This window comes from Humulus lupulus, chromosome 3 (assembly GCF_963169125.1).
Source record: "Humulus lupulus chromosome 3, drHumLupu1.1, whole genome shotgun sequence".
NCBI classification, from domain to species: Eukaryota; Viridiplantae; Streptophyta; class Magnoliopsida; order Rosales; family Cannabaceae; genus Humulus; species Humulus lupulus.
In genome coordinates, this window is record NC_084795.1 from 142,834,769 (window position 1) to 142,906,857 (window position 72,089).

The 72,089-nt window shown below is 38.2% G+C and overlaps 4 protein-coding genes and 1 non-coding gene across 5 annotated transcripts; 1 reads left to right on the plus strand and 4 right to left on the minus strand.

Annotated features, from left to right (window-relative positions):
• Nucleotides 1-15,348: 15,348 nt before the first annotated feature.
• On the plus strand, nt 15,349-22,537 carry LOC133825111 (uncharacterized). Its single transcript, XM_062258101.1, has 4 exons — nt 15,349-15,506; nt 20,627-20,680; nt 20,788-22,157; nt 22,245-22,537. Exons 1-4 carry the CDS (start codon nt 15,349-15,351, stop codon nt 22,535-22,537), a joined length of 1,875 nt encoding a protein of 624 aa, XP_062114085.1.
• A 1,814-nt stretch (nt 22,538-24,351) lies between these two features.
• Nucleotides 24,352-25,903, minus strand: LOC133823199 (metalloendoproteinase 2-MMP-like). Its single transcript, XM_062255822.1, has one exon. It carries the CDS (start codon nt 25,662-25,664, stop codon nt 24,525-24,527), a length of 1,140 nt encoding a protein of 379 aa, XP_062111806.1. The 5' UTR covers nt 25,665-25,903; the 3' UTR covers nt 24,352-24,524.
• A 1,468-nt stretch (nt 25,904-27,371) lies between these two features.
• Nucleotides 27,372-30,752, minus strand: LOC133823198 (uncharacterized). The gene is made up of 7 exons (XM_062255821.1): nt 30,227-30,752; nt 29,514-29,654; nt 29,045-29,410; nt 28,596-28,838; nt 28,165-28,257; nt 27,878-28,078; nt 27,372-27,787 (listed from the first exon to the last, which is right to left on the minus strand). Exons 1-7 carry the CDS (start codon nt 30,545-30,547, stop codon nt 27,575-27,577), a joined length of 1,578 nt encoding a protein of 525 aa, XP_062111805.1. The 5' UTR covers nt 30,548-30,752; the 3' UTR covers nt 27,372-27,574.
• An 8,071-nt stretch (nt 30,753-38,823) lies between these two features.
• On the minus strand, nt 38,824-38,930 carry LOC133827973 (small nucleolar RNA R71). The gene has a single exon (XR_009890619.1). It is a non-coding gene; the product is annotated as a small nucleolar RNA R71 (small nucleolar RNA).
• A 32,107-nt stretch (nt 38,931-71,037) lies between these two features.
• Nucleotides 71,038-71,868, minus strand: LOC133825112 (uncharacterized). The gene has a single exon (XM_062258102.1). It carries the CDS (start codon nt 71,866-71,868, stop codon nt 71,038-71,040), a length of 831 nt encoding a protein of 276 aa, XP_062114086.1.
• Between the last annotated feature and the right edge of the window lie 221 nt (nt 71,869-72,089).

The window sequence follows — 72,089 nt, forward strand, 5'->3', positions numbered from 1 at the left end:
CTTGAGAAATTTATCCACTGCATCTGCCTCTGACCCGATAACTTCAGGCACGGCGAAATTCTCTACACAATTAACACAGTTGCCAACATAAACATAAGTTCCAAAACAGTAAGTTCCAAAAAAAAACTTGAAGTACTTACTAGGAGCTGAGCGAAAGTGCTCACGAACAGAGAGGGGACCCTTCACAAAGAAGAAGTCCTGCTTCCAAGACCCTGGGTTGGATACAGAACCCTCTATCAAGGAGACCGAAGTATTGGCTTTTTGCAGGAAATAAAAGCCTTTGGATTTAGGAGAGGGCATGAGGTTGTACATGAAGTGCACCTCTTGGATCGTGGGAGCACGCTTGAAGCACTCCATATATGCAATAAAAAGGAAACTCAAGGTCAGCCAGCTGTTGGGCACCAACTGGAGCAGAGCAAGGTCAAAATAGTTGAGAACCGTGATGAAAAATGGGTGTAATGGGATTGTGCCACCGGCTTTCAAGATATGCTCGCTCATGGCCACGTAACCCGAATTTGGGCGATCAGCCTGACACTTGTTCGAAGGAACGTATAATTTGTATTTCGGGCCAACACGGTAGTTCCCCATTATCTCCAACAATTTATTTTCAGACACATGGGATACTAGGGTGGATTCCAACAGGGGGCCAATGTCTTGATCCTCAGCGGTCACCTGTCATCGCACTCTCTTCGGCATATCTGCAAAACCAAAAGAAAAATTTGGGGTGGAAACAAGGCACTTTACCCTCCATTTTTTCTTCCTAGCAAGGGTCTTCCACCGAGGCACCGAGTGTGGAAGCGCTAAGCAAGGGTAGATCGAGAATAAGGGTTGAGCAGAAGACGGGACGGTCCCATGACAGTCATTAGGGGAAAACGGGGTAGGAGGCTCAGGCGGGAGATTTCCCTCCATAAACTCCAACTCCATCTGCAAATCTAAAAGGGTCACCCTAAGGTTCGCTACATGGTCGTTAAGGTCGAAGGGGAAAGGTACTCCATCTTCCCTCAAAACTGAGTCTATTTCGCTCTCTACCACCCAGATTTTACGCCTAATTTCAGCCATGTGCTCAAGTTGATGAATACAGACCTGCCTTAAGGTGTCGTAGTCTTGTTGAGGGTTGTCCTCAGGGGACTCCGAGTCTAAAGACAAGTCAATAAACTTGACCCCCGGAGGAGCGTCGAATGGACCTTCACATGCCATGAGACCTCGTCCCGAAAGCAGAAAGGGTTCACGAGAGGATTGCTACAAAACACAAAGGAATGGGCTCAAAACCTCTAGGCACAAGCGCTCTAAATAACCAACTACGGGGTGTGAATGAGGGCATGCAACTGGGTTAACTCACGACGAGCTTAAACCAAAGTACCCCATCCTGAGTGGTGGTAATTTGGACCCAATAGACATAAGGGAGAAAGAAAGTATACCTAAAGCAAGTAAAATTTGACGTTGTCGTGGTCAAAAGGAGATCGAGGGCCAAAAGCACCGTCACTGTCAAAGAAAGGCAAGTGGTCGAAAGTATGTGTCTGGAAACACAAAGGAAAAGGGTATTTTAGTCCTCAAATGCATGCATGGATATGGACATACAAGAAATGAAGTCAAGTATAAAAAAGGGCGGGGGGGGGGGGGGGGGGGGGGTTGGGGAAGATAAAAAAAGTGAGGTAGTGGGGGATTGAACCCCTTACCTCTTGAAAGGAACAAGGATCTAAAAACCACTAAGCTAAGGAGATGGAGTGTAAATAATGGGCTAGATGTGAAGGCTTATTTATAGGAGCCACAGGCTTATCTTGACCATCGAACCTAAAGACTGATCAATGGCCAAGAAGGGATCTTGGCATCTAGATTGGGATCCACGAAGCAAGACGATAGGCTCACGACCAATCTCAAGAAATCACAAGGATCGCCACTAACACCACTTGTGCTTTCAAGACACCATATCGAAAAGTCTACCAGAGCGCCTAAAGGCCCTCTCCTAAACTGGGGGGGCAAGTGTAGATGCTCAAAATTCCACGCTGGTAAAAGACTCAAAGTACGTGCTTAGGTCCCATGTCCCTGAGTGTGTATTGGGAAATCTTGACAAACGAAGCCCCAGCAAGTGTGCCACCCAGGACCCCCTGTCTCACGCCTCGCGAGCCTAGGAGGTGTGCCACGTGAGGCCCTCAGGCACCTACATGAGGTCATCACCCCCACGTCTCCGCGAGGCTTTTATGCCCTCACCTCGCCTCGCCTCACCACAGCCGTGCCACCAGGGCCTCGCAAGGGACGACCTCGCCTGGCCACGGCCATGCCACCAGGGCCTTGCAAGGGATGGCCTCGCTTCGCCTCGCCTCGATCGTGCCACCAGGGCTCGTGAGGGATGGCCTTGCCTCACCTCGACCATGCCACCAGGGCCTCGCGAGGGATGGCCTCACTTCACCTCGCCTCAGCCGTGCCACCAGGGCCTCGTGAGGGATGGCCTCGCTTCGCCTCGCCTTGGCCGTGCCACCAGGGCCTCGCGAGGGATGGCCTCACCTCGCCTCAACCGTGCCACTAGGGCCTCGCGAGGGATGACCTCTCTTCACCTCACCTCGGCCGTTCCACCAAAGCCTCGAGAGGGATGGCCTCGCTTTGCCTCGCCTCGGTCGTGTCACCAGGGCCTCGCGAGGGACGGCCACGCTTCGCCTCGCCTCGCCTCGGCCGTGCCACCAAGGCCTCTAAGGGATGGCCTCACCTCGCCTCAGTCGTGCCACCAGGGCCTCGCAAGGGATGGCCTCGCCTCGCCTCACCACAACCATGCCACCAGGGCCTCACGAGGGATGGCCTCGCCTCGCCTTGCTACAACCGTGCCACTAGGGCCTCGCGAGGGATGGCCTCGAACGCCCACAAACGTCTCGCGCGCCAATAGGCACCTCGCTAGGAGTGTTATCTCGTGCGCCTATCACCTACATCTCATGGGTGGCCTTGAGGTGTTTTGGGCATCTCGCGACAAGGGGCCCGTCTTGCGCCAAGGGCCCAAGAGCCCCGTCTCGCGTCGCGACCCATACATGCATTAGGTATCTCGTGCCCTGCACCTCAAGATGGTGTCTCCTATGAGGACCTATGGAGGGTCCAGCATTTAGAGGTAAGAGACCAAGTATAATTCAAAAGATCTTACAAGTACGGAGCTCATACGGGGTACAACCTTTAAGACCTCGTATTTTTTATCCGAATACTCATGCCAGACAAGTAGTGGGAGTGATAGGAGAGGAGACATGGCCTGTATGTTTCTAACCAGATGTCAGAGTCGACACCACCAAAACCACTACGCCTGGTGCCACTCCTCTAACACTTGTACTAAATAAGTAGTGGAGACATCCCCACGGAATCTGACCATGTACTGGAACCAACACCACTACCCCTGAGACCACTCTCCTGACAATGTACTTGTGTACCATTTGGTCCCCTGGACCACAATGTATCAGGAGCCATTAGAGCTCACTATAAAAGGAACCCCACTTCCACATGGATGGGGATTGGAAAAAACACTGTAGCTGGACTCAAAAGAGAAATACAAGTTCTTTCCTCCATTTTTCTTCTGCAACTATTTTCTAAATTTCTGTTTAGATTTTTGAGGTTCTTCATTTATAAGCACTATACTTTAATTTTTCTAACTTAACTTCGTTGACGAGTTCTCACCGTCAACAGGAAGCATTTTGTGGCCTGCTTCTGACACCCTTTTATGTTGATTGTATAAAGGTCGTTGGGTGAGTGACATCGCATAACTTGGTGTAAAGTGGAGACCACTCCCTGCATTCTATGGATCCAACTCCTTCCCATGATGGCGTTGTAGCTTGTGACGGAGTCTACTATGAGAAAGTGCACTGCAAGGTGCATTCTGCGGCGACTACTTTTAATCTAACAGCACCTTTTAGGTATACCCTTTGGCTGTTAAATCCCAAGATTGGGGCAACAGAGGGACTAATCTGACTTTCTTCGAGTCCCATCTTCTGAAAGGCTTCCCAGAAGATAATATCAACACCACTGCCCCCATCAACCAAAACTCTTCCCAACTGGCAATGGTCGACCTGCAATGAAATGACTAAAGGGTCGTCATAGGGTAGGTGCACTCCCCGCAAGTCATCTTCCGTGAAGGTGATTGCAGAGGCTGGATAACATCTGTCTTCCAAAGTGACAAGGTTGACTGTGTGGCCTAATGATCTGTATCGTTTCACCCTTTTCTCCATTCTCCTATGAATTTTGGATGCCTGTTCTTGTTCCTCGGTGAGCTCCACGATCCCGTGTATCATGGGGATTTGTTTGAGAGGCTCTTGTGAGCTTGTGGCAGCCATATTCAGGGAGTATGCTTTTGGTGGTGTCAGGGCGGAAGCGGTGTTGGGCTGTGAGACGCCGGGTCTGCTTGTCCCTTTAATGTACTGGGTTAATTTTCCACTCCTCATGAGGGCCTAGATCTGATTGTGGAGGTTGTGGCACTCGGAGATTGTATGGCCATGATCCTTGTGGAAGAGGCAGAACCTATTTTTATCTCTTCCTTCAAGGGGAGTGGTAATTTTGTACGGTTCACGCCAGATGGGCTTGTCTTTGTTTTCTTCGTAGATGACCTCTTGAGTGATGGTGTATTCAAAAGAGGGGTATCGTGGTGGATCTCAATTTGATTTTTCCTTTTTCCTCCTTTTATGTGATTTGTTTCCTGTCTCTTCCTCTTGTCGTCCCTTACCGATGGGGGAAGGGGGGTTATTAGCCGGTGGAGTGAAGATAAGTGCGGACTTCTTTTGTGCACGTTCTCGAAATTCCAAGACCCTAAAGACGCCCTCGATGCGGATCTAGATTTCGGGCATGTCATTCGGTGGTGTCATGGTGAGGTTTTCGTGTAAGAGAGATCCCACCTGCAGGATTTTGACGAAGATATTAGCCACAGTTACTGGCTCGACATCGTGGATCTGATGTACGAGGTCAATGAAACGTTGTAGGTATGACTTTGGGTGTTCATTTTCGCCTTGCTCGATTCAGTAGAGATATGCCATCGTTCTGGGTGCTTCGCGGTTAGCATTATACTGTTGGAGAAAGGCTCTACAAAGATCACCAAAACTGTTGATAGAACCTGGTTTCAACTACTTGAACCATAGCAGGGATGGCCTAGAGAAAGATGTGGAGAAAACTTTGCACTGTATGGCTTCATTGTTGGCTTCCAAGGCCATCTTCTGTTGGAATTGGAATAGGTGGTTGAGAGGGTCTCCCTTTCCATTAAACGCGGGCAGTGGAGGGATTACGAAGTCTCGTGGTTTGAGCTCGTTCTGAATTCACTCTGCAAAAGGCGACCTCTCAGTGGTTCTTGAAACCAAGTCCATGTGTTCAGTAGCGTGAGCAAACCTCCCGTCTGAGAACTTCTGCATCATTTCTCGCATCATCTCTTCTTTCCAATTATCCAAGAACCGGATGGAGGGGGTACGGTCCTCGGTTGGTGCATCTTGCGCGGCCCGTTGTTGGGTCTGCTGGGGCCCATTCTCGGCGACTGGTTGGGTTATTCTTGTGGGCTCTGCACCGGCTCGCGCATGTGCTTCACAGTGTACCGCCCATTGCTCCTCAGCTCCCTGGTGAAGACGAGTTGGAGAGGATGGTAGGGGACCTTGGGACCCTTCCCTGACGTGGTGTGTGCTTCTCCTAGGGGATTCGACAAGAACGATCGGAGCTCCAGCCCTATCAAAGTCGAGATTCTCTTTATCTTGGGCCCTGCGTGTAGCTTCATTGGTTTTTCATAATTCGGCGATCTCTGCTTCGATCTTGGACTGAGCTTCGGTCAGCGTCCTAATGGCTTCGACGGATCTCTGCTGGCTAGCCTCCAGCAGGTGACACATCCTGTCGATTTGGTCGCCCACATCCGTTGGTAAGACGACCTGGGCGACGGTACCCGGCGCTCCATTGTTCTTCGGCGGCATGGCTTTTGTGTCCGAGTTAATCTTGATTGCAAGGAAAGAGTTCTTGATTTGACGATGTGGTTAAAGAGGGAATAGAGGTTTCCCACAGACAGCGCCAATTTGTTGATGCAACAACTTTGCCTTTCTATATCTGGAGGTATTTGCCGACGAATTCTAACTCTCTGATCCTTCTCCGATGATGATGATCACTTTGACAATTGTTGAACCGTCAGGGGTACCTGCAAGAAAGACACTCCAATGCCTAAGTCAGTTTTTTTATCCCCTCATTTGAATAAGATTTCAGTATTTATAGAACAAAAATGTGAGGAGGTTAGTTGGTTAAGCTGAATCCCTGATTGGTGGGGGAAATAACTGAATTTCCCCCCAAAATGTATTTGGTGCAATTAGATATATAGAGGTCAGAGGCGCAGATCGCCTCTGACCTGCGACTTCTGTCTTCGGAGCCTCTGCAAGAGCAAAACGACCCGTTTTAGTATACTTAAAATGGAGAAGGTCTCTGGGCCGAACATTTTGGGCCCAACACTTTATTTTCTCAAATTTTCACCATTATCTATTTTTCTTTATTATTACTCCATTTTGTATAGATTTTAATATTAATTATATTTATTAAATTTGTATCATTGTCATATAAATTTTAAATAAATAAATAATATTATATATAAAAGAATGACATAAATATATTAAATAAAAAATTAAACCAAAATATTATTTATGACTTTTTAAATATATATATATAATATGATAACATTTTTAAACATAAATGATAATTATTTTAATAAAAATTAAGATTATGTATTATATATTATAATTATAATGATATTTTATAATATAAATTATTGATATAAGTCTAGTCTTATATTAATTATTATTATTATTATTATATTTTATAATATTTGAATTCATATTAATATAATTAGTAAAAAAATTAAGATTATATATTATTGTCATAATAATATTTTATAACATTTAAGTTTATATTAATATAATTATTAAATATCTTGTATTATATATTATTATAATAATGATATTTTATAACTTTTGAATTTGAATTGAATTAATATAATTATTATATATGTAGTTTTATATTAAATATTATTATAATAATGATATTTTATAATATTTAAATTTATATTAATATAATTGATAAATATCTATTTTTAAGTTAGTTTTAAAAGTATATTTCGCAAAAAAATTAGGATTGTTGACTCGTTTTTTCGTTAACTCGTCTAACACCCAAAAAATAATATTGAGAAGATTTTTTAGAGCTAAATAAAGTATAAAAAATGTGTCTAGTGCCGAGAAATAATGGATAGAAAGATTTTTATAGTGGTTCAGCCCCAAAAAGATAGTCTATATCCACTTAGTCACTGTCATTGATCTTGCAAGTCATTAATTATAGTTGTATTTAACTTTTAGCTATTTGACTCCATTGAAGATGGAGAGAACTCTCTCTGTGAAACACTGTCACCCCCATTTTCCTCTCCCCTCTCATCTTATTTAATTGAAGAGCTAGGGTTACATCTGAGTGTGAGCTTAAGTTATTGGGCTTGACCCAAGAATTATACAAAGTTACAATTGACTAAGCTTTAGGCATGATTTGGTTTAGGCATGATTTGGGCTGATGGGTAGTGATACTCCAAAAATGAGTATAACAAGGATTATATAATATTTTGTAATATTTAAATTTATATTAATATAATTATTAAATATTTTGTATTATATATTTTTATAATAATGATATTTTATAACCTTTGAATTTGAATTAATATAATTATTATATATAGTCTTATATTAAATATTATTATAATAATGATATTTTATAATATTTGAATTTATATTAATATAATTGATAAATATCTATTTTTAAGTTAGTTTTAAAGATATATTCCTTAAATATTTAGAATAATCCATTAAAGTTAACAAAACACACCATTGAAAATATCTCTTCTATATAAAAAGTGTGTAAATAATAAAAAATCTTGTTTCTAACGGTTTTTTATTTTTTATTTTCTGTTAACTTTAACGGAATATTTTTATATTGAACATAATATTCTTTTATTTAACGGTAGATTGTAAATATGACTTAAGCTTAAATAAAATTAAATAAATAATTAATTAAACAAATTATAATAAGATATTTTTGAGATATTTTATATTGATAATTATTTAAAAATAACAAAACCATATATTTTATAACATAAATAAAATTTAATTAAACATAAACTTAATATTATATTAACATATAATATATAATCTTTTCTTGTTACTGTCAAATTAAAAAAACTAGAACAATCATAAACAAACATAAATTAATTAATTAATTAAAATAGGATATTTTTAATATATTTTATAATAATTTAAATAATTAAATCATATTTATTTAAAAATAATAAAGACTTACATATCATTTTTATCTTATAAATTTGGGTGATAGTTTATTTTTTATCAAGTGATTGGAGCTCTTTTTCTTCATCAAATATACATTAGAAACTAAATATACTACTGTCTACACTATTACTTTTTCTATTATTATTTTATTTATATTATTAATTTCTTTTTAAATATTATTGTATTTTGTAAAATCCTTTATTGGCATATTTGACAATTTTGACAAAATTAATTAAAGGAGAATTTTTGAAATGGGTAGTTTCCTGTGTTTGTTTGTGATATGTTTTCTATAATCAGATTATTATATATATGTTAATAAAATAAGTATATATTTTCATATAAAAGAATATATTTTCTTGAAATGGAAATTATTGGTATTTATTTTTATTTTTTTATCTGATTTATTTGTCCAGAAATCGTGAACAGCTTGCAGAGATAATGTATATATTGTTTCCTTATTTATTTAGGGAAACTGGGTTTAAAAACTGTCCAGGTTCAATGAATCTGTTTGAATGGATTGCCAATCTATTTGAACAGATTCTGACTTTCCTGTTTTGGAAGATTTTCCATTTATTGGCTGATTGGTTTCTGATTTGTTTTCCACGACCTAAAGGGATTCTAAAAAGTATATAATCATCCTTAGGTCGTTGGTTTTTTATCATCTCTCTTGGTGTATTATTTTTCAAATATTTTTCAAGTTTTAGAGAGACTTTTTTATTATGTGAAGAACTTGAGTCCAACTAGTTCTTAGTGGTTTATTACAGTGTACTTCTGTATTGTTTTCTTTGTGTTAATTGTGCAGGTTGAACACACTTGGACATTTTTCATCAAGCTTCGGGAGAAGTCTTGTTCGTGAGTCACTTTTCGGAAGGAAAAGTGCAAGTGTTATGATTTGAAGGGAGTTCAAGATCTTAGCACTTCAGAAATTTGATTAGGAGTTTAGATTACAACAGTTGCGATAAATTCAAGAGGGAGTCTTTATTTGTATAAGTCAATTTGGTTTTGTAATCGTTTAGATATTCTTCTAATAAATTTCATTCTCTGGGCGTGGCCCCGTGGACTAGTAGCAATCTGCAAAGATTGCTGATACCACGTATAATTTCGTGTGTTCTTTACCTTATGTTCGTTTTTATCTTCTGGTGATAAACTGTTTAAACATATTTGGTTTCTGTTCAAACAGTCTCTGTGTCCGTTTAAACATTTTCGTAACAGTTCAGCAACTAATTATTTAAGTTGAATAATTAAGTTGGTAATCATAAAAAACGGAATTTCAATTGGTATTAGAGCGATTCACTAAACTCTTAGTGAGATCTTGTGGTTATTTTCCGTTTGATTTGTTTTTTGTGAAATGTCTTTCTTTGCAGAAGGTAGTTCGGTGTCTCGACCTCCATTGCTTAATGACTCAAACTATCCATATTGGAAAGTTAGGATGAAAGCTTTCATAAAAGCTCAAGATGAGAAAGCATGGAGAGCAATTTTTTCTGGATGGTCACCTCCTACTGAAAAAGGTGAAGATGGAAGCACAATTGTAAAATCGGAACTTATTTGGGATGCAGAAGAAGAAAAATTATCCAGTTATAATAATAAAGCTCTTCACGCCATATTTAATGGTGTTGGAGAAAGTTTTATAAAACTTGTTTCCACATGTGTCTCGGCTAAAGATGCTTGGACAATTCTTCAAACTCAGTTTGAAGGAACTGTAGATGTTAAAAGGTCTAGATTTATTATGTTACAAACTAGGTTTGATGACCTTAGGATGTCTGATTCTGAAACACTATCTGAATTTTATGAGAGATTATCTGATATTTCTAATGAGTATTTTGCACTTGGTGAGAAACTTGATGATTCTGTTCTTGTTAGAAAAATCGTTCGAGTTCTTCCTGACAGGTTCAATGTTAAGCTCACTGCTATGGAAGAGGCAAAAAACTTCAGTACTATGAAGGTAGAAGAATTGATGGGGTCACTTCGTACCTTTGAGTTAAATCAAAAGATTCATCAAAAAGACAAGCCAAGTACTTCCAAAGAGAAAGAGAAAACCATAGCTTTCAAGAGCACTGAAAAAGAAGTGTCAGATGATGAAGATGGTGATAATGTAATGGCAATGCTTGCAAAGAATTTTAAAAAATATATGAATAAGATAGGAAACAAGAAATTCAATGGCAAGATGACAAAAGGTAATCCTTCTTCTCTTAAACCTTTTCAAACTAATAAAAAGGGTATTCAGTGCAGGGAATGTGAGGGATTTGGTCACATCCAGTCTGAATGTGAAAACACCTTGAAAAAGAGCAAAAAAGGTATGATTGCTACTTGGAGTGATAATGACTCTGAAAGTAGTGAAGATGAGGAAGGTAATGTCGCTCTCACTTCTATTTTGCCTGTTTCTAAATCTGAAAATGAGAAAATTGTTTGCTTAAATAATGTTTCAAAAGATGAAGAAAATATTGATAGTGATGAATCTGAATTAAATGATGAGTCTTTGAGTGAATCTTACAAAAATATGTATGGTTCATGGGTGAAAGTGTGTTCTGAGAATTGGTCATTGGTAAGAAAAAATAAAGATTTATCCTTTGAAATCAAACAACTTACTGACTTAAATATGTAAACTTCAAGTTTTATTAAAGGCGTGTGATATCTCTCTCTCTCTTCCCATGGCTCGGAAGAAGAAAGGTTTATCGAAGCCGGTGGTGGTTTCCGAGGAGGTGGTGGAAGAACTCCCTTCGATCCAAGATGAGGTTCCTGTTATGATTCCTGATGAAGAATTTCATGACCCGTGTGACGAATTGGAATTGGAACGTGGTGTGGAGTTGAATCGTGTTGGAAATATGAATCGCTCCTCTCCTAATTCTGTGAGTTGGGCTGAGGAGGCTGAGGGATCTGAATTTCAGAGATCGGCTAAGGATGTATGGAGTAAATTCATGTCGAACCAGGTTCTCACCCTGTCTACTCGTCTGAATTACACTGAACCATTGAAGATGGGTGCTAAGTTGTGGCTCGATTAGACATGGAGGAGGTGGAGACTGAAGCCTCGTTCTGGAAGAATGCTATTGTTTGCATTGTGCTGGGTGCTAACCCACCTTTTAGAGTGTTTGAAGGGTTTTTCAAGAGAATTTGGGGCAACTTAGGTGTTGATAAGCTAGTTATAATGCACTCAGGCTTTACCCTTGTTAACTTCAGGGATGAAGCAACTCGGGATCTGATTTTGGAAACGGGAGTCATACATTTTGATAAAAAAAACCGGTGGTTCTTCGTCCTTGGACGCCAGATATGGACTCAGTGAGAATGGTCAGGTCGGTACCGGTTTGGATTAGGCTGAATGGTTTAGGTCTGCAATACTGGGGAAAAATAGTCTCAGTGCTATGGTGAGTACAATTAGGAGGCCAGTTATGGTGGATAAAGTGACACAAAGTAGATCGATGGTGAAATACGCTAGAATTTTGGTGGATATGGAGATTTCGGACCACCCTCCGAAATCTATTTCTTTTATCAATGAAAGGGACCAATTAGTTGAACAGTTGGTGGAGTATGAATGGCTTCCCTCTAAATGTGCTGCTTGCTCGAATTTAGGTCATATTATGGCTAATTGTAACAAGAAAAATGGTTTGAGTTGGAAGAAGAAATCTTCTATTGAGAATGGTGCTAATTTAGACAAGAACAAAGTCAATTCAGAGGAGGTGATTCAACAGCCTTCTGGAGCTGTTAGTTCTGTTTCCAGAGAGGAGAAATCCTCAAGTTATGATGAGGAGGAGAGGACTAGTCGTTCTCTAGAGCTAAAGGTTTCTAAGGTTAGTTGTGTTGTTCAGGATACCTCTAAAGTCGTTCAGCAAGTTGGAACAGGGAGTTCTGTTGATGCTGGGAACTGGATTACTCCCAAGAGGAGAGGTTCTAGACAGGGTATGGCAGATTCTCATAAGTCAGATAAAGCTCTAGGAAAGGCTATATCCGGAAATGGTTATGCTGTGTTACAGGAGACTAGGGTTGGTCATGTGGTTACAATATCTAACCCAATGAAGTGATGGAAGTTTGTAACATGATGGGGTGGAATGTGAGGGGTATGAATAAAAGAGATAAGCAAAATGCTATTCTTAGCATTTGTAAGGAGAATAAGGTGGGTTTTGGAGCTTTTTTTGAGACTAAGGTGAAACATGAGAAGCTTAAGGGAATTTTTGAGAATAATTTTCAGAATTGGGATTACTTTTCTAGTCCTATTGTTTCTGGTAGAATTTTAGTCTTGTGGCAAGCTAGGTTTGTGAAGGTTGATATCTTGCTTGAAGATCCTCAACTGGTTCATTGTAGAATCAGAGTGAGTGGCCAGCAGACATTGTTTTATGCTACTGTGGTTTATGGTAGTAATTCTATGGGGGAGAGGAAAAAACTTTGGGATAAATTAGCTAGTATTGGTCAGCTAAAGTCTCCTTGGATTATTTTTGGAGACTTTAATGCCATGTTTAGCTACCAAGATAGGATTTGTGGAAGACAAATCATTGCTAAGGAGATAGCTGATGCTCAAGATTGGTTAGCTTTAGGCCAAGTTGAGGAGCTTAATTGTGCTGGTGCACAGTATACGTGGTCGAACAAACATGAGGCAGGAGACTGTATTTTTTCTAAATTAGATAGAGTTTTTATTAATGAGTTGTGGCTGGAAGAGTTCCCGAAAACTGTAGCTTGCTTCAAATGGGACTACATTTCTGATCATAGTTTCTATGTGATTCGAAGTCAAGAAGTTAACAAGGTGGGATTCATTCCTTTTCGGTTTGGTAACCATTGGATGCAGTATAGAGGTTTCAGAGACGCTGTTCTGTGTTGCTGGAATGCTCCAGCTGGTTCTGGTGGAGGCCTTAACATGGTGGTCAAGAAGCTTTTTCGAGTGAAACATTTGCTGAAAAGGTTCAACAGAGAGGAGGTTGGAGATGTTGTTTTGAAGTATAGGGAGGCTAAGGAGGAATTTAGTAGAGTTCAGGAGGCTTTGGTAGCTAACCCGGTTGATCTGTCTCTTCATCAAATAGTTACTCAAGCTCAACACAAAGTTTCAGTCTTACAGAACTGTTATGCTAGTTATCTCAAACAGCAGAGTAAACTTAATTGGCTCAAGTTTAGTGATGAAAATTCGAGACTCTTTCATGCTTTTATGAGGAAGAGAAGGGTTGATAATAGAATTACTTCCTTCTCTATAGGAGGCAAAATAGAAGAAGATTTTCCTAAAGTGGTTGAACACTTTCTTTCCCACTTTAAGAATTTTATGGGGAGGAGAAGTTGGACATCTAAAGAGATTGATATCAACTGTATTCTCCAGGGTAATAGACTGTCTTTGGACCTTCAAGTCAGTTTATTGAGACCCTTTACCAAGAGAGATGTGAGGAAGGCTCTTTTTAGCATTCACTCCTTTAAAAGTCCTGGTTTGGATGGCTTTGGCTCGGGTTTCTTTAAGGGGTTATGGTCAGATATTGGAGATGAAATTTCTACTGCTGTGTTGGACTTCTTTCAGGATGGGTACTTGCCGAAGGAGCTGAATGAAACTGTGATTTCTCTTATTCCTAAGATAGCTGATCCGAGCTCTACTAGTGACTATCGTCCTATCGCGTGTTGTAATACACTTTACAAATGTATATCGAAGATGATTTGTTCCAGACTTTCGGAAGTGCTCCCCTTCTTGGTTCATAGTAATCAAGGGGCGTTTATAAAAAATAGAGTTCTTGCTCATAATATAATGATTTTCCAGGATCTCCTTAAGGGATACACTAGAAAGAATATTTCAGCAAGGTGCTTAATGAAGATTAATCTGAGTAAGGCGTATGACACTGCTGATTGGAATTTTGTGGGAGATTTTCTTAAGCAACTTTGCTTCCCTTCTAGATTTATTGACTGGATTCTAGCTTGCTTAAAGGGTACCAGCTATAATTTGTTAATGAATGGGAGAATTCAGGGCTCTTTCAAAGGGGAAAAAGGCCTTCGACAAGGGGACCCCATGTCTCCTCTTTTGTTTGTGCTTGTTATGGAGTACCTTACTCGTCTTTTAGCGTATTACTCTGATAAAAAAGGCTTTGGTTTTCATCCTTTATGTAAACATATTAGGTTAACTAACCTTTGTTTTGCAGACGATTTGATTATCTTCTGCAAAGGAAATGTCAGTTCAGTGAGTAAGATTCATGAGGCTTTCACTGTGTTTTGTGATTCTACTGGGCTTTCCGCGAATAAATCTAAATCCCATATCTTTTTTGGAGGGGTTAAGGATCCCATCAAAGCTCAGATTCTTGAGATGTTTCAAATGGAAGAAGGATCCTTTCCGCTGAAATACTTGGGGGTTCACCTTCGGCCTACTAAGTGGAAAGCTTCAGATTGTGGGGTGATTCTGGATAAGTTGAATAAGAAGCTTAATTGTTGGGCGAGTAGAAATTTGTCATTTGCTGGTCGGGCTCAACTTATACACTCAGTTTTGCTTGGTATTAGGAATTTTTGGATGAGTATTTTTATACTTCCGTCCAAAATCACTGCTGCCATTGATAAAAGTTGTCGGGATTTTCTGTGGGGATCTAATGGGAATAGAAGCAAGTTGCATCTCCCTTCTTGGGAAAAGGTTTGTCTCCCTAAAAAACTGGGTGGTATTGGCTTTCGAGAAGGTAAGAAATGGAACATGGCTTTGATGGCTAACTTCATTTGGGCGATAACTTCAAAACAAGACTACCTTTGGGTTAAATGGATTAGTTCCATTTATCTGAAGGAGTTTGACATTTGGAATGTTCCCATCAGTCAGGATATGAGCTGGTATGTTCAGAAATTGTTGAGGCTTAGACAAGTTATTGATGAGGGTTGCTTGAAGCAAGCTGTTAAGGGAGGTAAATTTCGTATCAAACATGTATATTCCTCTCTTATTTCGGCTACCTCTGTGGGATATGCTGATACAGTGTGGAACAAGCTTATTGTGCCCAAACATAGATTCATTTACTAGCAGATTTTCAACAATCATCTTCTTACTAGAGATCATTTGAGCCGGTTCTTGCATTTATCATCTGCTCTCTGCCCTGTTTGTGAGTCTGGTTTTGAATCTCATAGCCATCTGTTCATGGATTGCATCTACTCCAGGAAATTTTATGAGGATATTGGAAGGTGGCTGGGTTATTTCCACTGGCCAGATTCGTATGAGGAGCTTAATCGTTGGTGCTTGTTAACTAAGAATAATGTGAAGAACCAGATTATTAATGCTGTGATCTCGGCTTCCTGGTATTTTATCTGGTGCAATAGGAATGGTTGTATTTTTGATTCTGTTTGTAAAATGGCCAGCTGAATTAGTATGGACATCAAGGATTCGGTTAAGTATAGAGTGTTGAGCTTGGGTACTCTTTCTCATAGGAAAAGGGATATGTATTTTCGTAAGGTTGTAGAGAGCTGGTAGTGCTTCTGTTTTGTTCTGTTTAATGGCCGGTTGAGTTTGCAGTCTGCTGGTTTGTAGCAGTTGTTTCTCTGTGTTTGTAACTTTGGTTTGTTTTTGAATAAAATTTTTCTTTTGTTCAAAAAAAAAAAAAAAAAACAACTTACTGACTTAAATGAAAATTTTGAAAAAGATATAATTTCAAAAAATGTTGAAATTAATAAGTTGTCTAAAGATTTGGATACTCTTGAGAAAAATGTTAGAATGCTTAACCCCGGTTCTACTGTTTTTGAGAAAATTCAGAATGCAGGTCAAAGAAGTCATGTGGGAATTGGTGCTTCAAGTTCTCAAAAATCAAATAAAACTGTCTTTATCTTAGCTGGGATGCTATCGTCTGATGTTCCTGTGTCATCTTCACTAAAATCTATTGTATCCAGTTCTCGGATTGTTCCAACAGAATGGACACAGTCAGCAGGAAAATCCAATGGAAAATTAGAAATATTCATTCCAATATGTCATTTTTGTGGTAGGACGGGTCATATTCGTCCTAAGTGTTTTACTCTTATGAATTTTGCCAAAAATGAATATTTTGAAAATTTCAATTATTTTGATAATTTCAAAAAAGTAAAAAAGGAAAATGTTCAATCAAAGAAAATATGGATAAAAAAGAATAATTGTTTTGCTGGTTTTACTAGTGAATATGATAGATCTGCTTCCTCATATTTTTGGTATTTTGACAGTGGTTGTGCAAGACATATGACAGGTGACAAGTCTATTCTTACAGACATAAAACCTATGCATTGTGGGTCTGTTACTTTTGGCAATGGAATTGAGGGTAATGTTCTTGGAATGGGTACTCTTAACTTTGAAGGGTTGCCTAGAATCAAAAGAGTGTTACTTGTGGAAGGGCTTAAAGCTAATCTTCTAAGCATAAGTCAAATTTGTGATCAAGGTTATACTGTTAACTTTGATAAAGAGAATTGTTTTGTTTTAAACAAGAATGGTGAGAATGTTCTTGAAGGTTATAGATCTAATGACAATTGCTACACTCTTCTGCCATCTATTATGTGTCAATCTGTTGTGAGTAATAACATTGATGTATGGCATGCTAAACTTGGTCACATAACTTTTAAAACTTTGAAAAAATTGTCACATACAGGGAGTGTTCGTGGTTTACCTAAGCTAGGTAAAGAATCTTATGGTAAGTGCAAGAGTTGTCAACTTGGTAAGCAATTAAAAATTACACATAAAAGTGTTTCTGACATAAACACTTGGAAAGTCTTAGAATTGCTTCACATTGATCTTAGGGGTCCAATTCAAATTGAGAGTTTAAATGGGAAAAGGTATATTTTTGTTTGTGTGGATGATTTTTCTAGATATACTTGGGTGGATTTCTTGAAAGAAAAATCTGACACTTTTGATGCCTTTAAAACTCTCTGCTTGAAATTAAAAGTTGAAAAAGATTGCAACATTGGAAAAATTGTTCGTATAAGAAGTGATCATGGTAAAGAATTTGAGAATTCTGTCTATGATGATTTTTGTAAGTCTACAGGTATCTCTCATGAGTTTTCAGCTCCCAAAACTCCACAACAGAATGGAGTTGTAGAAAGGAAAAACCGCACTCTTCAAGAAATGGTTAGAGTGATGTTAAATAGCAAAAAATTGACCGAACAGTTATGGGCAGAAGCAATTAACACTGCTTGCTATATCATAAATCGTGTTTTTCTCTGTCCAGGTACATCTAAAACATCTTATGAAATTTGGAAAGGTAAGAAACCAAGTGTGGCTTACTTTCATGTGTTTTGGATGTGTTTGTTACATTTTGAGAGATAGAGAAAATCTTGGTAAATTTGATGCTAAGAGTGATGAAGGTGTTTTTATTGGATACTCCACTAACAATAGGGCTTATCGTGTGTATAACATGAGAACCCAAACTGTAATGGAGTCGACTAACGTTGTTATTGATGATGCCATGGATTTTTCTGAGTTTTCTACTGAGGAAGAAATTGATAGGTTTATTGATGAACCTACTGAAAAACACAAAGAAGCTTCTATCAGTGATACTACTGTTGAAACGCATGGTCCATCTGTTCCAACAGAGCATGAATGTGATGAAACAGATTCTGGACAGACAGAAAAGAAATTTCCAGATATTATTTCGGATGAAGTCCAAAAGGAGCCATCTACCAGAGTTAAATTAAATCATCCAACAGATTTAATACTTGGAAATCCAAAAGACAGTATGGTGACAAGAAGAAGGTTTAGTAATGTTGTTCAATTTGTTTGTTTCTTATCTTTAATTGAGCATAAAAATGTGAAAGAAGCTTTAACTGATGAAAATTGGATTAAAGCTATGCAGGAGGAATTGGAACAATTTTTTAGAAACAAAGTGTGGATCCTTGTGCCAAGACCATTGCATACCAATATTATTGGTACAAAATGGATTTTCAAGAATAAATCTGATGAATTTGGTACAATTGTGCGAAATAAAGCAAGATTAGTGGCACAAGGGTACACACAAGTGGAAGGAATAGACTTTGATGAAACATTTGCACCTGTTGCAAGACTTGAATCAATTAGATTATTATTGTCTATTGCTTGCTTGATTGGTTTCAGATTGTTCCAAATGGATGTCAAATCTGCATGTCTCAATGGGATCTTGAATGAAGAAGTATATGTTGAACAACCCAAAGGGTTTGAAGATCCCCATGCACCTGATCATGTTTACAAATTGGAGAAAGCTCTATATGGTTTGAAGCAAGCCCCTCGGGCTTGGTATGAGAGACTCTCTCAATTTCTTGTTTCTCATGGATACAAAAGGGGTGGAGTAGATAAAACTTTATTTATCAAAAATATTAAATCTAACATAATTATTGCTCAGATTTATGTTGATGATATTGTGTTTGGTTCTACTTCTGACAATGAGGTGCAGGTATTTGTGAAATAAATGAAAGAGGAATTTGAAATGAGCATGGTGGGAGAATTGACCTATTTCTTAGGTTTGCAAGTCAAACAGTTAGATGAAGGAACATTTATTTCTCAAAGCAAATATGCTAAGAACTTGGTGAAAAATTTTGGACTTAAAAGTTCAAAGATTGCCAAAACACCAATGGGAACGACTGTGAAGCTATCCAAAGATGAAAATGGTGTCAAAGTTTATCCTACACTATATAGGAGCATGATTGGTAGCCTTCTTTATTTCACTGCTAGTAGACCTGATTTGAGTTATAGTTGTAGTGTGTGTGCCAGGTACCAAGGAAATCCCATGGAGTCTCATGTTGCAGCTGTCAAAAGAATCATTCGATATGTTCATGGAACAGTTGATTATGGTATTTGGTATTCAAAAGAAACTAACCCTAATCTAGTGTGTTTTAGTGATGCTAATTGGGCAGGTAACACTGATGACAGAAAAAGCACTAGTGGAGGATGTTTCTTCTTGGGAAATAATCTAGTCTCTTGGCACAGCAAGAAACAGAATTCTATTTCTCTCTCAACAGCTGAGGCCGAATACATTGCAGCAGGAAGTTGTTGTGCACAACTTTTGCGGATGAAACAAATGATGATGGATTATGGGTTTGATCTTGACATTTTAACTATTTTTTATGATAATACAAGTGCAATTAATATTTCAAAAAATCCTGTGCAACATTCCCGTACTAAACATATTGATATTCGTCATCATTTCATAAGAGAATTAGTTGAAAATAAAGTTCTTGTCTTGGAATATATTGAAACACATAAACAGATTGCTGATATTTTCACTAAAGCTTTTAATTTGGTTCGCTTTGATTTCCTCCGAAAATCTTTGGGGGTTTGTTCTCTTTAAATTTCCTTGTTATTGTGTTGTCCTCTTGATCAAATGTGTGTTATTTAAGGTTAAGAAAATTGTCAATTAATTTGAAAATTTTGTTATGTGTCAAGCTGGATAATCTGACTTGTGTTTATGAGCCTTTGGTTGTATATTCTTGAGAGAAATTTAATCAATTCCTCCTAGGCATATTCGAGTAAATTAATCAATGTTTAATGTTTGAGCTTCCTTTTGTGTAGCATTGTTTCAAGCTCCTGTGTAAGAATAGAGCTACCTACATCAGTGTGTGAAAGCCATCTTTTGAGTAAGTTGGAACTTTGTAATTCAGAGTTATGAAGAGGATACACTACCATAGAAAAGGGCTACCACTGGTGTAGTGTGACATCGTCTTCATGGGTTACAATTATTTATAATTTCGAAAAAGACTTATTTGTCATTGGGCAATGTTCCCTTGCATACACTATCACACACTTATGCTTGAAACTATGCAAGAAAAATTGTACACAGTTTATAAAAAAAAATGTGTGTAAGACTCATACATGTTGATTGATTCACTTAAGAATATGTGTTTGTGACTGAATTGTGGTTTATTTCTCTCGAATATTCTTTCTAATTTTTTATTTACACAAGTGTTCTTATCCATGGTATACACTAACACTTATTTTCAATTGCTTGATTTTATTCTTATCAGAATGACTCACATTGATCAAAGCCGAAATTTTTGGTTGAGTTTTATTTTTGTGCATTTTTATATATATAAAATAAAAAATAAATAAAATAAAAATTTGTTTGACAAGGAAATTCATGTTGGACCGAATCTTTGTTGTAATTTTGTGAAATTATGCATTTATTTTGTGTGATTTAATATATTCTTTATTTCCAAGGATTTTATTTTTGTCTTCTTTCTCAATTTGGAATACCATGATTTGTATCTTTATTGTTTTGTACCTTGTTTAGAATTGTTTAAAAAAAAAAGGAAAAGGTCAATAGGAAGATCGTGTGGGGTTATTTTTTCTGGTTACCTTTTTTGGATTGGGATTTTATAACTATTCTATTTCCTTTTATAAAATAACAAAAGGGGGTAAGTTTTTATGTAGATCGTGTGTCTTAAAGGTTGTTTCCTTTTATTGTTTAAATAAAACAATTTTTTTTTTTTAAAAAAAGGGAAACCTCTTATTACCGTGGGTGTCCAAATTGGGTAAGTGTTGTCCTTAAAAAGTTTGCCATTACCTTTTTTCTTCTCACCCAAGATCTCTTTAAGTCACCTCTTCTTCTTCTAATTTTTTTTCTCTCATTTTTCTGTAAGTGTTTGCTATTTTTTTTAGAGAAGCAACAATTGTGAGAACTCGTGGAGCTTCCTCTAAGAAGACCCCTGCTTCTCAATCCAGAAAGGTGCCCTCTCCATCGCCCCCTCCATCTGTGTCAACGGCGCCTCCATCTGTTCCAGCACCTGCCTCATCTGTTGGGAAGATTTGCAAATCCAAGGCGCGCAAGAAGGTGTTCTCCCTCTCTAATGAACACCCCATGGTGTTTCGTGATATCACAGCTGACATTGTTGATATTGCACCACCATCTGAAGTGGTGGTGCCCTCTCGAGCCAAGAACCCATCTCCTCTTCCGATTGATTTGTCTCTGACGGCTAGGGCAAAATCAAAATCTGTTTCATCTTCTTCCAAAGTTGTTGCTGCTGGGTTACTCAAACTGCCCTTGAAGCCGAGCCAGTCCAAGAAAAATTCTGTGGCTCCCAAAAGGAAATTGGGATTGGACACGTCTTCTTCCCCCTTGACTGCTGCCAAGAAAAGATTGAAGGCTCATCCCCCTTCTCTGTCTTCCTCCGAATCTGACCCCGAGGAAGGAAAGTCTGAATCTAAAGCAACCCGTGATACCACCTTATCTGATGAAATGGTTCCTGACAATGCAGAATCAGAGGCTGAGTCTAATGAGCGAGAACAAGAAGAAATTGTCCCCTCTGAACAAGAAGCTGAATCTGACTCAGAGCCAATTGCATCTCCTTTGTCATCCAAGGCTAAAGAGAAGAGACCTATTTCTGATCCTACACCTTCTCCAAAACGTTCAGGTGTAAATTTCAAACCTTATTATTCAACTTTTTGTTATAATGATAATGCTCGTGATATGGTTCTCTATGCTCAAAGGAAATTTATCATTGAGAGAAATTATATCTTGAGTGATCATCGACCTTATGGTGTGCTAACAATGCTTCAAGATCGAAAATGGACAGGTTCTTTGGTTAAATTTACTGGTTTTGTGGATAGAATAGTCAAGGAATTCTATGCCAATCTTACTAATGAAATTATTGAACCTAAATCTCCTCTGTATTATAAAGTGTTTGTTAGGGGCCATTGGTTCTCTTTTTCCCCTCAAGACATTGCCCATGCTTTGCATCTTCCTCTTGATGTAGAGGAAGATGATGATCTTGCCACTCTTGACAGGGATACGATTATCACTGAATTAGTAGGGCAAAAAATGGTATGGCCATCTAATACAGTCATCTCGGTCTCTAATCTCACCTACACTTATGCTGTCCTCCATAAGTTTGCCACAACAAATTGGAAGCTAACTTCTCACACCGCAACTATCTCTTTTGACATGGCTTCGTTTTTGTACAAGGTGGGGACCGGTATTGGTATAAATTTGGCTATGGTTATTCATGATCAAATCATTGGGTTTCGAAAAGGTAATAGGAAAAACTTGAATCTTCCTTTTCCTCAAGTTATTTATAAAGTGTTGAGTATGCATAAAAAAGATCTCTAACGTGATCAAGAAGACTTGGTGGCTCCCACTACTGCTGCTTCCTACAAGGCCTCTGCTCCTCCTACTAAAGCCACTGATGCTCTATCAACCAAGAAAGTCAAGCCCCAATCTCTGAAGTTTTCCTCGGATGACATTCCTCATGCATCCTCCTCTGTTCCCACAGATTCAGGACTTGTTGCTACAGAAATAGCTGCTGTTCGAGCCTCTGTTGATTCTTTGGCTGCTCGAGTGATGTCCATTGAAGGACTGCAATGTTCGGTATTGGATGATGTTCAAACTCTGTCCAAAGATCCAGTCGTTTAGTTTTATTTAGTTTTTTTATTGAACATTGATACTCTCTTTTGTTTTATGTTTTATGGTTCTTTGAAAGACACAAATGGGGAGAGTAGATACTTCCAAAAACCTGTCTTGTTTGTTGTTTTTGTTTAACTCTGGACCTTCTTATTTTGAGGGGGAGTTAATTCTAGTTTCTTTAAATGTTTGTTATAAGTTAATGCATATTTGCAGGGGGTTTTTTTTACTTGTAACTAACATTTGTGTTGCAGGTTTTTGAATTAATTTTGTCTATCAAATTGCCAAAGGGGGAGATTATAAAATCTTTTATTGGCATATTTGACAATTTTGACAAAATTAATTAAATGAGAATTTTTTAAATGGGTAGTTTCCTGTGTTTTTTTGTGATATGTTTTCTATAATCAGATTATTATATATATGTGAATAAAATAAGTATATAATTTCCTATAAAAGAATATCTTTTCTTGAAATAGAAATTTATTGGTATTTATTTTTATTTTTTGATCTGATTTATTTGTCCATAAATTGTGAACAGCTTGCAGAGATAATGTATATATTGTTTCCTTATTTATATTAGGGAAACTGGGTTTAAAAACTGTCCAGGTTCAATGAATTTGTTTGAACGGATTGACAGTCTATTTGAACAGATTCTGACTTTCCTGTTTTTGAAAATTTTTCATTTATTGGCTGATTGGTTTCTGATTGTTTTCCACGACCTAAAGGTATTCTAAAAAGTATATAATCATCCTTAGGTCGTTGGTTTTTGATCATCTCTCTTGGTGTATTATTTTCCAAATATTTTTCAAGTTTTAGAGAGACTTTTTTATTATGTGAAGAACTTGAGTCCAACTAGTTCTTAGTGGTTTATTACAGTGTACTTCTGTATTGTTTTCCTTGTGTTAATTGTGCAGGTTGAACACACTTGGACATTGTTCATCAAGCTTCGGGAGAAGTCTTGTTCGTGAGTCACTTTTCGCGAGGAAAAGTACAAGTGTTATGATTTGAAGGGAGTTCAAGATCTTAGCACTTTGGAAATTTGATTAGGAGTTTAGATTACAACAATTGCGACAAATTCAAGAGGGAGTCTTTATTTGTATAAGTCAATTTGGTTTTGTAATCGTTTAGATATTCTTCTAATAAATTTCATTCTCTAGGCGTGGCTTCGTGGACTAGTAGCAATCTGCAAAGACTGTTGATACCACGTATAATTTCGTGTGTTCTTTACCTTATGTTCGTTTTTATCTTCTGGTGATAAACTGTTTAAACATATCTGGTTTCTGTTCAAACAGTCTCTGTGTCCGTTTAAACATTTCCGTAACAGTTCAGCAATTAATTATTTAATTTGAATAATTAAGTCGGTAATCATAAAAAACAGAATTTAATATTTTATATATATGTATCATATATGTAGAAATTATTGATATAAATATTTATATATACTATAAAATTATAATTCATTCTGTTATATATATATATATTTAAAAAAAAAGTAAACCAATTTTTATTAAAATTATAGACAATGTTTATAACTTTGAAACTAAGTAAACGTGATTGCATATTGCTTCTGCCTAGTATAGAAGAGATATATCAATAAACCATAAAACACACAACTACTACTTCTATTCAATTGAAAGAAAGAAAAAAAAACAGTGTATGATGAACTTTGAACAAAAGAAACTAAGTCTACGAACATAAAGGATTGAAAAGAATAAGATTCATATATTAAATATAGGTTAAGACTGAAGAATGAATAAATAAATAAAGAAATTAATGCTTATAATGAATGGATCTAAAGAACTAGAAGATAAAACGCGATGATGGTGTAACGTGAATATAGTAATAGTATCTAAAATATCAAGCATAGTTGCCCTTGCCTCCACATAACTCGGTCTCAACCTATAACTACAACCAAAAGACCTTAGAAGGCAACCAATTACAAGTAACCAAAAATAATCAAATAAATTAACATATCAATAAAAAATAACTATCTACAAATCTACGATAAAATGAACGCTAATCCAACGCCCAATAACAACTTAAATGGGCCCCACCGTAAACCGAATCCCAAACTGTAGTCTCCACCGTTTGATGTATCGCTCTGATGAACGGAGGGCGTAGATGTAGTCATAGGAGGAGTGACGTAATTAGGATTAGAGCCGTACAATTTTTGAATCCCCAGAACGTCGTCGTTCGCAAGCTCCACCTTTCTCGTCCTCGAGGCTATTGTCGGGAACATGATCGAGTTTTCCACCGATGAGTGCCCTAACCCTAACAGATGCCCGATCTCATGCACCGCCACCGATTCAAGATCCACCGCCGATGCCACTGAGGACGTGCTGATGTCACCGCTAACCACCCAGTTTTCGTCACCGTCCAAGTGGAACCTCCCGGCCGTCGGAGAGAACGCGTGCGCCAGTGTCCCCAAAATCCCATCGAATGGCTCGCCGTCGCCATGGTCTCCGACGAAGAATCCGATCTTAAGATCAGCGGCCGAGAACGACTGAATCTCAGTGAAGGTCAACGGCGTCACCTGTGCCCACCGAAGGAAGGCGCGTGAGAACACCGCCTTTACTTCGTTTGTGAGCTCGTTTTCCGGCAGGAAAGCGTAAGTGAGGTCTCGGCGGCCGACCGGCCAGACCGGCATGCCGGGGAAGAAGGAGTAGTGTCCGACGGTGTGGAAATGGGTGGAGTTAGAAGCCGACGACGGTTTGCCTGAGTTCATGGTAGTGGTGCCATTGATGATATCGGCGTTTCCGCAACGGGGCCGCATGAGATGTTCGATGGTGATTTGGTCGAGCTGGCCGGTGACGTTGAGATTGAAATTCTTCTGGTAAGTCTTTAAGGCTGATTCAAGCTCATCGTCAAAGTCGTCTGTGAAATTGAAAGGGGCTTTGGGAATGTAGCCGAAGTTCTGGAAATAGTTCTTGAGCTTGGATAGGCCCTGGGTTTTCTCCCCCGGACGGCAACTATGAAATTCCTTAAACGCATCCCAGGCTCCTAAAACAGTGTCGTTTTTTGGGATTAGCCACGGCGGTATTGATGATATGTTTGGAAAAATTCGAGCGGAGATTGGAGTGTACCCAAACGACGATAGACACGTAGCAATGAAGAAAAGGTACTGGAGTTTGAATTCCATTTTTTCTTATTTAATTGAACTTTATTTATCAAATCAAAATTTGGGGCGATGGTTATGCTTGAATTTTTGTTTGAATTGAAAGAAAATGAATTTTGATCCAAGAGAAAGTGAGGTAGAAGTACTAGTTTGATTAGGGATAATGGGGGAGAAGAGAAGGCCACAGCCGGCAAAATCGTTTGGTTTGATAATTCCCATGTCTTTGTATTTAGGGAGGCATTTATTCAAACGCGTTGAATTATTCCATTTTGAATGTTTCAGTTGTTGAACGAAGTTTTGTATGAAGCTTGCTTAAAACGACAACGTTTGGATGATTAATTAGTGTTACTAGTAAATAAATAATTGAGTTTGGAATAGAATATTCGAAGTTAATTTGACTTCTAAGGTTGTTCGTGTTGAGTAAGAAATTGAAAAATGAGATTTTAAAAGAGAAGCCATCAAAGTGGGAGTTGAACTGTTTATGTCGCTGACGTGGCTACTACATAACCATTGTCGTTTGAAACGCGAAGCAATTAGAGGATTCTTTCTATGCAATAAATTTAGTTTTAGGAAGTACTTACAGCCTCGTTAGACTAATACAACAAATAAATTGTCAACCGCTCAAACAAATTTCATCTGAAAAAAAATATATAATTTTATATAAAGAAGAAGAAACAATTAGGATACATACGTTGTTTTAGCTTTCTTACACGTAAATTGTATCTGACCCTTTGTTTGACAAAGACAGTTTTTAATACTAAATTTGTTCCTAATTTTGACATTATTTTATAGGCTTAATAATAAGAAATTACATCATGTATTACGTTGGTATTTAGGTAGTTGGTACTGCTGGCCTAGGAAAATTTGGGTTTCTAAATTGACCAACCCCGGTGATTTAATAACAGCCTAACACTAGTAATATTGAATTTTGTAGGGAGAAGGTTCGTTTGACAGTTGAGACGACGACATATAATTACACATTCGTCTTCGGTTCTAGAAAAAAAAACAAGTTATTTTATTGACATAAGAATAAAACCCCCAATTTTGACATTCAGGTGCTACGAAGGAAAACCACACGGTTTCACTTAGCTATATATGCACATACAAACCCCAAATTCTCTCTAAATCATTGTTCAAAAGAGAGATATAAGTAACCAACCAATCAATCTCATTCCCAGTTTACTAAATCCATTTTAATTCCCTTTCTGTTTTTTTTTTATTATTATAATTTTTATTTTGGGCTCAAAGAATTTGTGTAGATGGACAACGGGAAAAGGACCCTTGGTGGACGACCCAAGGGTAAATATTCCAAGAAGATGGAGGATGGCTTTGGCAAGACGAAGGCCACTGCCTCTCGTGGCATCATGAGTGTCAAGTTTGGAGCTACCATCGGCGTCCGCTGGATCAAAGCCAAGTACCACAAGAACACAAGAAAGCACTAGCACTAGGGCTTTAGTTTCCATTTTCTACACATTATCAATTAAGGGTTTTTTTAGGCATTAACTCAGTTTTGTTGTTGTTCGTTACATTTTCATTACCTTCTCGCAATAAATTCAATTCTTTATTTTTTTACATGCACCGTGTACATTGATTGGCCTTCATTTGATTTGAACTTAGACAAAATTTCACGTGTGACTAAGGTGAATGCCATATATGTGATCTAATCTTATATTGCGGGAACATATACACCAAGAGCTTCATTAACAATTTATCAAGTCTCAAGTACTGGAATAACGTCAACTTTCTCTTTCGACTATTATTCTTAGGAGACCTGAATAACAGCACTAGGTGGCAATTATATACAGATACTGATAAACATAAATGTTGCGAAAACGAGAAAACACAAAATGCTTGTCGAAATGTCAGAGGTTACTTTCCTAGACGTACTAAAAATTGTACAAGTAATAACTACATAATAAACACAATTGAGCTACTTAACATTTAACAGGCCTGTCATAGTTAGGAGGAAGCGAGGGGCAGTTCTCATTCATGTGAGCATACGGTTCAACTGTGTCATATTCAGGCAGTTCCATCCAATACTCGCCAAGGATTTGGCAGAATGGAAGTCGTCCATTCTCAGTGTTGCACCAACTTGGCAGACGTGTATGATTATCCTCAAAAATCTTAAGCATATATGCATCACGAATCTGATCAACAAGTTATTAAGGCTAGGATTAAATACAGTAACCGCAAACAGCTAATCAGCTTCCTCCAGATTAACTCATAAAATGACTTACAGTGAATTCAGTAACTTGAATAGAGTTTGCAATTGGCCCAAAGATTCCAGCCTCTTTGTACATTGCAAGGATAAAAGCAACGCATGTTGTAGACTTTCCATCACTGTATACCCATTCATCTTGTTCTGGAATTGCAAGCAGTTGATCAAATGCTAACCCCCGCTTTTCAGTCTCAGCTAGAATCTCGTACAAATCCAAATCCTGAAAGAAAGTGTTGGTGAAAATTAGGAACACATTCAATATTAAGAGAAAGAGGGCCTTATAGACCACAAGGATAGCAGAAATACATTGGTCCCAAGCCGCTTATTCAAAGCTTCATTCCACATACTCACAGCATACGCAGGCTGCATTCTAGTCCACATAGACATGACAGAAACAACCTGAAAACAAATACCATTAGTTAATGGAGTACTTGCAAAATGAACCCGTTATTTTTATATTACACCTATGCTCGAACAAGCATAGTATACCTGTATGGTGCTGATAAATGAATGGTGAGAAATTTATGAAACAATGAGGAGGTACACACTGCACATACTCTTTCTTACCCCTAGTGCATGAAAAAGGGGCATGCAATTACATGACTAGATAACAAAACCAAAGCAATGAAAACCGTTGAGGCTATTCAGCTCAAGAATACTAACAAGATATAATTTTTTGCAAAAAATACACTACGTTCTATAATTAACTTTCCCATCACTTGTAGATAGATGCATACCAGGTGAGCATCGAGAGGGGGAGGATAGTTGTCAGACATAGTGTCGATCCAACTAAATATCATGTTATGGTATCCGTATGGCTTTCCAGACATGCTCCAAGCATATTCCCAAGCCGCTGATGAGTTGAATTTTACACGCAACTCAGGGTGCAAGGGAAGCAAGGCTATCTGTGGGTTAGAATTATCCTCAAGTGCTAAGTTCCACCATTCATCCCAAGAAATTACCACTATAATTTCTTCACCCTGCAGATAGACGTGATCATCATGATAATTCATTACTTACACTCAATTGTTCCAAAGACGTGCATACGCATCCTTGTGCAAACAATTTTAAATGAACACCACATATCCAAAATTTTAAAAATAATAATAAAAATATAACCTATATAAGCCTGAGAGCTCAAGACATATGCGTAGATGTATAACAGCTGTAATCAATTCCAATATACCTTTTCATTCTCATGTCCCGATTCACCAACCCAGAGATTGCCCTCATTGTCCTTCAAACACACGGCTGTATGGCCAGCAAATGCACCTGTTACCCATTTTTCTAATGTCTCAAATCCACCCCACCGGCCACGGATCTTTGAAACTGCCAAAAAGTCACCAGAGTGAACATCTTTAGGATCTATAGTTCCACGCCAAGGCTTGGGACGTTTTTCAAATTTGGCACCCATGTGCTTCTTCAAAAAATCTATATTTGCATTCTGACCCCAGCCAGTGTTGGAGAACAGAGGCAAAACATCTACTAAAGAAAGAAGGGTTCCCAGCATCCCTGATGGCATGAGAAATACAGAAACCCCATGCTGCTTTACCTGCTCACAATGTCGGTTAAAGAGTCAAGTTAATGCAACAAACATGTCTAGTATGGACAGTGGAATACAATGCACACATAAAATAAAAATAACTAGAGCATACGTAATCCATCTCGGCAGACTCTTCCCATGAGTCAAATTTTAGTGTATGTTCTCGAGCAGAGAAGTAGTAATCCCATGTTATCCGGTATGGTGTAGCGAAAACATAAAGATCCATACAGGTCCAGCTATGGGCCTCGGATGTCTGCAGGACAAGAACAGTAAAATTTAACTTTAAATATATATATATATATACATATACATATGCATACATACATAATATACAGCAAAACAGAAACCAACATTCATTAAGATCATTAACTGGTCTATCCCTCTGGTACTTCAAATCTCAATCATAGCAATGAAGATTGAAATTTACCGGGCCATGAGGCAAGTATACAATATTGACCGTGCCTTAGTAGTAAAGCCGGAACAATTTTTCAAAGCATTAATGTCCGATTAAACAATTTTCCGTATATTCATTTAAGTGGAGAATAATATAGCTACTACTCCAAAGTTCACAAGTCAAGGAAATGAGATTTGGCCATAATTTCAATTTTACAGACTTAAGTGATAGCGTTAACCAAATCCTCCAAATACAGGAATACAATAAATACATCTGATTTCAAGATGGCAAAATTGAGGCCAAGGAACCAATCAATTAATACTCCCTTAACATTCAAAACTCAGTTGAAAATTTTCCATTAGAAAAAATTAATAACTACCGATGATGATCATAATTTAGAAAAAGAGGACAAAAGAGGAAATAATAAACACCTTTAGATGAAGGACACCACCTCCCAAAATGGGTTGTTCCCGAACACCGCCGGTGAACTCGATGTGAGCCTCGTTACCTTGAAAGCAAGCTCCTTTCCACTCAATAGTCCCATTGCCCGGAGAAACAGATCCAACAAAATAAGGCAACAAATCCACTGCACTATGAAAATTGTTGAGAACCGGCCACGAAACCTGATGGGGCAGTACCGGAAGCACGTCATTGACTCTAAAAGGGAGCTTAAGAGCGTTCCCAAACCCAAACCCTAAAACGCAGAAGACGAACAACAGCCATGGACAAGAAGTGGGAGAGAGAAAAGACATGGGTGGCCTTCTCTTTAATCAAACTCCAAACCCTGATTGTAGAGTTGCAAAGAGAAGAAAACCCTATCCCTGGGGCCGTTAATAGCGGTAGAGAGTTGAGAATTTTGAGACGGTCAAGGACGGAGGTGGTTCCGGTAGTCCATAATTTATTTTCTTTTTCTTCCTTGACAAAATTTAGAAGAGGAAAAGGGATAATATCGTTTGGTAGTTACTTCGGTACAGGCTATTGAGTATAGGTGGCGGATAATTAGACACTTCAAGTCTTTTCTCCATTCCACGTCAACGCCACCCAACTAATACGTCGATAATAGGGGTCACCTTAATTTCAATGGATTTTTTTTTGTTAGTTACATTTTGGAATTAAGACACTTACATTGGTACATTACTTACTCCAACACTAATTTACTGACACGCTATATAGATCCTATTTAGATATAGCACAACTAAAAAACAATACAAAATTAACATGTTTAAATTTAGCATGAAGTATTATGTCAAACTAAGTTTAACCATTAAACTTTTTTTTGGGTCAAAATTAAGTTGATCTTGTTGGAACCTTTTAAATGAATTATTAAAAAATTGATACATTAGAGTTGTGTGTGATATGGGAAAAGTCCCACATGGATTTGGAACACTCTTCATAGAGTGTATATATATTGCAAATGCAATGACTTGGGGTGTGCCCCAAAGGGTACCCAGTTTTGTGCGAATGGGTGAGGACTCACACACTTGACCACCACACACGCGCGTCGCCGTCCGATCGAGCTGAGCTGGTGGGTGGTGTGGTGTCGTATTTAAGTTTTATTTTTTTTAACAAGGTATCTAAACGTTTATCCTTTTTTATTTAAATTTTAAACGTTCACTTTAATAAAACAAAAACGGTTTTTATTTTAATTAAGATAAACGTTTCAGCCATTTAATCCTCCTCTAATTTATTAGAAAAACATTTTTAGACGTTTTGGGGATTTTTCTGTGTATAAGTAAGATAGAACTATTTTGGAAAAAAAAAACATACAAACAGAGAGTTCCTTTTGTTCTTACTGGGTCCTGGGTTCTACGAGAATTTTCTGAGAGCAATTTTTTTATAAAGGGTGTACAAGAACGAACATCTCGGTGCAGGGAGGATTCGTACAGAGGCTGTTTTATCCTGGGGACGGCGTGGTTGATAGACTGCCGTGCACACTTGGGGCAGAGCCGCGAAACGTCTTAAAGAGAGCGACTTTGTCCGCGACTCAGCCAGAAAATTTTGTTCGGTAATTTCGTTCCATTTTATTTTACTTTTGTGGAATATCAGATCTACTGGATCTAAATTCTTCCATTTAATACGAATAACTACAAATGAATAAATATGTTATGAGAACAAACAATTGAGAGTGTATTTAGAAATTATTGTGTAATTATTAAGATAGTAATTACATAACTTAGTAATTATACTTTATTTTAAAATATAAAATATGTCAAGTGGTACATATGAATTACTATTATCATGATTGATAAGACAATAAATAATTATACACTAAAATGATATTATGCAACAATTACTATTTAAAACTAGTAGTATTCGCACCCAATTCTTATGGGACTAAGAATTAGAGAGTGTAAGTAGAACACTTCAATTATCTTTAATTACATGTTAATGTATTATTACATAGTTAAACAAATAAGTCAATTCTAGTAAATACATCAAATTATACTCAATTTCAATTATAATATGACTTTTCAAACAGACTATAACTTATTTATGACAAATTTACTATATTTACTTAATAATAAAAAAACAAAATTAGTAATTAAAAGCATAAAATAATAAATTAAACTTATACAAATTAGGTTAAAACCTTTTCATTTTACTCATGACATCTATCGCCGGACACAACACAAGCCTTCACCCTCACTCACTATCTTTTATTCTCCTTCACTCTAACACTCACAATCACACTGGCGTCACTAGAGTCACACACTCACAACCGCCAGCCGGAGTTGCACACCAGCAGTGACGTTTTCTCCAAGTATTTTTGTCACATCTTGCTATGATTTTCTCTATTATTTTTCCTGAATTTTTGTTTTTAAATTAATGTCACCATTTTTAGAAAGAGAGAGAGTTTAAAAGTGTGATTCAGACCCCACAACTTTAAAAAAAACCCTTAAATAGTATTTTCATTAATACCAAGTCAGGATCTCATATATATACATTAAATCAAAACATATAAAAGTTAGATTTAATACCTCTTATAGCCTATCAAGTGTCATCATTATCCTTTACAACTAATAATGAGCATCCAATTTACGCGAGTGACAATGAGATCCGCACCATGATCTTCCAAGCTAGTCCTTAACACATTAGGACGTGAGTTGACATGTAAAATGATAAAGACAAATTTATATCTCTAGATGTACTCAACACATGAAATCTAGAGATTTGGAGAAGAAATTTTTTTTAAGAGAATGAAAAATGTATCTATTGTACTCGAGAACACAAGCTTAAATATTCAGCTCGGGATACATGATGTCAATACAAGCTGTTAATAAATGAATGTTTGAAAGAATAAGAAAAGTGTGGAATATAGCTTGGATATGTTGTCTTCTATCAAATCGTAGTACGACTGGAACTTAGGACTGCATTAACTCGTTCGAAGGTCGGCAACACCAGTATGTCATAGCCATAGCTCGTGTAACGACCCAAATTTACTAATAAGGCTTAAGGGCCTTGATTAGTGCGTCGGGAGGGCATAATTGTATTATATGTGATTTAATTATTAAACGCATGTTATATGATTTATTTGAATATCTCAGATGCATGACTATGTGTATTAGTATGCATGTAGGCCCTGATTAGGCTAGAATGGCATATTTGTAATTTTGTCCCGTTGAGGGCATAACTGTATATATTTGTGATAAATTATCGAGACCACATTATTATGAGGATATATTTGTAATCTGTGACTCGAGGCGATCCTAGTGAGCAATTCAGCGAAAAAGTCACGGCGGGGACTTATACCCGGCTCGGGTCGAGCCTAGGGTATTTCTGAGAGATTTAGAGAATATATTAGAGTTTGTTTTGATATTGAGGAATATAATTGGTGATTAGTTAGGTGTCGGGAACTAAGTGCTAAATATTAGAGATACTCGAGGAATTAGCGGGAATTGGGTGTAATGACCAAAATGCCCCTAGGTTGATTTAAAGGCTTAGGGATAAAGGGAGGGCAAATTGGTCATTTGGATTATAAAGGATAAGTGTTATTAGGCTTTATACCTTAGTGGAATATGTAGAAGGTCTTAGAAGTCTGAAGGAAAGAAAGAAAAGAGAAGGAAAAAAAAAGGGAATTAGAAGTCTATCTTTCTCTCTCTCGGTTGGAGGTTTCTTCCTCAATTCTTGAAGGAGTTTGGAGCTGAAACTCAGAGAGAGTCTGGGCAGGAGCTTGAGGCTAGGGTCCCTGGTTTGGTTTGAAGAGTTAGCAAGGGCTGTTCATCATTTGAGGTAAGGTTCAAGGTAGCTTTTCAGTTTCTAGTTCTTAGTATTGTCATGGATTTTGAGCTGAGTTTTGTTGGGGAATTATAAGGAAATTGAGGCTGAAACTTTGAGGAGTGGAAGCTAAGGAAGAGTGGAGGATAGCCTAAGGTTGAACTTCTCTGTTTAAGGTAAGAAGCTCTAATCTTGGTCACTTGAATTATGTGGTTTCAGTTGTTGTTTTTATTGAGTTTCTGAGCTTTAGGTTCAGCTATGGTGATTTCCTTGATTTGGGGTGCATGTGATTGAATTTTGTGTGGTTGTGACTTATGGGATGAGTTGAGGATGTTGGGAGGCTTGTTTTGAAGTTTGGTTGAGGTTTGGTTGAGTTTTGAGAAGGTTTGGCTCGGGAAAATTCGAAGGAGAAAAAGTTGTGCAGGGCTGTGCTGTGACTAGCACTATAGCGCTAGGTCCTAAAGTTCCTGTGCCTTTTGGCTCTATTTGTAGCTATAGCACTCTCCTTAGGGCACTGTAGTGCTACCTTGTTTCCAGAAAGGGGGTTTTGGATTATTTCTAAGGGTTTTTGCCCGGGGGTTCGGGGTTTGATTCCACCACCCCGTTTGGTGGAATTAAGGCTTCCCGAGGGCTCGGGATTGGTCCCGAGGCTAGGTTTTGGACTTGAGGTTTGGTGATGATTCTGATCTGTGGCTGTGACTAGGTGTACACTAGGGCTTAGACGGGATTGTGCTTGAGGATCAAATTGAACAAAGCTAGCAAAATCTAAAGGTAAGAAAACTGCACCCGGTTATGTGTTTGTGATGGGACTAAGAGCTCCCTATATCTGTATGATGTCATAGATGGTATTATTCCATGGGACATGTGATAGAAGGCCTAAGGATGCCGTAAACAATACTTGCGCATAGGGCGCGGCTCGACCACTGGTAGCTGAGGACAGCTTATTATTCACTGAGCTTGGTTTAAGCGGGCCGAAGTAAGTGGGATAAATAGAGGGTGCGGCCTAAGGGCGCTAACTATAGTTATCATATGTGAACTGATTATTGATATGAAATGATATACTTGGTATGCTGAATACTTGATTAACATGAATGCTTAGACTGTTGAGTACATGCTTATGCGGTATGAGTTATCTGAGTGTCTGCTGAATGATTATGCTCTGTTATTGTGTTTTCTTGCTGGGCCTTGGCTCACGGGTGCTACATGGTGCAGGTAAAATCAAAGGCAAGTTGGACCAATCCTGAGAGGGAGAGCTGCGGGGCTGAATGTACATAGTCAGTTTATCGGCCGCCACGGCCGAGGAGTGACGCAGGACGAGAAATGCTTAATTGTCTGTTTTGCCTTAGAGTGGCTAATCACTGTACTTTTTACTAGAGACGACATACGGACGATGGATCCATGAACGCAAGCTACAATAAGCTCCAATGAGTTCATTGATAACTCTACAAAATATAGCTATTTTACCACTTTTTATGTACTAATTATTGCTTAATTCTTGAGTTTTTAATTGATTTATTAAGTTTTTAAGTAATTTTGCATTTATTAGTTTTATTGTAATTTTCTAGATTTTTATATGTTTTTATAGATATTTTATTATTTTATGTTGTAATTTAATTAGTTGAAATTAGTGTTGTTAGTTGAATGCCAAAAATATGATTTTATTGAAATTAAATGTTATGTAAATTAAATTTTAATTAATATTTTCATGGAAGTTATATGATATATTTTATTAGTGAAAATATTTAATTTTAATTTAGTTTATGATTTATTTTGTAGGGAGTATGTTGTTTGATTTGTGTTAGAAAAGATTTAAAGCTGAAAAAAGAAAGGTAAAATGTGGCATTTTCATGAAAGAAACAAAGAAAAGTGGCATTTTCTCAAAGGCCCAACAGCAAGATAGCCATTCGGCCCAGCCACCAGAGGCCCGCCTGGCCCATGCCTCCAATTCCAGCTCCAGCTGAGCACTCCTCCCAGCAGCAAACATCTACTCCAAGCCTCCTTCAGCTGCTGATGCCGCCAGCTGTCAATCACAGCCACACAAATGGCCCCAGCCTACTCCACCCGAGGCCCACATCTCCCTGCCTTCACCCATGCTCCAGCCAGCCCGAGCCCACTGCTGCCTCATCTCCTTTGGGCCTGCGCCAGCCCTGCCCAGCCCAGCACAGCAGCCTTCAACTGCCAACACAGCCACCAAAAGGCCAAAAAAATCATACTTTTCTTCCCAATGTTTTTTTTTTCTTTTCACTCAAATATCAATTCACTCTTCCCTATTTTTTTCTTACCTAAATAAACATTCCTAATTCATTTTTTTTACCCTAGTTTTTCACTAATCTTCTATCCAACCAAACATTTCATCTTTCCAATATCCTTACACTTACCCTTTTTATCCTACCACTTCCCAACACAATTAAATTAATCAAGTTATTTATTTTAATTTGATTAATTTAATCTCCATATTTTGCCTATAAATAGAGTCTTGTAAGACCATATGGGGAGCTCTTCTTCATCTTTTCAACCTCTTCTACACTTCATATTTTTCTCTCTTTTTTTCACTATTTTCTCTCTACCATTTTCATCTTTTGAAGAGCATGTCAAGTATGTTATTTTGTAATTTTTATTTCAATCTAGTTATGAGGTTCTAATCTTTTTCAAGATTATTAAGATGATGATGAAGCAAAATGTAACTAGATAGTATTTTTTGTTGTATGTTAATTTCCCATTTGTGCAACATTGTTTATGGATTTTTCTATCAAAGATATGCAATTTTCATCTATTATTGATTGTTAAAGCATATTACACTTAGTTCTTCATTATGCAAAAATATGATATTCTTTGATTACATGTTTTTCATTAAATTATTCACATCTAATTCTTAGAGCATAAGTATCATATTTTGCCTAAACATAATCTCTTTGATTTTTTGTAGTTTCACTAGGTTGTAACACAACTAATGCTTAGAAATTATATCTTATATAAGTGAAGAAAAATCTTACCTTTTTGAAAGTAACTTGTGCTTGAATAGAAAATGTATTTTGAAAAAAATTATAGTGTGATTTATTTCAACTATATCTAAACTTGGGAATCAATATACTTATAAATATTATTGAACTTGCATTTTGTGGATTCTAATATCTTAATAATCTTATTTTACATATCTCATTTGAAAACCATTTTTCTATTTAATCTTAAGTCTTTTTATTACTTGTCTTTTATTTTTCTAAAACAAAATCTCATCAAATATTTGGAACTAGGTTAGAATCTTCTTGCTTTGTTTGAAATAGTTTCTTTTGATGTTAGTCAACTCCCATGGGTTTGACCTCGTATTTACATGAACATTATATTCCGAAACGATTCGTGCACTTGCGAGTATAAATATTGAAACACCCTCTTTTGGGTTCAACAAGTTTTTGGTGCCGTTGCCGGGGAGTTGCAAGAAAGAAACGATCTTTCTATAAGGTAAGTAACATTCTTCTACTAGTTATTTTATTTTTATTTGCACTATCATCTTTAAAAAAAAAAAAATAAAGTAAAAAATATATATATAAAAAAAAATCGAAAAAAAGAGTAAAAATCGAAAAAGAAAAAAAAGAAAGTTATAATTATATTTATTTATATTTTTATATATTATATTATATATATTTCTTGGTAGTTGATGGCATTTAGTGCCTCCTACATACTTATTAGTTGAGTGCATTTGTGTCTCCTACATACTTGAACAATCTATCTCCTCTAGTGATGACATTAGTGCCTCAAAGCTTTTATTTTTGTTTATTATCTTAGTTGATGGCATTAGTACCTCCTAAGTTTTATTATTATTATCATTATTATTATTAGTGTTGGTTGATGGCATTAGTGCCTCCTTGCTTTTATTTTTTGTTGATCATTTAGTTGATGGCATTAGTGCCTCCTAATTTTTATATAACTATTTACTATTGCTATTGTCATTTTTTTTTCTTAATTATCGCATTTAGTTAGTTGTAATTTTATTGTTTAAGAAAATACTTGAAAAAAAAAACTAAAACACAAAGCTTGTTCTTTCAACATAAGCAATTTTTGCTTAAAGGAAATTTGGCAAAGTTCCCATCCACGCTTATTAATTAACCTCGGGGAGTTGTTATTAAGTTGTGAGTAAGTGGAATCAAATAGGCATGGGAACAAGTTAAACCAAAAAATAAAAAATCATAAAAATCATAACAAAATATATATATATAAATATTATAATCTCTTCTTGTTATAAGTATGCTCTGTGGTTGCGGTTCTAACTGATCTTCCACATCAGAAATTTGTTTTCTTGTGATTGTTTGTGTTACTTGGTGAAATTTTGTGACATTGTATGCATCATTGGCATCGTAATTCAAAAAATCGTTTGGTGAAAAAATTAGTGTCTTTACGTGAAATTGAAAGTGTTTTTGAAAGTTTAAGCATAATGGAACAAGAACCTAATGTTGTGCAAGAAAAAACTCTTCTTGAATACTTTTCACCTATTTCATCTAATGCTCCGTCATGCATTGTTTTGCTCACTACTAATGCCACTCATTTTGAACTTAAACCATCAATCATTCAATTGTTACCATCATTTTATGGTTTAGAAAGAGAGGATCCATACATGCATGCAAAAGACTTTTTGGAAATTTTCTCAACCTTTCATTTTCAAAAATTTTCAGATGAGTCGGTTAAACTTAGGTTGTTTCCTTTTTCTTTAAAAGATAGAGCCAAAGCTTGGTTAAACTCACTTCCAACTGGAACCATAACTACTTGGGATCAAATTTTTAATAAATTCCTTGCTAAATTTTTCCCCATCTCCAAAACTGATAATTTAAGAAAAGAAATCTCCGAATTTTATCAAAAAGATAACGAAGAATTTTATGAATGTTGGGAAAGATTTAAAGATTTATTACTAAAATGTCCCCACCATGGTTTTGAAAAATAGAGACTTGTAAAATATTTTTATGATGGTTTAACCCCTTCAAACCGACAAATGATTCAATCTATGCATACCAGAAAATTTTTAAAATTGCAAGGGCAAGAGGCTTGGGACGCTCTTGAAGAATTGTCTGTTAATTCACAACAATGGAATTATTCTGAGCCCAGGTCTAGAGCCAAATCTTCACCGAAAAGAGAAAGAAAATATGAAATAAAAGAAGAAAGTGATTTAAGAACATCATTTGAAAAATTAGCAAGAAAAGTAGAAGCCTTAGTAATAAGTCAATCTATGAATTCTCATGTGCAACCTAAAAAAGATGTTTGTTCTTTATGTGCTAGTTCATGTCATAATGCTCAATCATGTCCTTCTTTTCTTGAAATATTTTCTGCAGAGGCTAATGCTTTACATTCATATGGAAAACCTTATTCTGATAACCCATTTTCCAACACATACAATCCAAATTGGAGAAACCATCCTAATTTTTTCATGGAGACAAAACCAACCACAAATGAATCAAGGAAACCAATTCAACATGCCAAATTCAAATCATGCCCAACCAAGTCAACCTTACCCTCCACAAAGAAAACCTTCCTTAGAAGACACCTTACAACAATTCATGCAATCCACCCAACAAATCTTACAAAATCAGTCTCAATCCATTGCCAAACTCGAGACACAATTGGGTCAACTTGCTAATGCTGTAACCGAGAGAGAAAAAGGAAGATTTCCTAGCCAACCCATCCCAAATCCTAAAGGCCAATATGAAATAGGAGCTCCTATTCATAAGGAAGAAGCTAAGTCTATTTCAACTCTTAGGTCCGGAAAACAAATTGTCAAACCCGATTACATACCTCAAGTTGAAAAAGACCAAAGCCAACCTCAAAGTTCCAACACAAATGACCTTTCAAAAGATGATGCTCAAATCCTTCCTTCCATCCCAAAAGCTCCTTTTCAACAAAGATTAATTCCACTCAAGAAAGGCAACCAATATAGTGACATCTTAGAAGTTTTCAAACAAGTAAGCATCAACATTCCTTTCTTAGATGCCATTAAACAAATTCCTGCCTATTCTAAATTCTTAAAAGACCTTTGCACTATTAAAAGAAACACAAATGTTCCAAAAAAGGCGTTTTTAACTAAACAAGTTAGCTCCATAATTCAATATAAAAGCCTTGTGAAATATAAAGATCCCGGTTGTCCAACAATTTCATGCATCATTGGCGATCATTTTATTAACAAAGGTTTACTTGATTTAGGAGCTAGTGTGAATTTACTGCCTTATTCTGTGTATAAGCAACTTGGTCTAGGAGAATTAAAACCAACTTCTATAACACTTCAATTAGCTGATCGTTCAGTGAAAATCCCTAGAGGTGTTGTAGAAGATGTTTTAATTAAAGTTGATATATTCTATTTCCCTGTGGAAACATGACTGTTGAATTAAAAGTTTTTAATGTTGCTAAATCTGTTGAGTGTGAGGAAGTGCATGGAGTTAACATGATAGAGAGTATGTGTGAAGATGATGGAAAAGGCTTACTTGATTTTTGTGAAAAATACTTTGGTATGAACTTGCATATTGATGATTTTAATGATGATGAGAATTCTTTGTTAGAGTCTATACCCTTAAATGAAACCAAAGTTGAACCCTTTTCACCCTTAGATCATGTTCAATCAATTTCCGAGTCTCCAAAGTTAGACCTTAAACCTTTGCCAGAAAATTTAAAATATGCTTTTCTAGGAGAGTCTGAAACATTGCCTGTTATCATAGCATCTGCTTTAGATAAAGAACAAGAAGATAAATTGTTAAATGTCCTTAGAAAACACAAGGAAGCCATAGGTTGGACTATTGGAGACATCAAGGGAATTAGCCCATCCATATGCATGCATAGAATCCATTTAGAAGAAAGTGCTAAAACCTCTCGGGAATGTCAAAGAAGGTTAAATCCAAATATGAAAGAGGTCGTTAGGGAAGAAGTACTTAAACTGTTAGATGTACGTATCATTTACCCTATTTCTGATAGTCAATGGGTTAGTCTAGTCCAAGGAGTGCCTAAAAAGTCTGGGATCACAGTTATTGAAAATGAGAAAAATGAATTAATCCCTACTTGAGTACAAACGGGGTGGAGAGTGTGTATAGACTATAGAAAACTAAATAATGTTACTAGAAAAGACCACTTTCCTTTACCCTTTATTGATCAAATGCTTGAATGTTTAGTTGGCCATGCATATTATTATTTTCTTGATGGCTATTCGGGATATAACCAAATCCCCATTGCCCCTGAAGATCAAGAAAAGACTACCTTCACTTGCCCTTTTGGAACCTTTGCATATCGTCGCATGCCTTTCGGTCTTTGTAATGCTCCTGCAACTTTTCAAAGATGTATGATTGCAATATTTTCTGATATGGTTGAAAGAAATCTTGAAGTGTTTATGGATGATTTTTCTGTGTTTGGAAATTCTTTTGATGACTGTTTGCACCATCTTTCTCTTGTTTTAATTCGTTGCAAAGAAAAGAATTTAGTTCTTAATTGGGAAAAATGTCATTTTATGGTTAAAAAGGGAATTGTTTTAGGTCATGTAATCTCATCCGAGGGAATAGAAGTTGATAAAGCAAAAATTGACCTTATTTCAAAACTTCCCCCACCTAAAACAATAAAAGAAATTAGATCATTCTTAGGCCATGCCGGTTTTTATAGAAGATTCATAAAAGACTTTTGCAAAATTTCACGCCCATTATGTCATTTGCTGGGAAAAGAAAATGCTTTTGTCTTTGATAATGATTGCCATGTTGCCTTTGAAAGATTGAAATCCCTTTTGACTAGTGCACCTATTATTCGCCCTCCTGATTGGAATATTCCTTTTGAAATAATGTGTGATGCTTCTGATTATGCTATTGGTGCTGTTCTAGGACAAAGAATTAACAAGTTACCTCATGTAATCTACTATCCTAGAAAAACTTTGAACGATGCTCAATTAAATTATTCTACAACTGAAAAAGAATTGCTTGCTGTTGTGTTTGCATTGGAGAAATTTAGGTCTTATTTGTTAGGATCTAAAATAATTGTCTATTCTGATCATGCTGCATTGAAATATCTCTTGTCGAAAAAAGATGCTAAATCTCGCTTAATTCGTTGGATCTTGCTTTTACAAGAATTTGATTTAGAGATACGAGATAAAAAAGGTTCTGAAAATGTTGTTGCTGATCATTTGTCTAGAATTGTTGTTGAGACTAATAATGACTCCACCACTATAACTGAAACTTTTCCTGATGAACAACTCATGCATATATCTTCTTTGCCTTGGTATGCTAACATTGTGAATTATTTGGTCACTGGTGAAATTCCTTCTCCTTGGTCTAAGCATGACAAATCTAAATTTTATTCTGAAGTGAAAAATTTCATGTGGGATGATCCTTATTTGTTTAAATATTTCCCTAATCAAATAATAAGGAGATGCATTCCAAATTGTGATCAAACTAAAATCATATCTTTTTGTCATGATCATGCATGTCGTGGACATTTTAGTGGTAAGAAAACTTCTTTGAAAATTTTACAATGTGGATTTTATTGGCTTACTATTTTTCATGACACTTATGTTTATTGCAAATCTTGCGAACGTTGTCAAAAGTTAGGAAGTGTAACTAGAAGAAACATGATGCCTTTGAATCCTATCATTATTGTTGAAATATTTGATGTTTGGGGCATTGATTTTATGGGTCCATTTCCTAACTCTTTTGGTAACTTGTACATTCTTGTTGGTGTTGATTATGTGTCTAAATTGGTTGAAGCTGTTGCATGCCACACAAATGACCATAAAGTTGTGCTTAAGTTTTTGAAAGAAAATATTTTCTCCCGTTTTGGCTCACCACGTGCTATCATTAGTGATAACGGTACACACTTTTGTAATAGATCTTTTGAGCATTTAATGAAATAATATGGTATTACACATAAAGTCACTACACTTTATCACCCACAAACTAGTGGTCAAGTTGAATTATCAAATAGGGAAATTAAGCACATCTTAGAGAAAACTGACAATCCAACTAGGAAAGATTGGTCCTTAAGACTCATTGATGCATTATGGGCATATCGAACTGCATACAAAACACCCATTGGAATGTCTCCCTATAGACTTGTGTATGGAAAGGTGTACGCCCTGGTTTTCCCACGGGCTGTTTAGCAGGGCGAGCCTCGGACTAAACCTGGTTTAGTCCGAGGCTCCCCCAGGCCGGAGGTTCTATTTTCAGGACGGGCCCTTGTCAGATCGAGGGGGTCCTGTTTCCAGCTCGCACTTGTTGCCCCAGGAGCTGAGAATGACATCCGACGACCACGGACGGATAAGCTCGGGTTATGAACTGCTCCGGTCGCGAGCTTCTCAGGAAGCTCCGACCCTATGGGAAGTCAACACGCAAGATAAACGTGCATATTCCTGCCATCACGTGTCCGATATCCCCCTGACTTCTCGGACACGCAGCAGGAACGTGCGTATTCAGACACCCACGGACGGGTTGGGCCGTGCGGCCCATTATCTCCTTCCATACTGATTAGACCACACTTGTGTGTCAGGTTTAGGAATTAATCATGAATATCACAGATTTGATATGACAAATGGTAAGGTCACGGGATGACCTCCCTACCAACTTCCAGGTGCCTTCTCCTATAAATATGGAGACCCTGGGAGTTGATAGGGGTTGGAAAAAAGAATAGTCTTTGAAGAACTATATACTTTGTAAACCAAATACCCAGAGAATATCAATAATATTGACTAGTGGAGTAGAAGGATTTTAACCTTCGAACCACTTAAAAACGTGTCTTGAGTCACCTAGTTCTTTCCCAAAAGATTTCCTATCTGTGACGGTTCTACTTTTAGTACTAATCTCTTTCTCTTCTTCTCTTAATTATCTGTTGCCGAAGAACCGCGTCAACAGTTTGGTGCTTTCATTGAGAGCAAGTCCGATTAGTACTACCACAAACATACAACTATGGTGACCACTCGATCCAAACATGGAAACGAGACAGAACAACATGATGGGCAGGAGGCCCACCATGTTGCCCTCCCTGATGAGAAAATTCCTGAAGTCCAGCAAAGGCCAGGGAAGCAGCCGGCGGGCCAAGACGACACTGGTAGTTCAGCGCCCCGGCCGCCTAATCCGAATCCATGTTATTACACTGCGGTGGAGATGGAGAATGCTCAGCTGAGGAGCCAGTTAGCAGCAGCTGGTCAGCAAATCCAGGATATTCTGAGTCGACTACCCCCTCTCACAACCAACGGTAACGTTGGAGAGAGGCAAGGCGAGGCTCCTAAGTCTCGCCGGAGTAATCGATCCAGGCATAGCCGTTCTGGTAGACTTCCTGCAGCCAACTCCATCCCTTCATCACACCATCACGAGGCAAACTTCAGGGAAATGCCTCGGACCGAACAGCAGCAGTACAGCCGTTCGGTTAGGACGTCAACCCCTAGCTCTCAGCCTTCCTCGAGGACGCCCAGAAGAGATCGAGGAAATTCCCAAAGAAGGGCCGAGGAGATTCGGAGACGTCAGCCCGTCCCCGAAGAACGTCTAGTTCACCCAGCGCGAAACCAGCAAGCTGGCAGGGCCGAGAGGCCCCCACCAAATTTAGTCCGACCAGACGGTACCAGGATCGCCTCTCCGGTCAGGCATCCTCCTTCTCCCATCAGATATCCGTCTCCTCAGCCCATCCGAGACATCCCGACCTACGGAAATAGTAGGAGAGACCCGCCATCGGCCGGGCCCTCCCGGTGCAGCAGGATGCCGGGGGAGGGATCAGGTCGGAGCCGCCGAAGACGCACCCCGAGCTTGTCCAGCAGGAGTCACTGGACCGGTAGTGCACGGAGTGATCTTTCGGGAGGAGACCTGCGACAGCGACTAAGTTCAGCACAAAGTCACCACACTACCCAGGGAGGCGACCTTCGAGATCGCCTCAACTCTCACAGAGAGGATCGAGTTAGGGATGGTAGCCAGGCCCGCTCAGTTGGGGTCTGATCCGAAGTACGTAACGGCGGGAATGCCCCAAATGACCTATCTCAAGATAGGAGGGGCAACAACCCGCCTAATATGTACAACGGGTCCGGAGCTGTTGAACAGCCCCGGAATAACCCCGGATCTCAGGACAAAACCCTAGAGCGCTTAACTCAGATGGAGGAGCTGATGAAGAAACTCCTATCGGAAAAGGAAAAAGACGAATATGATTCAGGGGATGAGATGGAACTCTTCGCCCCCAATATAGCAGCAACGGCATACCCTTCTGGCTTTCGTATGCCCCACTTGTCAAAGTTCAACGGGGATGGAGACCCATCTGACCACTTAGGGATGTTCAACACCCTAATGATGGCCCATAACATCGGACCGGAGCTTCGTTGCTTGATCTTTCCTTCCACCCTAACTGGGCCCGCCAGGCAGTGGTTCAAGCAGAGTAAAAGGCAGTCAATCAGCTCCTGGAAGACATTTTCGGCTGACTTCAAAAGGGCATTCCGAGCCTCCCAGGCCGCCCGAGTCCAGGCCGACTCCCTAGCTAATGTGAGACATCAACCTGGTGAGACGCTGAAAGCCTACTTGAGCAGATTTGCAAATGTCGCTGCTCGAGCCAGAGACGCTGACGATAGCTCCAAGCTCATGGCCATGAGGACCGGGATCCTAGTCGGCGGAGACCTGTGGAAGGATATTCAAAGGAGGGGGGTCAGCTCGGTTAGTGAATTCCTTAACAGAGCCCAAGAGTGGATAAACTTGGAAGAAGTTGAAGCTTCAGCCGCGGGGACCAGCCAGGTCCTCGAGAAGCCCGCTGGGACGGGAACAGAGATCGTAGTGGCGATTCCCGACGTCACGCAGAGTAACCAGCCCGGTGGCGGCAAAAGAAAAGGAAATGGTGAAAACAGCCAGCACAGTCAAAAGAAGAATAAGTCTGTGGATAAATTCAAGCCCGTGTTCACAACGTATACCGAGCTCACTCAGACCAGAGAGAATATTTTCCTGGCCAACGCTACGCGAGTCCCCTGGAAGAGGCCGGAACCATTGAAACACCCTAAGGGAAAGAGGGATGCTTCCAAAAATTCTGCCGTTTTCATAACGACGTCGGGCACAATACCGACGACTGCAGGCACCTCAAAGATGAAATCGAGACTCTCATCCGAGCAGGTCCGTTGGCACAATACTCGCGGAACAGGGTCCCGACAAGTCGACCCACTCCGGAGATCCCAGCCAGTCAACCTGGACCTCGGGTAGATCAGGACGTCCTTCCCCCCGTGGTCGAGGGAGAGATTTCCACCATCTCTGGAGGACCACACATGGCTGGCATGAGTAGAGGCGCCCAGAAGAGGTATGTGAATGAATTAAAGGCCCATAACGGAGCGGAGTTCGTCCCGAAACAGCGTCAATCAAAACAGCAAAGATTAGAGAAACAACCGATCACTTTCACGGAGGAAGACGCAAGCCATGTCCAATTCCCTCACAACGATCCCTTGGTCATAGCAGTCCAGCTCGCCAACCAGAGAGTAAGGAGAGTGTTGGTGGACAATGGGAGCTCGGTGAACCTCCTATTCCGGTCCACCTTAGAAAAAATGGGTCTGACCGTCTCCGAGCTGAAGGCAACCTCGATGATGCTATATGGTTTTTCAGGAGAAGGATCAGCAGCGATAGGGACGATTGAGCTGGTGATCACCCTAGGGGACGAGTCCCGAACGGTGTCAAAACTACTCGAATTCGTAGTCATTGACTGCTCCGCTGCCTACAACGCCATTTTGGGCCGACCTACGCTCATTGCTTTCGAGGCTATCACTTCCGTCCGACACCTCGCCATGAAATTTCCTACTTCAATAGGGGTATGTACTATCAAGGGCGATCAGCTCGCTACCAGGGAATGCTACAGCATTTCCATGAAGGGAAAATCTAAACCTGGACAGGTGACGATGGCCGTTCAGGACGAAGAGGAATCTCGAGGACCCAAGGCGGCTCCCGAGATTGAAAAACCTCAGATTTCCGAAGGCGAAAAGCTCACCCTAAGCGAGGACATTGACCCCCGAGTAGGCGAGGACAGGCCCGAGCTCCAAGCTATTGAAGAGCTCGAGGAGGTGAGCATCGATGAACAAAACCCGTCACGGACGGTTAAGCTCGGAAAGAACCTCTGCGATAGAAGAAAGGCGGAACTAACTACGTTTCTGAAGAAGAACCTGGACGTGTTCGCATGGTCGCACGAGGACATGATAGGGATCAGTCCGAGCATCATCATGCACACGCTCCACCTAGATAAAAGCGTCCCTGCCAAGTCCCAAAAGCAGAGACGTTTAGGGACAACCCGAGCCGAAGCCCTTGAAGAAGAAGTGGCCCGGCTCAAAAAGTGTGGCTTTATCCGCGAAGCCAAGTTTCCCATTTGGGTTGCCAATCCCGTGTTGGTTCCAAAACCCAATGGGAAGTGGCGGACCTGTATCGACTTCTCCGACCTGAATAAAGCCTGCCCCAAGGATTGCTTTCCATTACCGAGGATCGATCAACTGGTGGATGCCACGGCGGGGCACGAGCTCATGTCCTTCATGGACGCGTACTCAGGCTCAAATCAGATCGCGATGAATCCAGCAGACCAGGAACATACCAGCTTCATGACCCCAACTAATGTCTATTGCTATAAGGTCATGCCGTTCGGTCCGAAGAACGCCGGAGCTACCTACCAAAGGCTAGTAAACAGAATGTTCGCGGACCAGATCGGAAAAAACATGGAAGTGTATGTCGATGATATGCTTGTCAAGTCAAAGACTGCCAGCGACCACGTCGCCGACTTGGAAGAATGCTTTAACATACTGCGAGAATATGGCATGAGGCTCAATCCTCAGAAGTGCACTTTCGGGGTCGCATCGGGAAAATTCTTGGGTTTCATAGTCAATACCCGAGGAATCGAGGCAAACCCCGACAAGATCAGGTCACTGCTCGAGCTTCCTTCCCCCAGGTCGCGGAAAGATGTCCAAGGCCTCACAGGAAGAGTGGCAGCACTGAACCGGTTCATTTCCAAATCGACCGATAAGTGTTTGCCCTTCTACAACCTGCTCCGGGGAAACAAGAAGTTCGAATGGACAGTAGAGTGTGAAAGCGCATTCCTCAACCTAAAAACGCACCTGGCTGAACCGCCTGTGCTGTCAAAGCCCAAGGTAGGAGAACCTCTTTTCCTCTACATGGCCGTCACGGAGGACGCAGTTAGTGCCGTTCTGGTGCGAGAAGAGGACCAGGCTCAGAAACCGGTCTATTACATCAGCAAGAGACTCCTCGGAGCTGAATCAAGGTACCCATTGATGGAAAAACTAGCGTTCTGCCTAATCACGGCCTCGCGAAAACTCAGGCCGTACTTCCAGTCCCACTCTGTACACATCATGACCGATCAGCCTCTAAGGCAGGTTTTGCAAAAGCCTGAAGCCTCGGGACGCTTGCTAAAGTGGGCGGTCGAGCTCAGTCAGTTCGAGATTTTCTATACTCCCCGAACTACCATAAAAAGTCAAGCCTTGGCCGACTTCATGGCGGAATGCGCGGGATTCCATGAGATTCCATCAGAAGACTCACCTCAGGTCGCCTCCTCGAGCTCATCGTGGAAGATCTTCGTTGATGGCTCATCTAACGAAAACGGCTCCGGGGCCGGAATCATTCTGATATCCCCAGAGGGGCATAGATTCCACTCAGCGCTGAGGTTTGGGTTCAAGGCATCTAACAACGAGGCAGAGTACGAGGCCTTGTTAGCTGGACTTAGGATAGCTAGCGAGCTAAAGGCAAGCTCTGTCCAATGCTTCAGCGACTCCCAGCTCGTGGTGAATCAGGTTCTAGGCGAGTATCAGGCGCGGGGTCCCAAGATGGCCGCTTATTTGGCAAAGGTAAAGTCCGAATTGTCTGCATTTGGGCGAGGGTCGATCGAACAGATACCTCGGGAGCAGAACGCCAACGCAGATGCTCTCACCAAGCTCGCCACCTCGGGAGAGATAGAAACCCTGGGGTTGGTGCCAGTTGAGTTCTTGAAGAAACCTAGCATAGACGGAGGTCAGGCAGATATTGAAATGATTGACATCAGGCCGACCTGGATGACTCCCATTATTGAGTACCTCATCGAGGGCAAGTTACCCGAAGGACGCAACGACGCACGACGAATCCTTTATCAAGCTCCGAGGTATACGCTAGTCGAGGGGGTACTGTACCGACGTGGGCATTCATTACCTCTCCTCCGGTGCGTTCTTCCAAGCGAAGCGAAGGCCATCCTGCAAGAAGTTCATGACGGATTCTGCGGAGATCACACTGGGGGGCAAAGCCTGGCCTTGAAGGTTCTCCGGCAAGGTTATTACTGGCCGACTCTGTCCAAAGACTCGATCTCATATGTAAAAAGGTGCGACAAGTGTCAGCGGTTCGCTGTGGTTGCCCGAGCTCCTCCGGTCGAGCTAAAAATGATTTCATCTCCCTGGCCATTTGCCATTTGGGGGATAGATCTAATAGGCGCCCTGCCCACCGAAAAGGGCGGGGTTCGTTACGCCGTGGTAGCCATTGACTACTTCACCAAGTGGACCGAAGCAGAGCCATTGGCGACAATAACATCGAAAAAGGTGCTAGACTTCGTGGTTAAAAGCATCATATGTTGATTTGGCCTACCAAAAAAGATCGTCTCCGACAATGGCACTCAATTTGACAGCGATCTGTTCACCGAATTTTGCGAAAGGCATGGAATTGTGAAAAGCTTCTCGTCCGTGGCCTATCCCCAGGCGAACGGCCAGGTCGAAGCGGTCAATAAAACTCTGAAGGCGAGCCTCAAGAAGAGGCTAGATGAGGCAAAGGGGATCTGGCCAGAACAGCTCCCCCAAGTCCTGTGGGCATATAGGACCTCACATAGGACTCCCACGGGTCACACTCCTTTCTCCCTAACATTTGGGAGTGAAGCAGTCCTCCCCGTGGAGATTAAAGTTCTGTCACATAGGGTCCAGTCCTACGACCAAGACAGGAACCACGAGCTCCTATGTCACTCCTTAGACTTTGTAGATGAAAGGCGAGAGGATTCACAACTCCAGCTCGCCCATTATCAATAGAAGATCACTCGTTACTTCAACACTAAGGTCAAAAGACGTGCCTTTCGCGTCGGTGATTTGGTCTTGAGAAGAGTTTTCCTGGCCGGGAAAGATCCCAAAGATGGGGTTTTGGGACCAAGCTGGGAAGGACCATACCAGGTCATCGAAGTCATCAAAGAGGGAACTTATAAGTTAGCTCGACTTGGTGAAGGGGCGGTCCCGCGGACTTGGAATGCTATCCACCTAAAGAAATACTATCAGTGATCCGATTGTAAGGCCTAGAAGGTCACTTTCCATGTATAAATAAAAATCAAATGTTTCCCTTTATTTGCAAGTGTGATTTTAAAGTAACTACGAAAGACCCTTTCCCAGTTACTTGAGGGGCATATGGTACCTGGACATAACCAGGTCTCCTTAACGACTTAGGTGTTAATTTTTATCTATGGATAAGAGTTATCACAAACTAAGTCCTATCCTGGTTTTAACCAGGTCATAAAACTTAGAAGTCAACTAAAATTTATTGACCGTGGTTCTTCTTTAAAGAGCCCGGGATATGGATAAAAGTTGATGCGAACTAAGTTTTCAAAATAAGTTCCTGGTTTTAACCAGGTCATAAAACTTAGAAGTCAACTAAAATTTATTGACCGTGGTTCTTCTTTAAAGAGCCCGGGATATGGATAAAAGTTGATGCGAACTAAGTTTTTTAAAAATAAGTTCCTGGTTTTAACCAGGTCAGAAAACTTAGAAGTTAACTAAAATTTATAGATCGTGGCCTTTCTCTAAAAAGCCCGGGATATAGATAACGGTTAACCCGAACTAAGTTCTTAAAAATAAAGAGATGAATTGTAACCAAACGCATAAAAATATATATGTTAAACTGGTTGAGCAAATTGTCTCGAGGTGGAAGCACGTCATAAAAAATCTTATTACAATGTAAAGTAAGAGTTCAAAATGCCCAAAGAGAAGTATCCTAAGCCCCATCAGTTGGCCTTTTGGAGGTCGCAGTATCGTCCTGCCCCGCCGCGGCAAAGGCCTCTCCAGTCTCCGAGGGAGGAGCCTCCTTATTTAGGCGGGCTTGGAGCTTCGGCAACAAAAACGCCCAGAGGTCCGGGGGCATGAAAGAAAAGTCCGCGTCCGGATTGTGCGACCAGCAGTGATAGAACAGGTCTTGTAAGGACTGCTCCGAAACGACTCGCTCGGCTTCCAGGGCGGCTTGGGCGGCCTGGGCCTCGATCTTCGCTGCCTCGAGATCCGTCCGCGACGAGGTCAGGGAGTTTTTAAGCTCTTGGTTCTCGGAACGGATCTTCTTTAGTTCGGCTTTGGAGGCCGCCAGCGCGTCTTTCGCCTCTTGGGCCTCTTGAAGCGCGGTCTGGCGCTCAGCCTCCATACCCTCGAGCTGGGCCTTGGTCCTGGCAATGCCTCTGTACGTGGCAGCAATGCCCTGCATGAAAGGAAGGATAAATTAACTAACTGGAAGAAAAAAGGCGGCGTATGAGTGTTAAAGCTTTAAAGGAATGGGACAGTTTACCGTTAGGGTCATGTCCATCGAAGACTCTATAACTCGGACCGGGCTCGTTGCTTCGATGGCCCGGAGCTCCTTCTCCTTGAGCTTGTAGAAATGGCTGACGGCATAGCTCGCCGACTCATATACCGTCCCCCGGAATGCTTCCGGCATCTTCTCCAGATCCTGGGGATCGACCGGGATGCGCACATCCGGGGCTGCCGTGGCCGGGTTCCCGATCTCCATTACCCCGTCCTGGACGGCTAATGGAGATCATTGGGGTGGTGGGAGCATGGGTCCTGTCCTGGCAACAGGAAGGATCGCCCCCGCGCCTTGGGATGGAGGCGCTTTCTCCTTCTCCTTAGCCGGGGATTTGGTGGAGGTCCCAGCCGAGCTCTTGGACTCTCGGAGCCTTTTTAACCTCGGCCCTGCTGAGGGGTTCCCACCAAAGACAACGCCCCGCAGACTATTTCCGGGCTGAGACATATCTTCTGCTAAGAACAAAAAACATGGTTATTACAAGGTAGCAATCATGCAGAAATAGAGACAAAAGGTTCAAAGGCAATAAGTAAGCAAATACTAAGGGAGCCATACCCCCCGAACTAGAAGAGCCTAGGACGATTATCTCGCGAACTGGCGCAGGTTCTAGGTCCGGTTCTGACTCGGGGCTGGACTCTTCTACATACTGCCTAGTCCCCGGAGCATAGATGCCCCTCTGGAGCGCTGGCCACGTGCGTAAATTGGTCCCGTACTCCTCAAAGAGGATCGACCTAAAAGCTAGGGTGCTATCTACTACTACGGTACCCTTAGGCCGACTCTCTTGGTTGTCCAGCACGAGCTGGTCAACGCAATGGAGTAAGAGCGTATCCAGGTCCGGATTCCTCTGATGACGATGGACGATCTGCCTAGGGTTGAACCTAACCAGCCGGGGGTCTGCAGTGGCCCTATCTACGTTCTTAAATAAGTAAGGGTTACCTTGGCCGGAAGGACCCGCGGCTGCTCCGGATTGGACCCTCTCCTCGCCCATACCCTGGGCGACCTCCAAGGTCCTCTTCCTGTTCATCACGAGAGGAACGTCTTCACCTTCCTCTTCGCCTTCGTCGTCTGCGGCCTCCTCCGCGACGGTCGGTCTGTTGTCGCGAGCTGGGGGAGGTCCTCGGGGCCTTTTCAAATTCAAAGTCTGATTTGGGAAAATCAGCTTGCAGAATACCATCGTCTCGTCCGTCACGAGCGCGCGGTAGTCTTTCTCACTGGGGGGCAAGTTCGCCAGTGTATCGTATTGACCCCCGAGGGTCACAGACTTTTCGGTCCTCGCGTAGATGGCTGCAAGGTTGGTTGAAGTCAGAAGTGGAGTAAGGGAAGAGCTAAAATAAGATAACCTTTAAAAGGCGAACTAAATCAAGAATCACTTACGAGGACGGTTGAAGTAGTGATGGTCGCAATTGCGGAACCCAGTTGACATGAAAAACTGGTCTTTGAAGTCGTTTGGATGGCTCGGCAGCTCGATGACTGCTGCTGTGTTAGGGAAGCGGGTTAAATAATAGAACCCGTCGCCTCGCCCCCGCTGGTCCGGGCTGGCTTTGAGGCAAAAGAAGTATAGAATATCAACAGGAGTGGGGACCTCCCACTCATGCTTTTGAAACAAATACCTCAATCCCGCCAGCAGACGGTATGAGTTGGGGGGGAGCTGAAATGGGGCCAACCCCACATAATTCAGAAAATCAGCAAAATACTGATCCAGGGGGAGGAAGGCCCCTGCCTTGAAGTGTTCACCGCTCCAGGCCGCGAACGACTCGTCGAGCGGCATGCAGCTCTGCTCCCCATCCGTAGCAGGTCGGGCGATCACGGAGGCCATCCCCAAGGGAATGTTGTGGTTGAGGAAGATTTTGGTGACCTTTTCCTGGTCGGTTATCTTCGAGACGATTCTCTCCGCCTCGAAAAACGCGTCAGGGGCCACCTCGGCCTGTTTCTCCACGGCCGGGCCAAAGTGGGGAATCGGCGAGCTGGCCACCACCGCCTTTCCTTTATCCTGCTGGGAAGACGAACTTCCCACGTTCTTCTGTGGCAGATTTCTCTTTGGAGCCATCTGGTCGCCTATCGAACAAAAGAAAACACTTTAGAAAAGGCGACCCAAGCAAGAGAATGAAGCAAGTATAATTTACACGAGCTGAGGTAAGCCCAGCCCGTGGAGAGTAGAGCCACGCGTTTCGAAGAACACGCACCTGTGCCCTCAACAGATCCCAGATTACTCGGAATTCGTGTGTCAGGGGGCTCAGAGTTAAAAATTTTCCTTGGGGGGAAAGTTTCAGCAGGCAGAACGTTGCAAAACCGCTTTTGAGGCGTATTCCCTAAGCTACCCGGTTTTACACCCCAAAATTCCTAAGGGTCCTACCCAGAAATTGTTCCTAAGGGAGAACCATGGAACCCATATTCTAAGACGATGTCCCATGGCAAGTGTGCCCTAATCTAAGAAGGGCTGTCACCCTCCATATCCGCGCAACCCAGAAAACCCCTGCATGTGGCTACAGTAAATTTTTTTTACCTAAGCTACAGTGGCACGCTTTCAAAAATAAACTGGGTCAGGAAACTTACAGTGTGTGGCTGGATGGTGAACGAGATTGCTGCGCTGGTAGGAGCTTCGTTGGAACAGTGGCTTCGAGGGCTTTGAAGAAACTTGTACGCTTCAGCTTCGTGAACTAGGAGAATGAGAGCAATGGAAATGAGGGTTTCGTTCTTCGGAAGGTCAAAGAGAAAAGAAGGAAATTTGAGAGGTTTTGAATGATAAGATGACTCGTGCGTGGGATGGCCACCCCCCTTTTATACAATGGGGAGATCACATGTAGAAGACTCTGGGAAGGCCCTCCACTCGAAACATGAAACGACGGCAGGGCAGTAGGCTAGGTCATTTAATGCGGTTCTCGTAGAATGTACCTTCGCCGCCCACGGCGTTCCACGTGTCAGCACACTGCGGAAAGCATGGAATACGAAGGGTTGTGGGGGAAGTCTAAAAGCCCCTACTATGGTCTCCCATATCGGACGTCATAGACCACGAGCAGGAGCTTGGGGGGCAGATGTACGCCCTGGTTTTCCCACGGGCTGTTTAGCAGGGCGAGCTTCGGACTAAACCTGGTTTAGTCCGAGGCTCCCCCAGGCCGGAGGTTCTATTTTCAGGACGGGCCCTTGTCAGATCGAGGGGGTCCTGTTTCCAGCTCGCACTTGTTGCCCCAGGAGCTGAGAATGACATCCGACGACCACGAACGGATAAGCTCGGGTTATGAACTGCTCCGGTCGCGAGCTTCTCAGGAAGCTCCGACCCTATGGGAAGTCAACACGCAAGATAAACGTGCATATTCCTGCCATCACGTGTCCGATATCCCCCTGACTTCTCGGACACGCAGCAGGAACGTGCGTATTCAGACACCCACGGACGGGTTGGGCCGTGCGGCCCATTATCTCCTTCCATACTGATTAGACCACACTTGTGTGTCAGGTTTAGGAATTAATCATGAATATCACAGATTTGATATGACAAATGGTAAGGTCACGGGATGACCTCCCTACCAACTTCCAGGTGCCTTCTCCTATAAATATGGAGACCCTGGGAGTTGATAGGGGTTGGAAAAAAGAATAGTCTTTGAAGAACTATATACTTTGTAAACCAAATACCCAGAGAATATCAATAATATTGACTAGTGGAGTAGAAGGATTTTAACCTTCGAACCACTTAAAAACGTGTCTTGAGTCACCTAGTTCTTTCCCAAAAGATTTCCTATCTGTGACGGTTCTACTTTTAGTACTAATCTCTTTCTCTTCTTCTCTTAATTATCTGTTGCCGAAGAACCGCGTCAACAAAAGGCATGTCACTTACCCGTTGAGCTAGAACATAGAGCCTATTGGGAAATTAAGCAATTGAATTTTTCCTTAGACAAAGCGGGTGAGAGAAGAAAGCTTCAATTAAATGAGGTAGAAGATCTTAGGCATGATGCATATGACTATTCCAAAAAATATAAGGATCAAATGAAGATTTACCATGACAAAAACATTTTGCGAAAAGATTTCTCTCCCGGTCAAAAAGTCATTTTATACAATTCTTGTTTGCATCTCTTCTCGGGGAAGTTACGCTCTAGGTGGGTAGGTCCATACATTGTTCGCACTGTTTTTCCACATGGAGCCATTGAAATTGAAAATCCTAATAATGGTAATGTATTCAAAGTGAATGGACAAAAATTGAAACCATTTTTAGAATTGAAAACTGCTAAAGTGGATGAAATCCTTCTTGAGGATCCTATTTACCATGGTCCTTGATCGCTCTCATCAATTATTGGTAAATGTGTGTTTTATTTATGTTTTAGGTTAACTTCTTGTTTTGATTTTTGTTTCCTTTTTGTTGCACTCTTGACAATGCTCCATGATGAGGTACGACCATTCTAAACTCTAAATTCTTTCACGCTTCAACTTATATTTGTATTTTGATACATTGAGGACAATGCATAAATTAAGTTTGAGGGTAGTGGGTTTATATGGTTACTTCTTTCATGTGTTTGAAAATGGTAGAATTTCTTTAAAAAAAAAACAAAAAAATTGGATAGTAGAGTATCTATTTTATATATTAATTATAAAACAAAAAAATATATATTTATATATGTTTAATATTATCTTTCTAGTAATATATATATATATATATAGTTTTGTGCTTTTATACTTTATTTTCTAAATTTTTTTTTTTTTAAAAAACCCCTTTGGTGATATCTATTTTTCCTATGATAATACCCTTGATTGAGTTTAATTTTAGTTTAAAAAATATATGAATCTTTCTTAAGCTTTGTGTTTAATTCTTGGGTCAATTTTGCTTAAAAAAAATGAAATTTTGAAACAAAAATTAATCATCATAATATGTGAAATAAATAGTTTATTACAACAATTTTTCCAAAATTCACATAATAACTTGATAAATAGTTTTGGACTTCTAATTTAAAATATATTTTCAAAGCAAGATTGACTATGGAATTAATTACATAAGGTTAATTTTGATTCATATTTTTTATGAAGTATTTTCAATGTACAATCTTTGAGGACATATTTGATATCACCAAATAAAAAAAAAATGTGTTTTTAATTTTTCTTTTGCTCGAGGACTAGCAAAATATTAAGTTTGGGGGTGTGATAACTCTACAAAATAGAGCTATTTTACCACTTTTTATTTGCTAATTATTGCTTAATTCTTGAGTTTTTAATTGATTTATTATGTTTTTAAGTAATTTTGCATTTATTAGTCTTATTGCAATTTTCTAGATTTTTATATGTTTTTATAGATATTTTATTATTTTATGATGTAATTTAATTAGTTGAAATTAGTGTTGTTAGTTGAATGCTAAAAATATGGTTTTATTGAAATTAAATGTTATGTAAATTAAATTTTAATTAATATTTTCATGGAAGTTATATGATATATTTTCTTAGTGAAAATATTTAATTTTAATTTAGTTTATGATTTATTTTGTAGGGAGTATGTTGTTTGATTGGTGTTAGAAAAGATTTAAAGCTAAAAAAAGAAAGGTAAAATGTGGCATTTTCAAGAAAGAAACAAAGAAAAGTGGCATTTTCTCAAAGGCCCAACAACAAGATAGCCATTCGGCCCAGCCACCAGAGGCCCGCCTACCCCGTGCCTCCAATTCCAGCTTCAGCCGAGCACTCCTCCCAGCAGCAAGCATCTACTCCAAGCCTCCTTCAGCTGCTGATGCCACCAGCTGTCAATCACAGCCACACCAATGCCCCCAGCCTGCTCCACCCGAGGCCCACGTCTCCCTGCCTTCACCCATGCTCCAGCCAGCTCGAGCCCACTGCTGCCTCATCTCCTTTGGGCCTGCGCCAGCCTAGCACAGCAGCCTTCAGCTGCCAACACAGCCACCAAAAGGCCAAAAAAATCATACTTTTCTTCTCAATGTTTTTTTTTTCTTTTTACTCAAATATCAATTCACTCTTCCCTATTTTTTTCTTACCTAAATAAACATTCATAATTCATTTTTTTTTACCCTAGTTTTTCACTAATCTTCCATCCAACCAAACATTTCATCTTTCCAATACCCTTACACTTACTCTTTTTATCCTACCACTTCCCAACACAATTAAATTAATCAAGTTATTTATTTTAATTTGATTAATTTAATCTCCATATTTTGCCTATAAATAGAGTCTTGTAAGACCATATGGGGAGCTCTTCTTCATCTTTTCAACCTCTTCTACACTTCATATTTTTCTCTCTTTTTTTCACTATTTTCTCTTTACCATTTTCATCTTTTGAAGAGCATGTCAAGTATGTTATTTTGTAATTTTTATTTCAATCTAGTTATGAGGTTCTAATCTTTTTCAAGATTATTAAGATGATGATGAAGCAAAATGTAACTAGATAGTATTTTTTGTTGTATGTTGATTTCCCATTTGTGCAACATTGTTTATGGATTTTTCTATCAAAGATATGCAATTTTCATCTATTATTGATTGTTAAAGCATATTACACTTAGTTCTTCATTATGCAAAAATATGATATTCTTTGATTAAATGTTTTTCATTAAATTGTTCACATCTAATTCTTAAAGCATAAGTATCATATTTTGCCTAAACATAATCTCTTTGATTTTTTGTAGTTTCACTAGGTTGTAACACAACTAATGCTTAGAAATTATATCTTATATAAGTGAAGAAAAATCCTACCTTTTTGAAAGTAACTTGTGCTTGAATAGAAAATGTATTTTGAAAAAAAATATAGTGTGATTTATTTCAACTATATCTAAACTTGAGAATCAATATACTTATAAATATTATTGAACTTGCATTTTGTGGATTCTAATATCTTAATAATATTATTTTACATATCTCATTTGAAAACCATTTTTCTATTTAATCTTAAGTCTTTTTATTACTTGTCTTTTATTTTTCTAAAACAAAATCTCATCAAATATTTGGAACTAGGTTCGAATCTTCTTGCTTTGTTTGAAATAGTTTCTTTTGATGTTAGTCAACTCCCATGGGTTCGACCTCGTACTTACATGAACATTATATTCCAAAACGATTCGTGCACTTGCGAGTATAAATATTGAAACACCCTCTTTTGGGTTCAATATTCATTTGTGGTAATAAATTATCTCACAACTTATTAATCCCTCCTGACTCCACTATTGACGCAGAATTGAAGTCTTGAATTCAAAAAACATATTTTCTAAACAACAAATACATTATGCTTTGTTATAACCATCACAGCCAGTCAATCCTATATTGATGACTTACTAGCGAGCCAAGTGCAAATTATTATTGTACCCCTAATCAATATTTTATCTTTAACCCCAACTAAGTTCCTTATAAATGATATTTCGGTGAACTTAATAACAAAAATGAGGCCTCAATCATTTAACCTTTTGAACAAAGAAATTAAGGAAATCATCTTTTCACTTCTCATATAGAAAGTTATAGATTTCATATCTATGAATAATACTCTCACTCAATTACACTAATAAATCGACAAGATATAAGTATGGGCTAGACCATAGGGTAAGCTGGTAACGAACAAGTCAAAAGATTTCAATAATATAATTAGTAGAATATTATTACTTAGAATTAAGATTGACTTGACCTATGCTCAACATTGTGACATTGATTAGATTTGATAACAACAATACTGATTTATTTATCAATAATCAATAGCAATCCTAATTCAATGACCAAAACTCATCCGATCTTATCTACTTGGTCAATGCCTTGGACAAGACATCATGCCGCCTCGAATGTGTAAGTAGATCATATCGTAGATAACCAAATCAGTGAAAATCCAATGCGCTAATTCAATCTTAGGAATTGTTCTTTTGAACACATAATTACAACTATAAATTATTGTGGCCTGGTCACTATAATTGTAACTATCCATATGTTTGAGATTTTATGAATGTTTGTATTAATTGAATAAATATCTAATAAAACATGCGAACAATGCAATCGAATAAACAAAATGATTTCTAATTATTTTATTGATAATAAAATGTGTTACATGAGAGATGATTTTCTTAAGGGCATAAAACCCAACATAGTGGTGGTTACTCAACTGTCACATGGGTGGTCTCTAAACCACTCGACCATGCACCAAAGCCCAAAGCATTGATGCTTATCCTAGCCTAACACTACACCACTGTCAAACCCAACACTCACACATATGGCTCACATGGGCCCTTGCACCCAATCCCAAGCCTAACACTACACCACCGTCGACCACTGGTAATTATTGCCAAGGGGGTTGTTCTCAAAATCTGTAACCACCACCTATGACAAGAAAATAACCTAAGATCATAAAATTCTTAGATCTAATGAACACTTGAAATCATGATCTTAGTTACAACCCTTGCTAATCCCATGAGTTCATCAAGATCAAACAAAACCAAAATCCATAACTTGTAACGCCCCGTGTTTTGGGCACCTACTAGTAATTACAAATGAGGTGGTAAATTATGTATGAACATTATTTTGAGTAATAATATGTGCTTGAAAAGAAAATTTCATGTTTTTATTGTTAGCCAAAGTGTGAAATGTGCGGTTTTGTGACGAACCGAGCATTTCGGTCTCGAATCGAAATGGAAACCCTAACTAGGTAAATTCTTGAATAAAATATTATTGGAGAAGTATAACTATTGAAGAAATATTAATGAGCATAATATTATAGAATTATTTTATATTAAGGTAAAAAAATTTAATTTTTGTATGAAAAATCTTTACAAATGCATTTTTATGAAAAATGCTATTTAGCCAAAAATAAATTTTTGGTTAATTAAATTACATGAGTTGTATATATAGGATTGTAGCCAGTTAAATTAAATGACAAGTTCTATTTAATTTAATTACCCTAGGTTTAGATTTCAATTTGGCGAGGTAAGAAAAAAATTACCGGTAACTTAGTAACTTTTTTTTAGAAAATATACATTTAAGTATAGGTTTAATTAGCTAATTGAATTTAATAAAAAAAAGACTTAATTGGGGTTAAGTGGGGCAGCAGCTAGGAGGGTATTTTGGTCATTTAAAATTTGATTTATACACCATATAAGTAGAAAAAGTCAAAGAAAAGTCTTCATTTTCTCAAACTTTTCTCACAAGTTTCTCTTCCTTTTCTCTCTAGCTCTGGCCGAACATCCCTTTGTGTGTTCTGAAATTTTTCACACAAATCCTCAAAAATTCTCTCAGTCTCTCATCTCATCCCTTCTAGACACACATCCCTAAACCATTTGGTATTTTGTTAAAGCTGAGAAAAACTACACAAGGTAAGAACACCAAAGGGAAAAGTCTATACTTTTGCTTTGTCTAGTTGTTAAGTTTGGTTAGTTTATTCTGTTAGTTACACTTATTGGCTTTTCTAAACTGAGTATTTGTTTTGTGAGGGATGTAAATATGTATACTGAAGTTTTGAGAAAGAGATAGAGGTGGTAGAGATCAACCAAGATCCACCACCTAGTCTAAAAGAGGTATATGGTCACTTTAACTATATTTATGTTTGATTTTTGTATAATCTGACATGTTTGTGTAATTTGATGTGTTTCAATTCATTACAGGTACTATAATAATGTTTAAATATTAGCTGATCATGTATGCATGGATGTTTGGATGAATGTTTAGTGATGGTACCCAACATTCCATGGACATTTTGTGATTTTATGTGAGAAAATGTTTAAGTGTTGACTTGCAAAGTGTCAAGAGAAAATTATATAAACTTATTTCTAGATTTTCTTGATTTGATTATGTATTTTAGGAAGACTAGATATTTTTAGTATATAGAAACGCTCAAAAAGGATTTTAAATTTCCATGTTATGATTTTTACAAAATTAGTGCGCATTAAAGAAAAATGACATTTAGAAACTATCCAAACAACCGACTTCAGACTGCGATTTTCATATTAATGTAGTTTTGACTGATTTTTTTAATGAACACTATTTTCACATTGGTAAAGTTTCAAAGAATAATATTAAACGGGATAGGAGCTATGAGTTTTCAAAGTTAGGCAAAAATTTATGGAAGTTGAAAATAGCTTCTGGACAACCATGTTTTGGAACACTTTTCACTAGGTAAATATTATCCAAATAACCTAATTTTTCGTATGGAAATTTTTTACATACCATAATATATACGTGAGAAATTTCAGAATTAAAAAATTAACCATTTATATTTTATGAATTTTCAATGTTTAAGAAAAATATTAAAATTTCCCTCGCCAGTTTTAAAGGAGGATATTTGAAAATGATTTTCAACAAGTAAAAATAGTTATTTTGAATTAAATTTGGCAAGGGACTTCTTGGAATAGCCAAGATTGATTATGTAAAGTTTGGGAATTTCTTAGAGTTATGTTTTTCAAAATATAATTTTTGAAAGTAGGTAACTTAGAACTAAAACAACAAAGTTTATACTTAGAACAAAAAAATGAAAAAAATTATAAGTGTTTGGATAGAAAATATAATTTAATCTTGATGATTATATAATAAAGTTTAGCACACTAAATAATTATTAAGGTTAATTTGGATACTAGGAAATTAATATTTTTGTTAATTAACGAAATTTTATTTAATCAATTAAAATGGTTCCAAAACCCTAATTTTTAAAGAAATAGAATAAATTCTATTTTTAAAATAAAATCAAATTTCTCCTAATTTTTCTTAAAAACAAACTAAATTTTATCATCATATTTATAATTATTGCTTAATCAAATAAATTAACTTAATTCATCAAAGTTTACATTTAACTAAATTTAGAAAAAAGTATTAGATTTTTGGTAACTTATCAAAAAAAGGGTAAAATTGGAAAAGCTTGAAAGCTTCAAAAATAATAATTTTTTAGATAGGTCTGATAGTGGAAGTGGACTGAGAAATTTCATAAAACCTTACTTTCAAATAACTAGACCCCTTGGGGGGGATTTTTCAGAAAACCTTAAGTGTCGTGCTGCAGCTTAAAAAGTGTGAGGACGATAATACCCCTAGTGGGTATTTGATTGTAACCTTAATGCCCAAAGTATATTAATCTAATATAATCTTATAATTAATCCGAGTACACTGTATGTTAGTTACGGTCTTGGCTAACAAGACAGAAGTGTCATTGGAAGGATTGCTCGTTCGCAGGAAAGGACAACTGGTGAGTCAGTTTGTGATTTACATGTGAAATTATGTTTTTTAAGATTACCAACTGAATTTAACAATAAATTTAATTAATGAGGAATAGTTAAACAATTGTTTGATCAAACAGATATTCTGATGTATCAGGATAGATTGCTGATGAACATAAAGTAAATAAACTAAAAGTAACGTGACACAAGAAGTTTTTTACATGGTTCAGAAAACCTAGTCCACGAGACCATGCCCAGAGATAAAATCAATTCATAAAGTCTCAAGAATACAATAAGCAATTGACTTATACAAGTTTAGACTCCCTCTAAATCCTTGTTGCAGCCTTGAAATACTCCACTTTAATAATCTAATTTTGATAAACATCAAGAAAACGAAATCACTTTTGAACTTGATAAGTGCTCACTTCCTCCCGAAGTGGGTCTTATGAAATCTTCTCCCGAAGACTGTGTGTCATGTTCAATAGCTTTATGACCTGCTTAAGAATATATAACACTAAGCAAAAAAAACCAACAAAGAGATAGTTGTACCAAAACTACTCTTTACATAAAAAAAAAAAGATATCTTCAAAGAATGAGACGTTAGAATGGTGAAGAGATAAGATTAGCTGCTGCTTAGGTCTGTATTTATTGAGTTTTGGAAACCCTAAACCAGTCAATCTCGTTTTATGGTATTAATCTGTAACGCCCTACTACCTTAGAGCCGTTACTAAGTGAGTTTTACGAAAAATTGTGCAATTAACTAACTAACCGAGGTTTTTAAAACGAAAGTGTGACTAAGCAAAAGTTAAGGCTGTAATCTTTTGAAAATGCTTTACTTCATTGAAAACTTCAAGTGTCTATCATTTGGGATCCCAAAATAAGGTTTGCAAAATATTTACAACTTAAAATAAGTTTACAGTTAATTGACTATCAAAATTAAAGGTTAATACATCCATTATTTAAAATGCCCCCAACCAAAGCAGTCGGGTAGGCCAAACATGTACGCGCCGCTTCATGCTCTCCGTACTCATGGCTGGTTGACTTAATCTTTGCCCTTACCTGCAACACAGAGCACCCGTGAGCCGAAGCCCAGCAAGAAAACTCAAACAACACATATCATATGCATATTATATAATCGACCTATCAGATAATCCACAGATAGCCAAGTAGTCCATCAGACTAAACAAACACGGCCATGCCGTTCCAGAAACATTACACAGGTCTGGTATCCCGGTCCTCACCATAAGGATACCCCATGTATCCATTGGGGTCCCACCCTGACTATAAGCATTCCACGTGCTAAGTGTTAATTCCGGCCCTGCTGCCGTTCTCGGCTCCTTGCCATTTTCGACACCTTTGCCGTTCTTGGCACCTTTGCCGTTCTCGGCTCCTTTGCCGTTCATTCTACTATAATCGCATATAGTATAATTCAAAAAACATTCAAACATATAACAATTCAATCAAGACTACACCCTAACATGTAATATAATTTAGGGTCGTGCCCTGCATTAACACTATGGGTTCATGCCCTGTTCTACGGGTGCTACAGTTTTCTTACCTGTATCCCGAGCTTCACAGTGCACCAAAGTCACGAGCACGGTCCTCTAGCATGAGCCTCTCCAAAATCCTAGTCACAACACACATAAAACACTTTTAATACTAACCAACCCAAAACCACTTCCCGGGACCAATCCCGTATTTTCGGGACTCCCAAATTCCTAAAACAATTCATTGGAAACATCCCCCAAACCCCCGGAGCAAAGGCTCAAAAATTGAAAATTTACATGTCCTGAAAATGGCCTAGCGCCGCGGCACCCAGAGAAGTCAGAAAGTTCCCCTGACTGGAAACAGCCTCGCGCCGCGGCGCCCAAGAACAGGGCCGCGGCACTCCTTCACGAACCCAGAAATCTGGGTTTTTCCTCTGCATTTCCCCGAGCCAATACCCCTCCAAATCATCCCAAACAAATACTTAAACCCCAAGATCAATTTAAAACCTCAAATGAACCACCTAACAACCCATAAACACTACCATCAAGATTAAACACACAATCACACCCAAAAGTCCACCCTTTGATTTCTAATTTCAGCAAACTCAACACAAGACTTGAAAACTTAACTCATGCTTCAATTTCTCAAACCAAAACAGAAACAAGCCTTAAATTTACATAGAATCCTTACCTTAAGTGGAGAATCCACCCTTTAAGCTTCTTTGATTCTTCTCCTAACTCCCACTTCAGCCCCTTCTACTATTCTTCTTCTTCTTCTTGCCCTAGCTTTTCATCTAGCTTTTCTTCTCTCTATTTTTTTTTTAACAAAACCATAATATGACTAAGCCTAAACCGTGTACCCCAATATCCCAGCTGAAAATTTTCTAAACCCCCTGCCAAATAACCATTTTACCCCTCCTAATAATCCTTTCCTAACTAAACCTTCAAGGGCACTCTAGTCCTTTCACTTCTATTTCAATTCTACCATTTTCCATCTAACTTGTTACTCACAGCAGTTACAAATGGTTACCCAGGTTACTCAATCACCAATAACTATAACCACTAGTTCTCAACCCAACTCACAAAATTCCCCAAAATACCCCTAGGCTCCTCTCGAGCCGGGTATAAAATCCCGTTGTGACTTTTGAGTTAACTAACTCTCCAGGACGGTCTCGGCACATGCATCACAATAATAACACCACACTCACGTGGTACAAATCACATAATACAATTATCACATATATGCCCTCAACGGGCTAAAATTACCAATTTACCCCTATCATACAAACGGGGTTCACATGCATATTTATTTCACCTAAACATGCATTCTAACCACATATTCATTAAATTCACATAAATTAATGCAGTATAACAATTATTGCCCTCCAGGCACACTAATCAAGGCTCCAAGCCTTATTAGCAAATTTAGGTCGTTACATAATCCGACCAAATCAGGAAGTTACTAAAAATAGCTTCCAATTACATTAATTGTAGGATTTTCCAGATGAGTCAGAGAACCATTCTGTAGCATCAGGAAAATGGATAAACTTGGACTTAATCAGACCAAATGAGGAAGTTACCAAAAATAGCTTCCAATTACATTAATTGCAGGATTTTACAGATGAGACAGAGAACCATTCTGTAGCATCAGGAAAATGGACGAACTTGGACTTAAATCCCAACTAGGTTCATTTCAAAATTTCATTCCTTGGGCACAAAGCATCATTTAGTTTTCTCTTTTTAAACCAAATAAAATCAAGGAAAATATGCAGAGAATAATTCTATAATATACATACTTATTATAGACAAGATTGCACTAAATAAGTTAGGAAACTTGACTATATAAAAATGCACTTAATAAATAATTTATTATTACCAAAAAGAGACACAATCCACTTACTTACCCAATATATAATTTCAAAAATACCAATTTAAATAATAAAATATAATTATTAAAATGGTTAGCCAATTTAAGATTTTACAGCTTGTCTGTAACATATATTAACTAGTGTATTGCTTGCTAGAAGTAGGACTTATACGCTAGTTAGAGAGATGACTCAATTAGAGACAATAACTAGGTGGTGCTTACGCTCCATATGAGATTTAAATGTGGACAATATCTACTTGTTATTATATAGTGCGGACTGTTTCCACCTATCTAATCATTGTGCAAATGGTATCTGCCTTTGATATTATTAGCCTATCTCATGAGTATGTGGATGGTATCAACTTATAAAATTATAGGGCGGTCAATTTTTGTCTATCTCATGAGCATGTGGAAGATATCCACTTGTTGTTATATAGTGCAGACAGATCCCGCCTATTCAATCATTGTGCAGATGATTTATGCTTTAGCATTATTGATTCGGTTAGCTACCATGACAATTGGTCAGGAGTTAAATAGGCCAAGTAAACCTAAAAGTCTCCATGAGCTGGTGTAGATCCACCAACCCCATGTGTAATGTTATGAATGTCGTAGTTAACTGTTGGTTACCCTTGAGAGGGATTTACGATTTTGAATATCAACGAAGAGAATCGAGTCTCAACTATGATTTTAGTTGAGGAATTAGGGGAAGTTGGGAATTACTTATTCAAGATCTTATTTATTTTCATGTAAATCATATATTAAACAAATTAATATAAGAAAACCTAGAACATGTTTCTATAATTGAATTTAAATAGAGATAATGATAAGAACATATACATTATATGCAGTAGAATGAATAAGTTCTTCCTTCAGTTTCTCTTACCCTTGTATTTTTTTTGTCGCATGGAATCACCAAGAAATTGAACAGATCTTCAATTTTTTTCACAGTCTTCCACAATATCCTTAGAATCACCTAGACTAGAGTGGGAAATTCTTAACACATGAGATATATATAGAGATAAGAAGAGAAGAGAATATAGAGGCTTAGAAAATGACTTTTGTTGTAGAGATAGTCTAAAACCCTAAAGTATCAAAACTTGTTGTTCTGTTCACCTATTTTCAACTCTCACATAGCATTCCTTTTATAGGATTAATTATGTTACTAATTTAATTAAAAAATCAATAAAATAATAGGTAAATACAACCCTTAGGTTGAAATTCTCATGGGCTATATGCCCGTGAAATTTCTCATTTAATTATAAGCTAATTGAACTCAAATTCAAGGCCTGTATTATTTTCTATTGATTAATTAATTAAAAATTATTTAAATCCTTTATCAAATTAATTATTTATAATTTGAACATTGCTTTAAACTTATTTATTAATTTATACACCAATTTTTCTTAACTAATAAATATGCCCTAAAATCTATTTTTTTTCTTTCTAAATTGTATAACTTTGTGAAATTATCCAAAATTGACCTGGTCAACTTTGATAATTCTAACTGATAAAAATTAATTAATTGAGACTATCTAGATGATTTTATCCAAGGTACTGTGGGGACCATGGGCCTATGAAATAAAGCTCCCATAATTTATCATAAATTTAAAAAATAAATTTACTAACTTATTAATTCCTTGTGACTCAACTAAAGACTCAGAATTGCACTCTTGAATTCATAGAACACTCTATTAGCAATATAGATACGTTATTAGTTATGCATTGTTACAACCATAATTATCACTCAATCCTATATAGACGATCCAAAATGAGATGGGACTAAAATACTGTGTTACCCCTCATTGTATTTTATCCTTAAACACTTAGTTCCTTGTAAATGATATTTAAGTAAACTAATATTAATTATTGAAATGAGATCTCTATCATTTAGCACCTCGAACTAAACTAAAAGGAAACCATTATTTTACTTCTTTATCAAAAGCTATATATGTTCATAACTATGATTAACACTCCCATTGAATTATACTACTGAGTTCCCAAGAAGTAAGTATGGGCTGGTCCATAGGGTAAGCTGGTAATGAACAAGACAAAGTACTCAAATAATACAATTAATTATAATTCTAACCACTCAGAATTAAGATTGAATTGACATATGGTCAACTATATAATATGACTACAATAGATAATAATGATATGTTTACTTATCTATCTAAAATCAATATCGGTCCAGTCCGATGAAACAAATACATTCGATCTTATCTACTTTGCTAATGTTCTGGAAAGAACATAACATTACAATGTGTAAGTAGATCATATCGTAGATTGGCAGGTCAATGTAAACTGTGAACTCACTAATCTTAGGACTAACTTATTTTTGAACATATAATCATATTTATATTCCACTATGATTACGCCACTATAAATATGATTAGCTATATGCTTGAGATTTAATAGAAGTTTATATTAAATAAATAATCATGAAAATAAAACATGTGAGCAAAGTTATTGACCAAGTCAAAAATGATTTCTATTCTTTTATTGATAATACAATGAGATTACAAAGAAATTGAGTTTTAATCATGGTATAAAACCCCAACAAGGGATACTTTGGTTGTTGGGCATAGTGCCCTTAAAGCAATGAAAGTAGTTCATTATTTATAAAATTTATAAAAGAAATATTTTATATATAATTGTCATTGAATAATCTTTAGATAAATATCAGAAAATTCTTAATTTATTAATGTAGCTATAATCTTGTATTTGTATGAGAGGATTAAGATTATAGATAATGAATTATATAGTCTACAGTTTATATCAAAGATATGGAACATTTACTCAAGTACTATAGTATTATGAATACATGTGATCTTGATCTAGATCACTTGTGTGGTAGGAAATCTTAATGGATGTGCTTTATACAATAAGATTGTATTGGATTGGACTATATACGTATTCAACTCTTTATTAAAATATTGTTTACCATAACAAGTTATAATCATATCACTCGATGATCATATGCAAATTGATCTAAATCCTGAAGTTATCATGAACTCCTATTTATGTTATTTGGGTTCTCTCGTCAGAGTCTGTGTGAATGTTCAGGCTAAAAACTTTTATTTTGGGGGCTCATTAACGTAGATGGCTGGGGACATGATTTACTGATATGGAATCCAAGCCTTCTTTATAAGAAGATTGAATAATGGTTCCCTTAAGTGTTTAATTCTGGAACTGAACTTTTTGAGGCCTCTAATTTATAAAAGATTTATAAAATAATTGTTCACTAGTAAATTAGTGGTACTTAAGGATAAAGAGGTAATTTGAGGGGTAAAACGGTAATTTCACCTAACTCTAATTATGAACAACGTATTGGAGGATTGAATTGCATGAAGTGATTAAATCAATGGACACTTAATAAAGTATTCAGTAAATATAAGTCTATAATTAGAAGACTGCAATCCCATATTTTTAGTGAAATAATATTATGATTAATAAATAAGATTATTATATTAAAGTGTTTTAATTAATAATATAAATTTATTGGAGTATGGAATTATAGGTCAAAAGGTCCCCGGAACGACTTTATAAACATTGTACATGGTAAAAGCAACAATAGAACAAGTATGAGTATATTTGTCAAGAAAATTAGTTTATGGGAAATTACATAATTATGAGATAATTATGGAAAATATACTTATTATTTAATTAATTATAATTTTCGTAATTATTAATTAATTGAATAAAATAATTGGTTTTCAATTAATTATGTCATCTTATTTTAAATTAGTTTAATATTTATTTTTTTGAAATTTAAATTTAGATAACTCATTTAAACTAGATCAGATTTTTTATGTGGGTTGTTAGATTTCTTATCTGAGTTTGAGAAAAGAAGTTTTACTTAGCTAGATAAAGATGCTTATTTTACCTTTGTGTGGAAGATGTCGTCTAAAATGTCATCATCATGATTAAACACATCTGATATCCTCTACTCAGCATCTAAAGGATTTCCATAAAATGATGCATTGATAATTACTTATATTGTCATTAATATTTTTTGTTGGTTTGACCGATTAACATCTTAGTTTGTGACATATATAAATCAATAGCACTTGTTTGTTTTGGTCATTTAGCTATATAGCATCGAGCTAGTTGGTTTGCTTATGCTTTTATCTAGTTTCTTTTTATAGAATGATCTATTTTGATTATATGTGCTTTCAACGATAGTCATAATATAGATTAATGTTGTTGCTCTTACATACTGTTGACTGGAAGTCAAGTAGTTTTGGTTTCAACAATAGTTAAAACTTATTTCATAGTGTTATTAGGTGTATATTCAAGTATTATTTAGTTAATAAAGTGTTGATTATATTTTTGGTCTGTTTTTTGCATTATCATAGTTGCTAAAGGAGAGTGAATGACAACTATGATTAATGCCTCAACAAGTTAGTCCTGATGAAAAGGACGATGAGTCGGAGGAGGAAGATGGGCGGGCGTTGACTCAAGAGGTATTCTCACTCGATGCGCCTTTGAAAGGGTGTATTGCATTGTTGTTAAAATGTCAGAGGAGCAGAAGTCTACGTTGAAAGATGTCGGGTTCGGAGTTTATATATATGAGGCTTGATTTCCCCAACATCCATAATCTAATTAATTCAGTGGCTTGCGAAGACATCTGATTCATATCTCCCACTAATTTTTTTTTTGTATTTTTTAATTCATGGACAAGCAAAACATTATGGTCTTTTTTTTAATTTCAGTGTTTTGGTGATTAGGATATGTGCTGAAAGTGCTATTTCATTTTTAGCCGAAATATACCACCCCAAGTTATTTTGCAAGTTGATGTAAAAAAGTAAAGGCTTATTGTTTATCTAAAATAACAGTATACGTGTTCTTAAATTTTGAGTAATCCATTTTGACTTGCTGCTGATATACTAATTACTCCTGGTTGGCTTGTAATAAGGCAAAGCTAGATATATTGCTCACACATTAAATGAGACAATCAAATGGTGCCAAAAGAGTTCACTGCTTGGGCCGGACTGAGGGCTTGAGGATGAAGCATGGAAAGGGGGAGATGAGAGTTAACTTAGTAAGACTTGTATTTTGAAATCTTTTTTTTTTTTGAAACAAAAAGGAGTTTTATTAGCAAATATCTTTCAAAATTACATCCACAATGGCAGGAGTCAAATCAACACTCCTGATAATACGATCAGCATGTGAAAGTGATGCTCTTGCAACAACATGAGCAACACCATTCGCAGATCGCTTAACAAAAACAATACTAATATTCTTATCTTCCATCAATTGTTTACAATCAGAAATAATGCCCCCAAAATAAGAATCCATTGAGATTGAACTGCGGAGAGATTGAATCACTGTAAGACAGTCAGTCTCAATCACTACATGGCTCCAATATTTCTTCTTGAGCCAGCTCAGCGCTTCCCTCACCCCCATAGCTTCTGCCATCTTAGGAGACACGACTCCCTGTCTACAACAAGTTATGGCCTCAATAAAGTGACCCTGATCATCACGAGCAACACAAGCAAAGCTATAAGTCGAGGCCTCGGTGGACAAAGCTGCATCAACATTGATTTTGATCACTCCAGGCGTAGGCTTAATCCACTTCTCTGCCCCATCATCACTGGTCAAGAAAGCTGCGGTTGGAACCTCAAACTTGTCCTGAGCTCTAGTCCACTGAACTAGGGTGCTATGGGCTAGATTACAAACCATGTTCACCCTCGCACATTTACCCTTCCACACACTATCATTGCGCACCCTCCATAGTGCCCAACAGATCATAGCCACAATCTTCAACTGGTCGTCATCAAGAGTCTGGAATAAAGTTTCTAGCCACTCAGCAAATGTGCCATGAACTTGATTGATGACACCAATACCAGTACGGTCCCAGCACGCCCTAGCTATAGGGCACTCCACCAAGCAATGACTGGTTAACTCCCTGGCAGAATGGCACATTGGGCAAATTGTGTCTACATCCACATGTTTAGAGCGAAGCTGTACTTTAGTGGGAAGACAATTTGTGGATGCCCGCCATAGCAAATCTTTAACCTTAGGAGGGACACGGAGTTTCCAGAGTTTTTTCCAAAAGCAGTATTTTGAAATCTTTTAGTAATCTATCTTTGCAAGATTATCATTTATTGTCTAATATTATTAGTTTTTTTGTGTATATTTCAATA

Coding starts and splice junctions, on each gene's coding strand:
- LOC133825112 (XM_062258102.1), bottom strand. CDS start 71,868: ATGTGCCATTCTGCCAGGGAGTTAACCAGTCATTGCTTGGTGGAGTGC.
- LOC133823199 (XM_062255822.1), bottom strand. CDS start 25,664: ATGGAATTCAAACTCCAGTACCTTTTCTTCATTGCTACGTGTCTATCG.
- LOC133823198 (XM_062255821.1), bottom strand. CDS start 30,547: ATGTCTTTTCTCTCTCCCACTTCTTGTCCATGGCTGTTGTTCGTCTTC. Junction 29,411..29,513: donor AGTCTGCCGAGATGGATTAC/GTATGCTCTAGT, acceptor CATTGTGAGCAG/GTAAAGCAGCATGGGGTTTC. Junction 28,839..29,044: donor CGGGACATGAGAATGAAAAG/GTATATTGGAAT, acceptor GTCTATCTGCAG/GGTGAAGAAATTATAGTGGT.
- LOC133825111 (XM_062258101.1), top strand. CDS start 15,349: ATGGATTGCATCTACTCCAGGAAATTTTATGAGGATATTGGAAGGTGG. Junction 20,681..20,787: donor GTAAGTGTTGTCCTTAAAAA/GTTTGCCATTAC, acceptor TATTTTTTTTAG/AGAAGCAACAATTGTGAGAA. Junction 22,158..22,244: donor AATCATTGGGTTTCGAAAAG/GTAATAGGAAAA, acceptor AACGTGATCAAG/AAGACTTGGTGGCTCCCACT.